Source organism: Hippoglossus hippoglossus, chromosome 15 (assembly GCF_009819705.1).
Source record: "Hippoglossus hippoglossus isolate fHipHip1 chromosome 15, fHipHip1.pri, whole genome shotgun sequence".
Taxonomy (NCBI): Eukaryota; Metazoa; Chordata; class Actinopteri; order Pleuronectiformes; family Pleuronectidae; genus Hippoglossus; species Hippoglossus hippoglossus.
The window spans coordinates 19,818,040-19,879,692 of NC_047165.1; the positions used below are offsets into that span (position 1 = coordinate 19,818,040).

The 61,653-nt window shown below is 41.7% G+C and overlaps 3 protein-coding genes and 1 long non-coding RNA gene across 5 annotated transcripts; 1 reads left to right on the forward strand and 3 right to left on the reverse strand.

Moving 5' to 3' along the window:
• Window positions 1-4,768: 4,768 nt before the first annotated feature.
• On the forward strand, window positions 4,769-5,879 carry LOC117775379. The gene is made up of 3 exons (XR_004616259.1): window positions 4,769-4,864; window positions 4,976-5,136; window positions 5,417-5,879. It is a non-coding gene; the product is annotated as an uncharacterized LOC117775379 (long non-coding RNA).
• A 5,757-nt stretch (window positions 5,880-11,636) lies between these two features.
• Window positions 11,637-12,583, reverse strand: vent (ventral expressed homeobox). Its single transcript, XM_034608590.1, has 3 exons — window positions 12,392-12,583; window positions 12,082-12,281; window positions 11,637-11,846 (listed from the first exon to the last, which is right to left on the reverse strand). Exons 1-3 carry the CDS (start codon window positions 12,537-12,539, stop codon window positions 11,649-11,651), a joined length of 546 nt encoding a protein of 181 aa, XP_034464481.1. The 5' UTR covers window positions 12,540-12,583; the 3' UTR covers window positions 11,637-11,648.
• Window positions 12,584-14,516: 1,933 nt separating this feature from the next.
• vox (ventral homeobox) lies at window positions 14,517-16,264 on the reverse strand. Its single transcript, XM_034608437.1, has 3 exons — window positions 15,395-16,264; window positions 15,065-15,297; window positions 14,517-14,954 (listed from the first exon to the last, which is right to left on the reverse strand). Exons 1-3 carry the CDS (start codon window positions 15,636-15,638, stop codon window positions 14,697-14,699), a joined length of 735 nt encoding a protein of 244 aa, XP_034464328.1. The 5' UTR covers window positions 15,639-16,264; the 3' UTR covers window positions 14,517-14,696.
• A 3,532-nt stretch (window positions 16,265-19,796) lies between these two features.
• On the reverse strand, window positions 19,797-57,501 carry LOC117775422 (kinase non-catalytic C-lobe domain-containing protein 1). Of its 2 annotated transcripts, XM_034608539.1 has the most exons (31): window positions 56,974-57,499; window positions 51,275-51,473; window positions 47,629-47,687; window positions 46,073-46,219; window positions 43,901-44,018; window positions 43,675-43,814; window positions 42,166-42,801; window positions 41,637-41,751; window positions 40,204-40,275; window positions 40,014-40,075; window positions 39,762-39,920; window positions 38,684-38,761; window positions 37,869-37,956; window positions 37,399-37,591; window positions 35,758-36,473; window positions 34,807-34,945; window positions 32,769-33,028; window positions 31,581-31,939; window positions 30,587-30,680; window positions 30,397-30,494; window positions 30,109-30,293; window positions 28,036-28,146; window positions 27,341-27,488; window positions 26,926-27,081; window positions 26,526-26,732; window positions 26,306-26,388; window positions 25,070-25,223; window positions 23,385-23,507; window positions 23,029-23,088; window positions 22,456-22,613; window positions 19,797-20,917 (listed from the first exon to the last, which is right to left on the reverse strand). In XM_034608539.1, the coding sequence occupies exons 1-31, from the start codon at window positions 57,076-57,078 to the stop codon at window positions 20,689-20,691; spliced, it is 5,451 nt and encodes a 1,816-aa protein (XP_034464430.1). In that variant the 5' UTR covers window positions 57,079-57,499; the 3' UTR covers window positions 19,797-20,688. The 2 variants fall into 2 exon arrangements, with proteins under 2 accessions (XP_034464430.1, XP_034464431.1); XM_034608540.1 differs by lacking the exon at window positions 19,797-20,917 and having other exon boundaries at window positions 22,470-22,613; window positions 23,015-23,088; window positions 56,974-57,501.
• Window positions 57,502-61,653: the final 4,152 nt, after the last annotated feature.

The window sequence follows — 61,653 nt, forward strand, 5'->3', positions numbered from 1 at the left end:
ATGCAGGTTGTTTTCTTCTGGAAGGGGGCCATGTGATAGGAGCCTGATATAAAAGACCCAATCAGCAAGTGGCTGTGAGTGTCTATATGCGACCGCTTCAAAACATCCCCGTCTCTGCACGTTCAGATTAAAATGCAGCTGTGGAGTTTTGAAATTGAAACGGGGCCAGCAGTGTTTCCAAACTTCTTAGCAGCTCTAGAAATCTGGAGTAGTGTGGACGCCAGGCGTATCGGAAGCAATGTTTTTTTGCAAATTAAAAACATTGTGTATGTATTTTAAGACAAAGAGAAAAGCACAGAAAAGAGTAGTTTTAAAGGATTTTTTCCTATATCAGCCCAAACGTGCCCATGCATCCTGGTGACATGAACCTTTATAAAAATCTCTATGAAATATTTCATGGATTTATACACATCTGTAATATCTTGCCTGCAAATCATGGAACTGGACTTCTTCTGCTCCTGTTCTCTCCCTTTGTCATGTAACTCTGTGTCAGAGACGACAAGTACCAGGAGACAACGAGAAGAAGAGGAGAAAAACAAATAATTGCAGACAGTGTGGTCTGCAGCCTTGAATGAGTTGAGGGCGAATTAGAGAGAGGAGAAAGCTTGAGGTCACTGCCTGTGAACTACTAATAGGTCCCTGCTTATTGCAGAGAGCAAAGAGAGACAATTAACAAAAACACAAGCAGTGAAATTAATGTAAAATTAGGTTATGCTCAAAATCTTCACATTACACAAACGTCATGAGGCAATATTGTCTTTTATTGGTTTGCAACTGCTCAGTGGTGTAGCAGAAGAGGCTGATGCTGGGGGTTCACAGCAGCTCTTCATCAAACTCGATCATCCTCCTCTCTGTCAGACACACACACACCTTCACAGAACAGATGAACAGAGCTGCATCCGCTCTGAGGTGAGGAGGATTGTTAGCCCCCGGGATGCTTGAACTCATGAGCCTCCCATCGGGAGCCAGTAGGCGGCACGGTGGCCTGACTCCCCACAGAACCTGCTCGAGGTGCTCGTCTCACCGCCCCATGGCCTTATTCTGTCAGCCCCCCTGCATGATGCAGATTGGTCCGTACATGGAGGGCCCCCGCGAGTTCTCCCCCGTCTCCATCTGTTTAACGGCATCTCCAGCATCCTGCACCAAAGCACAACACAGCAACGATATGGAGGGAGGGGAAGTTAAAATTCACTAACTGCTGTGTGAAGCAAAGGAAGCAGGAGACACACAAATCCAGCCGCACAGCCGCACAGCCTCCCAGACGAGTGCAACAAAGCAACATTTTCAGACTGGAAAGAATAGAGAGTGCTTGCGTGTACACAGCTATTCTCTCTATCTAGATGACCTTGGATCTGTGTGGTACACGAGGAGGAGATAAATGTTCTGTGGGTTACATTGTAGTAAAAGCAATACTTTGTTTTCCTCATGTTGACAGAAAAAATCATTATCATTTCATACAGTAACATTTTAAACCATGGCATCAGGGTACCAACCAAAACAAGACAAAGGTACGTACGTGCGTGTAGAGCTGCAGTTGTGTGTATTATACTGCGCCTGCTTTAGCCGCAAGCCCACATGATGGACTTTTGGAATCAGCCTTGATCGGTATGTGAACGTCCAAACCTAACGACCCTTTGCGTTCTCACGAATGTGTAAAGTAAAACACTGGGGTACCTCAGAATGAAATGTTTATTATAAAGAGTTTGTTTTCAATTTTTAGCATTAATTCTCCTTTTTCCATTTGCACTTCAATAATTTCAAATAATGGCAAATGCTTTGGTGCCTTTAGGAATTGCTTATTTCTTGTAAAAATTCAAAAGAATGCTACCACAAGGGCAAATATATATTTGTTTCCTGTTAAAAGGGTATTTGCACTCTAGTCGAGTGTTTAGGACAGAGAATGTTGCTCCTTGAACAGATTTTTAAGCCCTATGAGCCAAATTTGATATGATTTGAAAAAGTACAGTCATTATTTGCAGGTATTGGCTTAGAACAAAATACTGGTCAAACTGAAATCCTGTCTAGCTTCACAAGATCATTTAAACCAGACCTTAGGGTTCGGCCAGTCTTCATTCTGCTCTAAGACTCGTTTATTGCCATTAAAACAGTTTCAATCAACATTTTCATTGCAATAATCAAACACTTGACCAGCAGCAAATGACCAAGAAAGGAAATAATGACTCATAATATGGTGAAGTGAGAAAGGAGAAAGGAAATCATTGTTTTTGACAGCTCAGTAATCCTGTGGAAATATACAGTCGTCAGGACAACGCCTGTCATTTTCATTTGTCCAGGGAAATTATTCTAAGCCTGACTGACACATTAGCACATGTACTGAGACCTGCCACATTAAGGAGCCACAGCAGCCCAGCTCTGCTGCCTGTCTGCCACTGCAATCAGTTAAAAAAAACACTGATGTTTTTCACTTTTACTCTTGGCGGAATTTTTATGTATTGTCCATATAACATATATTTCTCTACACCGCAATCATTTTCTGCTGGAGTGAAGGAGAGGTGGCCAATCCAAATGGAAGAAATAAATGCAGAATTTCATCTGCATGTAGAAAATGTCATGGCATTAGTTTTTGATACATTTCACTAAAGGACTAAATTGCACGTTAGAGAAAAAGCTGAAAAATCAAGAATATATTAGAGGATGTTGGCGTTATGCACTGGGAACCGTGGCAATCCATCCAATAATAACCATAACAAGAAAAGTACTAACTATAACTGGAGATATATAGACTAGAGCTAAGCTACTGAATTGCAAAACTGAGTTTGTAAAGTAATTTGTACCCACAGCAGGTACTATTCAATCCCACTGAACCGCTGTTTGTAGCTAATGAGCCCCCAAATTGCAGATTCAAGCCCAGAGACAACTACAGGTGTTTGTTGTGTTTCGGAAAATATCACAACCCCCCCCATCCTGTCAAAATGTCAAATTCTTAAACCATGAGAAGTTGTGCTGAGTGAAGTCGCTCCAGCTCCCTGGCAGATGTGTTTAGATGAACAAGCAGCTTTTGTTGCCTTCTCACTTTTTTCTCTCTCGGCGGAGTGAGACATTTCTGCTCAACTCTGCAAATTTGCCCCTGCTCGGATGAAACACTCTGCAAAAAAAAAAAGAAAAAGGAGTGGGTTTTAAAAGCTGCATGTTAAAGTGTACCCAATTAAAAGCAGGCCCTCGTGAGACACGGAGGAAATGAGTCCGTCATTTTGATGTAGCGGAGCCGCTGCCCTGGAACATGTTCCTCTGTTTTCTGATGTCAGTTTGTCAGATATGTGTCCAGAACTGAAGGGAGGATGCTGCATGTTGGATTTAGTGTACAGGCACATTATATATTGATAACTGATTATACATAATTACTCTATATTCCACAGTCAGAGCACAAATCTACTGCCGCTCTTCAGACCTTGATCCAATAGTTTTGTGTTTGTCTCACCAGTAGGACACAGTCAGATAATGTCAGTATGAGTATTTCACTGCAGTCATTTTGACCACTGCACAATTAAAAGGTTTTTGTGTGAATACATAAGAACACATATCGATTATTATCCTAAACATCTATACTTAACCCCAGTCTGCTGCCAGGCAAGGCTTGAAACTGCTGCCACCGAGTGGTGGCATGTAGGATTTATATTTATGTCCAACTGCAGGGGTGGGGGGAGTGAGTGAGTGACATGACCACTGAAAAACATATTGTTTCATACTAATTTCAGGTTTATGCATTTTCTTACTGTAAACAAAACGAAAATAAGAAAGGACAGATTCAGTCCCAGGTCACTTGTGATTTCATTTCTGTGTCATGCTTACGAAAAGGCAGGTCCAGATCATTCTGCGATCGTGTTTCTAAACTTAATAACTCAAACAACGTATGAATACTGATCACTCAGAGGAGCATATACCACCACCAAGGCCCAAAAGTCCCCTTCAATCAAGCTGCACCAAATTACACACACTCACAGATGTCAATGTCCTAAATATGCCAGATTTGTTGCTCTATTTCATGGAGAACAATTCTGTGAAATCATGATTTGTACAATATAAATTGATGTCCTTTCCACTTCTCCCACATCACATACAACTCAGACAAACTTTCTAATATTTCTGTAAGAACACTTTATCTGAATATCTCTAACTCAGATGCCCGGACGAGCGAGATGTAAAACAGGACTCGGTGCCGTACTTTTGTTAAATACGATTGTACAGCGTTTCCTTCAGTTTGGTATTGATGTGATATTGTCATCCTCTTTTTTCTGAACTTGAATAGAAACGTGGAGAGAACATCAGCCTCTTCAACAGCACAATTATCTCTAATAATCTGTACTGTTATTATGTGATTCGATAGATGAAACGATAACAAAACTCAACACGCGGATATAAATAAAAATGATGTGTAGTTGTTTATACGATGCGACTCTACTTCATCTTAAACATCTTTAGCTCGGAGATCAGCCCTGTGATGTGAGACGACCTGAGGCGAGTCTACATGCACATATATTCCTTGGTATCTCTTTCCCGTGATACACTGTATGACTGCTGCTCTTAATGGTGCACACTTAGAGATCCAGAGAAAAGCTTTGGCTGGTTGCACCGGCCTTGACATGCCATAACACTCCCTCCGCTGCACGCTACATGGCCTGTGTGTGCGTGTGTGTCAGTGTCTCACATCAACACACCCTGAGAGTCCTTGTGTAGAGACCTTGAGAGGGCCACAGGGGCCCCTCTTCTGGGGGAGAGAGACAGAAAAGAGAAAAAAAACAGAACAGATAAGAAACAATTTCACCGGCAGGAACGAGCCGTCCTCAATGTTTCCCTTCTCTGCTGCTCGATGTCTGCGGCATGTGCCAGATAATTTTGTGAGATAGTGAGTGTAGCACGTCCGCTGATAACTTGGAGTTATGTGGGCATAATAACTTTGAGCTACGTGTGTAACTGCAGTGTAGCGAGCAGGGGTGTTTTTTTCCTGTCTCCACAGGTGTGACACCATGGATTGGAAGCGAGGAGGGAGGATAAGTGCTGAGTGAGCAGAGACAGCAGCCACTGTGTCTTTCTCAAACATCTTCAAGGTCCCTGCGGAGGGATAAATGGACAACAGGAGGTGCTTTCCCAGGAGAGACTCATCTGGTGGCTTGTGGGGTAAGACCTATACTCACAACTCTTGCTTTTTATCAACTGATTGATTTTATTTGAAAAGAAAATGTTTGAAACTAGACAAATGTTTGGACCTGTGTTGTTTTTTCGAAGGAAATTACAGGCATTTCAGGTATATTTCTTTATTCAACAACTGAAGCTTTCTGTCGGTAAAGGTCGAGCAGCCTCACCGACTCGTACAGCGCAATAATATGTGGGTTATTACTTGTGTTGTACATGCAGCCATGTAACTGACTGGCTTTCTTCTACATCCCCTGGCCTGCAGGCTCCAGCATGCAGTGACGAGGGCGGCCGGGCTCTTTGCACTCGCTGTTCCTTTTTCCTATGCATATACCTCTTTGAGATGTAACTTTAAAGAGGCATAGGGCATGGGAAAATGGGGCTGCAGAGGTATTCCACCGGGCAGACAGCCGTCATTTCATCATCCTCTCCGCATGACAGCTGGCCTCAAAGCAAACACACACTCTCACACACTGCAGGATCCAGCCTGCCGTGGTCTGACAGAGGAAGACTGCAGCGTGTACATTCTGACCACAGGTGATTTTTGTGTCTGTGATTCATGTTTATTTCATATCATCACTCAAGTTTCATCATGTTCACTCCTGATGACATTGTGTGAGTGTGGACTGAGGTGATATTGTTACACTGTTTATTTGAAACATCTGTTTGCCTCGGTCTCCTATGTTTGCTGCTGTTTGTGAATAAAGTCCTCTTGGTATTAAATACGGGTTTGTCCATTCTGACTATTTCAACTGTTTGGGGTCTCGCTGCTGTTGTTGAGGCTATTTCTGCCTTTTTTTTACATTGTTACTTTTACCTGCACATAAATGATTTAGGGTGGTGATACACTAGGCATTTTTTTGGGCAACTCTGATGGGCAACATGCCCACGAAATTGCCTCAGTATTGCTGCTTTAATCCCATAATATCAGGACATTTTAATCAGATTTAACAATGTTCTTCTCCTCTTTGTTTAAGGCTGAATGTGTTGTCCTTATACATTCACAAATATGCACAGTGCGTCACCATCATATAACTTATCGTCTATTCATTTTATTTTGTTTTTCCAGCTTCAAATTGAGACTTAGGCTATGTACTAATTTACATAATTGTCTGTTTCACTCTTAATGGACATATAAACAAAAGGCAGTGGTGGGAGAATAATTCATACTCATTAGAATAAAAAAATATTTTATTACATATAAAAGATTATGGTAATTGCAATATTATCAGTAAAATGTGCCTAAACTAGGAAAAGTACAAACTCGTTCTGCAGGGTAATGGTCTCTGTGACTGATTTACAGCATTTTAAGACATTGTGTTGAGATTGTTGATATAAAAGTGCATAAATAATATTTTATTGTTGAATCTGGTCATGGTCGGGCTGGTTTTAATCATTTTATATAACGTGGATCGGGTAGTTCAGTGGCTCCCAACCTGGGGGCTCAGACCTTCTAAAGAGCCACAAGATAAGTCTGTGTAACGGGGAGATGATTAACGGCGAAAGGAGGACACAAATAAAAATCTATCTTCTTTTTTGCACTTTGAACTGAATCAATGCTTTTTAGTAAAATATTGGATAATTAAAGTGCTCTGTGCCTGCGACAGTCATTTGAATTTAACTATCTGAGACATTTGAAGGAGAAATGGAGGAGAAAACTAAAACTCATGGGCACATCTCATGAGGTAGAGCAGGTCCTCCACTAACCAGAGGGTTGGTTCAGTCTCCCCCTGACCACATGTCGAAGTGTCCTTGGTTAAGATACTGGAGCCCATGATTGCCCCTGACTTGTGCCGACAGTCTGTGAGTGTTGTGTGCACGTAGATGCACTGTATGAATGTGTGCATCTGAATGACAAAACTGTAAAACAGCTTTCAGTGATCATCAAGAAAAAAAAAATATTTCAATACCTGTAGGTAATTGGTATCTTTAGCTGTATTGGTGAATAAGAAAAAAATAAATAAAATGAAAATGCTCAAGTGAAGAACAAGTACTGGAGTATTTGTACTCCTTGTACTGTAAATACACTGTTTCTTTCACTGTCACCAAAATAGAGGTCAGACACAAAATAAATCTGGAACTATTAGATGATTAACATGTTGGGAGAAAATTGTTATTTTATTTTAATTACTTCATATTATTGTGAAATGCAGAGTTACCCCTGTGACTTTAAACATGTATATTTAATTCCAATCCTTTGAAAAGTTGAAAGGAGAAATCACAGTAACAACTCACAGATATTTGAAACATGACAAGAGGAATCAATGTTGGAAGTAAATAGGAAAGTTTTTCTTCCTAAAATGTGGAGTAAAAGTATAATAAGAAGTACTTCAAAAGATGTAGCTAAACACAGTACTTGAGTAAATGTACTTTCCACCACTGACAAAAGGCAACTCAGAGTAGAATATGTGAGTTCTCTGGGTTTTTATCTCAACAGAGAGTGTAACTAAATACATTGTTACAATTAACTTAACATGAGTCATTTCTACTTAAATCCAAATGCTAATTTTATATATAAAACTGTGTTATAGACTTTGGACTTGGGGTCGATCTCATTATCTGTTATCTCCTTGAACTTGCATCAACCTCCTGCTTCTCGTCATCATCCACCCTCGGCTCCAGTCCGTCTGCTGCCATCCAGCCGCAGCTGTAGTGAGACGGTTAGCACCTCTTCACCTCCCCACTCACCTGATTCGAAAGGATCAGCGAACCACTCATTGCCATTCATCCCATCCACTCTCAGGCCTCTCACAATGGATCATTTATTGATGCTCATATTCGCATCAGTGCCAGGACCTATCCCAGTTAATGCTGCAGACTGAGGCCTTGCACTGTCTGGTGGTTTGCATAGTGGTGCTGTTTAAATGGATGTTTTAAAGTGTTCTTCTCATTATAGTGGATACTGGTGCATGAAATTCTAACCATCTCTGCCTCCTGGTGGGAGGTATCAGTATTTATTGTCCTTTTAGAGACACTTTTAAATGCAGGGTGTAGGCGCCACTGAATAATCCCAAACCTTCTTTGAGTCGGGCATGTGGCTGCTGAAGGGAAAAGCAGCCGGAGGAGCCGTGGTCTGAATGACACAGCATATGTCATCGTCTGATAGCCTGCGGTGAATGTAATCACTCCACCAGCAGGTATTTCCTATCCTGCATCACAAATGGGCATCAGCGCATAAGTGAACACGGCGCAGCCACTTTATGACAGAGTGACTCAATCAGTCACCCATTTAGCTGGTGCCACCTAATGACTTCAGCGTGAGGCAATATGCACCTCGGGCAGACTCGAGGGTGCCGTCCCTCTGTGTCTTTCAAGTAAGTGTGAATTGTTCAAACCAGAGACAATAGAGCTCAATGGATCTCAATGATCTGGCAGTTACCTCTGCTTTGATGTCCCTTTTGAAGGAGCTTAACTACAGTGACAACAGCTTACAGCCACGCCACCGGACGCCAAATGAAAATATTTGCCTGCAGCGCAACTGATGTGACTATTATCAGGCTGTTGAATGGGTGTCATCAGCACACATCTGTCCCTGATACTGTATATGGGCTAGTAGGGGCTGAATAAACCTGTCAGTAGGTCCAGGGGGCTCTATTTAGTTCTATAAGGTAATCTGGCATGAGCTTTTGTTGTTCTTTATTAGCCTTTTTATTACTTTATTAACCAAAACTGTACACTGAATTCAAGTCTATCAATAGACGTTGATGCTTAGCCCTACCAGTAAATAGATGACCAGGAAGTCCCAGTTCCAGTAGAACTTCCGCTGGAGCCTAGACAGGTGATGAGAAATAAAGGTTGACAGGTCTTCATGTGTGGGAGACATCTGATCAGAGGGTTTGATGGAGATGTCTGGTGTCCACACATGACAATAGGTCACGGAACTTGGCGTGCTGAAATGACTGATTGACAGCAGAGGGAGAAAATGTTTTAATTTGACAGCTTGCAAGTGATTGGCCACTGGTGTATGGGTGTCAGGTTGTGATTGGATGAAGACATGAACGCGCTGGTGGAGTAAGAAGATCTTGGGGAAAGCTTTCTCAGAAGGCATGCACAAAGAAACAGGCTTCTTAACTGAACATGTGAGGAAATAAAGACATGCATCACTACTTCTGCACATTTACAACACATTGTTTTGGTGGAACAGGGGAGTTTAGAACATACCTACAGTCTATATATTGTTTATTGGGGGCCCTAAGCAGAATTTGATTCAGGGGCCTCCAGCTGCCTCACACCACCAGGAGTATGGACTGTTATCAATGCTTGATCATGTGCACATCTACTTTAAATCTAACTTAAAAATGATCAATTTTAGTATTTGCAACTGTTTTGGTCAGACAGAAGCAGCAGCAACCGATTAAATGAGTGTTAGCTAGTCTGTTAGCATGGTAATATGGTTTGTATGATTATAGTTGACATTACAAACATGATGCTGACGGAATTATATTTTATCCTTAATCTAATTTGTTAAATCAGCATTTCTGGCTCTTAAGGGTTGGAAAACTAAAATGGGAGAGTTGCACTTTGGATAAATGGTTTAAAGAATATTACAGATAAATCATGAGAAATGTAGAAATGCAAATATAATAGTGGTTTCTCTGATTCAATCTGCCATTGTCTCAGCAAAATAACATGGGAAATAAGTCAAGTGATTCTGTGTCACATTCCATGTCACCTCTGTCCATAATTCAGAAAAACTATTTTACTTGCCAAGAAGCAATTATGTATTTATTATTCATTCATTCAATCGTTCCCTCATTCATTCATTTATCAAGTGTGTACATAAGTCTGTTAGTGTCCAACCAAATTCTGTGGGAATTTCAACAAATTTCCTGAAAATCAGTTAAAGACCATGCAAACAAAGTCTTGTTTACACCCACTGCTGCTCTGTGAACATGAGGTGATTTGTCCAGTTGCTGCCATTAAAACACTGCAGAAGAAGAGGTAAATAGAAGAGCACCAGTAGAAGCACAGAGATGAAAACCAATGTGGAAAATATGATGGAAATTAGACAGTTTGATTAGTTTCATGTATCATTGTTGTATAAGGGTTCCAGTTCCATGTAAGACGGACCGCATCCACTCAGTCTGTTTCACTTCGCTTTTTATCCACTAAACTTTTACAGTTCAGACAAGTATAAAAGCTTTATTGTGATATTTTGAGGGTTTTTTACCACTCCTTTTTATGCACAAATTAAAAATGTGCATAAGAAGATGATCTCGACAAAAATAGCCCAGTCTTCTCTCGCTCTCTGCTTCCTTCTGCCCTAATCTCATTATCACTGGGGCGACTGCAGAAAATAACACTGAAGAGTCTTATAAACAGAAGAATAATAAAACCTAATGAATTTAACTTTGGCTTATAAAAGCACAAAAATCCAGTTTCCATCAGAATACAGCAAAAAAAATTACTGGATTAAAATATATTGAAACTAATACAGGAAGGAAAAGAGGATGAGAGGACATAAATCACCAACTTTTTCCTCTCAGCTTGGAGGAGAAACTTTATTGTGATTTCTAAATTTGATATTTGATTATTACATTTATAACGATCTTGGGGATGGGGGCACTTTGATCCCACCATTTAATCATTTGCAACAATCCTGTCACTGTCTGGGTTGAGCAGCCGGAGACAGCTTCTTTTTATCCACTCCCCAGGACTGACAAACAAACTGTTATTGTGAAATCTGGTCACTTCTCTGCTAACACCACAAAGGTTCTTCAAAGAAAAGGAGGGAGCTGCAGAGAAATAAAACACAACATTGTCACAATGTGGTGAAAGGAGGAACAGCAGACTGCACCGTTTGTTTCCTTTGTTTCAGTTAACATCAGTGGCAGATGGCAGCACACTGGATCTGCTGATTCAGTCCAGGCTCTGTGGCCTCACATAAGAGTTCAGTGTTACTCTTGTGTTTTCACTTGATCAAATAAATTATTGTGGAAATTATGCCCCTGAATTATTATCGTTAGATAACATATAAACGTATTAGTTAATAAAATGGAGTGGTAGATTCTATGGTTGTTTAAGTAGGTTATTATTTAAGATAAATGGAGAAAATACTGTGTCTGTTCTAAACATTTCAGACTGAAATAAAAGTTACAAAGGCAGTTTATAGTTTTTAGTTTGGCTTTATTTGTGACATAAAACATAAACTTTGCACTAAATACATTTACTTTCTTCTAGTAATACATATACAATACATACAAATTACAACAATATATAACTGCAGTGCTTCAAACATATTAAAACCCCTCTTTTAGAGAGAGCAATGGAGAAATATCTAGATTCTAGACAGGAATTATAAATGTGTGTGTGTGTGTGTGTACTTGTATATTTTGAGGACCATTTTGAGCATAGACCTGACGGAGTGAGGACATTTGTGTAAAGTGACTGGTCATCACTTTTTCAAAGGGTTGTTTGAGGGTTAAGATTTGGTTTTGGGGTTGATGTAAGGGTTCGTGTGTGTGTGTGTGTGTGTGTGTGTGTGTGTGTGTGTGTGTTCAGTAGTAGTGTGAAGGCAGGACCGCAGGGTACAGATGGGGGTAGAAGCCTGAGGCAGCGGGGAGCTGTCCGCCCAGACCGTGGTGCTGAAACAGCAGAGGAGGCAGCAGAGCCGCGGGCACCGAGAGAAACGCGGGGTGCACGTCCTGAACTTCCCGTTTCAACTTCATCCTCCTGTTCTGGAACCACGTTTTCACCTGGAAAACACAAACACAGACATCAACTAATGATCGAATTAAATCATAATGTTTTTACTGTGTTTAGAAGCACACAGGGGAGCTCATATCTGCTGTAAAGGGCCTTTAAACAGCGTAATAATATCAAACCCATTCTTCATATTAACTATTGTTCGCCTTGCTGTTACTTTTTGGGGACCTCTGTAATATCTCCAGACGCCCCTGGGACCCATTAGAACCACAGCTTAAAACCCACCTGAGTTTCGGAGAGGTTGAGCTTCTCAGCAAACTTTCTCCTCTGTGTAGCACCCAGGTATTTGTGCTTGCTGAAAGCCTCCTCCAGTTTGTTGATTTGCTCGGAGGTGAACTTGGTCCTCATCCGTCTCTGCTGGCTGGTTTCCTCCTCGCTGTCATCCGCCACCTCGCTCTCGGAGCCCGAGGTGTAGCCACAACTATCTGGAAGGAAGAGAAGGGCGTTAAAGGCATTCTGTGAGGATCGTTACCTGCACTAATAAAAGGAGTGGAGGGGTAACTCTTGATCTCAGCTTATTTAAAAGTGAACTTACTGTTTGGTGAGCTGGGAGAGCACTGGCTTCTTGTTCCCCTTGCCTCTGTTTCCGTATGGGGCTGTGAATAAAGTGCAGCACTCTTCACATGCAGATCTCTCTCCTCATAAAAACTTCTGGAAAGCCACTCCACCGAGAAGTTTGCCATGATGCATCCGAGCGCTGATCTCAGATGTGCGCGGGGTCAGCGGTGGCTGTCCCCTGGGTGTCGCTAAAAAGGAGGGGCACACTTCTTTATTTGCATATGCAAAGGGTTCTCAGCGGAACGATAGAAACTTGATGGTGGCTGTAATTGAAGTTAATAGAGGTTGGGGTTGTGGGTTTTCTCACGTTCATGGCTGGCTGGGATTCTGCGGCGCCAGTAAGTCTGAGTATCAGATACCTGGCATCTCCCAGACTTAAAGATCTCTGCATAAAGTGAATCAGGGCCACATCCGCCACTGAATACAAGAGGGTCGACTATATTCTCAGACATGCAGCCCAGATAAAGAACTGGTAATGTCATAGGCTCCAGATCCCACTGTGCCACAATGGTAAAACGAATTAATAATTACATTTTCGATATCAGAACTCAATTAAATGTGTCAGTCAATTGTATCTGTATAGCGCCAAATCACAACATGCATTATCTCAAGGCACTTTACATCGTAAGGTCGATACCTTACTAAACAGTTCACATGACGGTCCACCTCAAGTCAAACGGTGGAGTTTGGGTTGAATGAAAAAAAGAATGGGGGCGAGAGGAGAAACGTATGAAAAAGAGGAGAGCGACCAGAAACAGTTTTGTGACCGTCATATTAAAGCTCTGCTAGACTGATTGTCATCGTAAAAAAACACAAGATTGATATTTATAGATGTAGATGTGTTATTAATGATAGCAGCGCCAGTTAATTTAACAGTAACAATAATAACAATGTAAGTGTAAGACATTCACCAAATATCTCTGAACCCTAAAAGGTCTCAGGTATTGTGACATCCTGGCTCCCGTGGTTAAGGTGGAGATGTTTCCAGGCTGTCAGATGAACCTCTGGAGACGCAGACCGAAGCGCCCAGCTGTCTGCGCATCGGGCAGCCCGGTGATGAGCTCTTTGTTATGGTGGGACCGTGTGGGTGTGACCGTGTAAGTCACGGAGAGTGAGAAAGTTCCTTTTGATCTTCCGTGGCTTATTTGAATGAGACATTTGCGGATGGGCGCGATGGGTGCCTGCGCAAGCGATACTTCAAACTGCATTGCCGTCAACCAAACCTAATACAAATATATTTATAATCTAAAGCGAAACATATTGTGAGTTTTGTTGATTTATGTTGCTTGCATCCGGTTAAATGTAATAATGCCCTATAGCTCAAATAACACATAACTTCTATTTAACACAATTATTTACGCATCTCCATTTCTGACCTTTTTCTCCTTATCTTAAAGTTGTCACGAATCCAGTCTGCTATCAACAAATCCCATCACATAATCACGCAGGTTCTAACCTGAGGCCTCGGACACTTCAAAAAAAACCTGCAGAGATCAGACTCGCCGGCCACACAAAACCCCAGACTCTCTGGAGCCGGGCCGGCGGGACTCCCGTGGATCAGTGTAAACTCATCAATGGGCTGCTTAATTAGGACTAATTGTTGGACCATGATCTCCCCGTTAACTGCGCGTTTGAAGTGCAGAGGTGAGGACAAACAAGGCCTGTGAAAGAGAGAGCATCTGGGCATAGTCTTTGTTGACAGGAGAAGGAAAACTCCCACCACAGTGACTGTGATACCGTCTAATCTTGAACAATTCTGAAAAAAATAAAGTGCTTTATCTGCTTAATCCACTGCCTATACGTTGACTATCTTTGGTGATTTCATCTGACTTGTTTATATTGCTTCGTTTGATTTGGCTTTAACTTCGCATCTTCTAGATATGAGAGGATCAAATCAGGAGATCCACACAATGAGCTGCGATAACAGCCTTTGGTCTAAATGGACAGCTGCCATCTTTATCAGATCTTTCTTCCCCTCCCTTCTGAAGACGAGACAGGATGATCTATTCATGTTGAGCTAATCCTACAATACAGATCAGCTGATATCTTTAAGCAGTAATAGCTGTAATGATGACAAAGAAATACAGAGTCCAGTGCTGCGGTATAGAAGATAGACTTTATTTAAAGATAAATAGACTTTTCTGTGAATCATATACAATTTCTATATCAAATATAATAAAGATAAACACACACACACACATTAAATAAAAACAACTCTGGATTGCACTCTTTTTTGATTCTAAGTGTTTCAGGTGGGAAAAGTCTCAGTAGTTTTCGGGTCCTCAGTAGAAATGGGGATTGTGGATCATGAGGTGATGATGAGGAGGGGGGTGTTGGGGCATCGGCTGCTGGAGGACCATCTGGCGAGGGAGCGGGTAGAAGGCCGGGCCGGCAGGGGGGTAGCGGGGACGCTGTCCGGTCAGGCCGTGGTACTGGGCCGGGGGCAGCGACTGGAACATAACCGGGGACACTTGGGGAGCGAGGAAGTCCTGCACCTCCCGCTTCAGCTTCATCCTCCTGTTCTGAAACCACGTCCTCACCTGGAGCGAACAAAACAAAGTTAGCATCCAAATCAATGCGCAATGCACGGCTCACATATTAAACGTTATGCACGATCTACACATCGCACGTGTTTGCAACCGCGTCTCACCTGAGTTTCTGTGAGGTTCAGCTTCCGCGCAGTCTTCACTCTCTCTCCAGCGTCCAGGTACTTGTGCTTGTTGAAGACCTTTTCCAGTTTGCTGATCTGCTCCTGGCTGAACTTTGTGCGCATCCGGCGCTGAGGTCCGTCTTTCTCCGCCTCGCTTCCCTCGTCCACGGAGAGACACTCTGAAGAAGCTGCTTCGCTCTCATACCCAGACGAGTAGCCGCTGATTTCTGAAACTGGAGGAAGAAAGGAAAAAGTGTGGTTACAAACACTGCTCGTGCGCCATGGATGAACGCATCACTGGTTCGACGTGACGAGTTGGGTGCTACTTACTTGGTGAGGAGCAGTTTGATGAATGGTCGGGTGAGCTCAGAGGCCTGTTGATATCCACTGGCTCCATATGTTCCACGGGTCTGGAGGGTTTGGGTTTCGGCTGCAGGTAACCTTTGCCAAAAGTCGGGGGACGCGGCTGCACCACGCAGGGGATGTGGGGTCTGCAGGTCAGCGCGGTATCCTCAGTGGGCGCCGTGTTGCTGTGGCTCTGGGCCAGCCAGTCCACGGAAAAGTATTTGACCATGTTGTCAGTGCTGCTCAGTGACCTGTGAGTCCGCCTAATGTGAGAGGGAGTGTGTGTGAGCAGCTCCTGTCCACAGGCAGCTTTTATAGGGGCCCTGCGCTCGGCGTCATTTGCATGTGTGGGGGGCCCTTGTTAACGCCCGATCGATCCCGATGATTAGAGGTTAATGGCTCGTTATTGAAGTCTTTACATATCCTGTGAGTGTGTGAAGTCCTGGCGCCGGCGAGTCTGTGAGAGTCCTGAGCTCATACATTTGTCCGCCCCACTGAAACTGAGGGGGGGCCTGCAGAAACAGCTGTATGCAGCTGCACGGAGCGAATACTCACATGCTGCTGCTTACACAGGAAAACAGTCCGGATGACCAGATTTATTAGGCCTGGCTCCGTTATTTCAAACTATCTTTCACATGTTGTAATTCGATCCAACTATTGTTACATGGGCTGGATTAAGAGATGAATAATGAACAGTTCATGCTTTGAAGTGTTGTGCTCCATCTGGATCCTGAGGAAATATTTGTCCTTAAATATTCTCTCTGCTCACTTCTCTGATAGGTTGTGGCATATTGGCCCCTTTCTCATATGATTATCACTTTGTATCTGAGGTCTGGGACAATTTTGAGAAAATAAATCAGTCTGGCACAGGGATGCACAATGAATGGAGGAATTACAAAACAGCCATTTGTCTGTCCTTCGCATCCTCTGGTAAAACATAACTTAGCGAATTAATTACTTTTAATCACAATTGCAGTGGATGTGATCATACTTTCCAAATCAACAGTATATATAAATCAGTTTAAATGACATTCACAGCTTTTTACGCGTTGTGAACGCCTCGTGATCCAGTGACAATAACAAGGGCTATTCTGCATGGTGGTTAAAGGCTTCTTTCAGTCACATCAATTTGAATCCTTTACTTCTTTTTTTTTTAAACTAAAAGTGTAATCCAGTACTAATAATTGGGTATTTTACACTGATATGGTTTCTAGTTTCGTTCAAATGATCATTGGTGACCGAACTAAAAGTCAGTCTTGTGTTGGCTCCTAAAACTAATGAAAATGTAGTTTCTCATCATAGAGCTGTCATATGGATTGTGGTTATGGCTGATTAATTGGGATACATGTTTGATAAACTGTCATGATGTCAACAATAAGTCGATTACAGACATTTCCCAGTGAACCAAATGAGAGGGGGCTGTACGAAGGTAACTGCTTGTGCGCGTAAAATCCCAAGTTTAGTGCCATTTATGAAGCATTGTGGCGTCACAACAAAAGTGGCTTTCGTGAAGACTTCACCTCACAGTTATCAAATGGGTTGGGTGGGGAGGGGGGGGGGACAGTGGGTACTTTCGTATTGACATGTCTCTGATACCCCGGTGCGCGCTGGCGCCGGCTACTCGAGAGCCAGCATTTGGCACAGGCGCTTCAAACATTCCAGATCAAAGGTATTACAGTAGCAACACAATTACAGCTGATTGTCTGCCCGCTCAAATGTAAATATGCTAAAACAAGCTGCGAGGAAGCTGGGGGAAAACCCTGGGAGCGCAAACAGGCCCTCAGAACAGACTCAGGCAATGGCGGCTCCACATACCAGCAGAGATGACATCAGAGATCATATTTATAATTATCCTACGGGTTTCATAAACTGGCGTGATAGACGTGTAAACAACAAGTCGATTATAGACAATTAAAGAGAAGACAAATGGAGAGAAGACTGTAACAAATCAAACGTATCAAGCGTAAAAACGCAGGCTTTGTTCCATTTACGAAGCGATACTAACTCTCCCTGCGGTGCAGCCTAACGAATTTGGCACAGAAATATAACAGAATTTGAAATCCAATCTTCTCCTGTACACGCAAACAGTTGTACACGATGACTGTCAGTTTCATATCGTGCAACAACTAAACCGAGAGATCACTTTCCATGAGACCGCGCCTAACCTGTGCGCCCCTCCCCTGAGCTCTCGGCATGCAGCAGCTCGGGGACAATGCCGCTAAACTGATCGTTTAGTTATATGACAATGCAGATAAGAGGCCGGGCCTACTTGTCTCCTTTATCGGTGATCTGTCGCTGTGAAGGCAGCAGCCCCATCAGCCCTTCGGGGCTCTTTATCTGGGAAGCTTTGAAGATGCGCCCTGATCCCGTTAGATAACAATAAAAAGCGCCCGGGACGTCGCCTTCACACTGCGCCGATTTCCTCAGCTCTGCCCGGGCTCTGCCTGTGTGTCTGTCCCGCAGGAGAGGCCGCAGTCACTGTATTCTAATGTTGTACTGGGACACTGAAGCATAATAACAATGGTTTTACTTCATGACTCTTTCTATATCTCTGAGAGGTGTTTATGAACTCTGATGCGACACATCTGTTTGGAGCCCAGCTCTGAAACAAGGTTAAATACAATGGGGTTTAGGCTCCTTATCTGTGATCATATAAAGTCTATTTGGATTGATTTCATTTGAGTATTTAAACTGTTTGTCTGTTTGTTGAACAGCCTTGATTGAACCCAGACACACATGATGTCACCAGGTATGACAAATACAAATGTCAGTGAAAAAATACATTTAGAAATATCCTTTATATAAAGTATTTGGCATATATTCAATAACAGCCGACCTAACATAACAAAAACAACAATACTTTATATAAAGGATAACAACGCTTTATGGTGATGTTCAGTCACCTTCATTAACTGTGTGAGTTCTGCAGTTTGTTACCACTCTAATACTTTTCTACATAATTGGTTTAAAAAATGTTGATGTTGAAGTTATGGTTATTATTTGAACACATGCAGCAGTGGCACCCATCGGACCCCAAAACAACAACACACAAGAGCTAGATGTGCCTGGGTGAAGTAATGACCTGTCCTTGTGACAGGTTTAAAATACGATGTGGCCTTAATGCGATCACATGATATTCATGAGGAAGAAATACCAGGGAGAAGTATGATGTCATTACCATTCGGAGTGAATCCCTATAGGAGGAGAGAAACCCAATCTTCAGCTCTCCCACCACGACCCACATTCCCTGACAGATCTAACGGGGCTGTAACCTGCCATGCAGCCATTCCATCACGGATATTATCTGACAATAACACGCTCTGGCAAGAGGGAGCTTATAAAATCGCATTTATTTGGCTAAATTAAGCGAATCTTCATAGCACGTCACATTCCATCTCCACGGTGTGTTTCAGGGCAGAGAACCATGGAGGAGAGGGAGCGGGCAGGAAAATAGAAAAATAGACACAGGCAGAAAATCGTTCATCAAGTAACATTTTGCACACTGACATCTCATTATGTCCTTTCAGTCTGTCGGTAATGGAAAGGTATTGTCATGACAGCAGGCTCGTCTAGTTCTCAGCTTTCACGACACACTACTGTTAATAAATTGAAATTGTTTCACATTGTGCTGTTCAAATTGAATTAATATTAGATATTAATTACCAGTCTAGTCACATGAATCTCATTTGGTAAACAAACAGATCTACCTGTTGTAGATTAGACAAAATCAATTATCCGTAAATTAAAAGATTGTGTATTCATTTGGTCTTGTTTCCTGCACGTCAAATACAATTCAGCAGATTTATGTGTTTGTTGGTCAAGGCTGGATTTACCTGCCAGGGGATCCGAGGCAAAAAGGACTCGCTGGGCCCCAATTCTTCCTATTTTTTGTAGATTGTGTTTAGTATGTCCTTTCCTGGTTCATGTGTGGTGAGTTAAATGAATATAATCTAATTCAGGAATACGCACTTTGCCTTGCCTTTTTTTTGCTGAGGATGATATCCAGTGTGAACTTGAATCAGTGACACAAAACCAATAAGGTGTTTGCTGTGATCTCCTGCAAGTTGAGCCAGCTGATTCCAGTAAAAGACGATCAACAGCAGCAGGACTTGAATCTCCTCTATGCTTTCCAGAAATGAAGATGTCTGCTCAGCGTATCTACTATATATAGTCTTAGCATTGTTGTATATTCTATATACCGCCACCTTTTGGTCTGGAGGAAACTGTATGTTGTATAGTCGCACACAAAAATGACGTATGATAACTGCGGGGCGCGCTTTCACACATCAGAGGACTAATTTGGCTAATCTTCTGGGGTCTTTAGACCGCGGTGGAAACACAGATAACAATGAGCTGAAGAGACATTTTGTGTGCAGCAAAGTGCAAAATCACATATGAATGCTCTCCTGATACAGACTGAACCTGTGTCTCATCCCTCTCTATAGCCTTACTCAAGGCCTACTTTAAAATCAGTACAACACACTCTCTCTGACATTCATCACAATCCAACACAGTGCAGGGAGAAGCTGTAAAAGCTCACAAAAAGGCCTCCAAAAAAAATTAATGAATAAGGAAATAAAAAATACAGGACCATAACAGTCTCAGCAGCTCAGACAGGCATGGTTTTCCACTTGGCCTCGAGAGGTTCATGGAAATGTATTCAATAGTTGTTGAGATATTTCAGTGTGGAACAAATATGGTGGGCTGAGTGACTAGCAGACTGGCACTGCCATTCCCCGTGTGGCTAAAAAAAAGAAGGCTTCAAACTTTGGGGCCTCATCATATCAGCTGATGTTGTAGTTTAATAGTGCATATTCCTAAAAAAAGTTTTAAGGGATCATACTAATGTTGGTGATCCAGCCTTGATGTTGGACGTGTATTTTGCATTGCTGCTGCCATGTTCACTCTGCGTATGATTATGTGTGGGACTTAAAATCTAAAATACAAGATCAGTTCACAAATAAAGATACAAAAAAACTTCATTATACATTATGAACAGAGGAAGAAGGATTTCAGATTACAAACGTCACCCATGACTTTTGTCTTTTTGGCAGAGAAATACTGAGATGTGTGACCAACAAGCAGAATGTGTGTGATGTAGAGTTTGCCAGGGGGTGTCCAGGCTAAAAGGCTGTGGTGTCGGGACGACAGAGGCATCTGAGGGTCATGGGACATGGGGCCATGGGACATGGGGCCTCAGTCTGGGCTTGGACATGCGGTGTCGGCCTGTTGGTGGTGACTCGCTCTCTCAGGACTAACGCGTGTGACCGGGCCAGGACTCACTGGAAGGTGGCCTTGACCCGCTTCAGCGTGTCCTGGATTCTCCGTGTCTGTCGCTCGCTGGACTGCTGGATGTTGGGATCGTTGTCGGCGGCCAAGAGGCGGATGTCAGAGGTGGCGAGCCGGGCGATGCAGTGCTGAAGGTAGGCCTGCAGCTCCGGGTCCGGGCTGTAGGGGTACACCGCCTCCTGGAAGGCGTGGACCTGACTCACAACCTTTGCTATGCTCCTGGGAATATAAATGGATGGACGAGAGGATGAAGCAACATACGACAGAGTGAAAACATGAAAATAATAAACAATAATGTCCCGGTGCATATTCATCATTAACAACATCATCAGCTTCTGTCTGTGACCTGATTTGCAGAGAGTGGGATAACCCGGGGTCCACACTAAACAGCTGTGGATCTGCCTTTCCCCGCTAGAGCTCCTGACCTCAGCATCTGGCAACACCCAGTCTCATCTCAGCTTCTGGGCCAAAACCTCTTTTCCAATTGAACCCCATCCCACGGGTGCCATCTGGTGCAACACTGGCACCCCTACCAACAACCCAAATTCAGCAGCTGTGCCATTACCATCCAGCCGCCACTTGCTGCGACCTCAGCATCTGGTCAGCCATATTGGAGTGAAGAAGAAGGACACAGGAAAACACGTCCTCGCAGCGAGTTGGCCAACTTTTTCATAGATGCACATGTATGTGTGGAGAGAGTTCATTCTTAGTTAATGGTTCTGACTGTTCATATTTACTATCACAAGGATAGTTATCAGATTAATTGAAGAAAGCTGTGTTTTATATTTACATGCTTATAAGAATTTATAAGTCTATTGACATTTTTTTGCTGAAAACCAAACCAGTGAAGACAAAGCTCTTTCCTACATCTAACAACATGGCTGACTAATTTTTTTATTGGTGTGTCTCAATTCAGGGTTTCTCTCCTTCAGAAGCTGCATTTGAAGACTGAATGTGTCGGACCAGTGTGACTAGGCTGCTCCATTTCCATGGCTCCATCGAATGCAGCCAACGAATAGATCCTTTCCTTCCTGAGCATTGAGGGCTCCAACATGTGGATCCTTCTCAGACCAAACCTAACCCTATCCCACGATTCAATGCACTTCGGTGTCAAACGGTTTTTCAAGGAAATAATGTCGGTGGCAAACGATAAGACCAAAATGTTCGATGCTTGTAAATATAAATATCAAGCTTCAACTCACTGTGTAGCTCACCGTACAAATTAGAACAAAACAAGGGGCATTCAAACTTTCTCGTCATGTCCATCTGCAGCTCTGTTGCTAAGCAACAAGGGCAGGACAAGCTGCCCCTTCCCAGGAATGACTCAACTTTCATTGGCCACATAGACCACATCCTCCTGAATTGGCAAACAGCTTACATATTCAAAAATAGACTTATCCTATTATTATATTATAATTAATATAACTGGAATTGTGGACCAAAAAAATCTGCCAGTTTAGTGATAAATATAAAAAATGGCCAATTTTGTAAATCAGCAATTAGCGGTCTGTATCTGGAAGTATTGAACCATTTCAGTGGGAACACAAGTAATGTTAACTAAATACAGTTAATTGAAATGTTGCTACAAGGCAAAGTAAGCCAACTGGAAATAACATAATTGATAGATGTTTACAATAGTCAGTGACAGCAACCAGGGGTTAAGAAACAAAAGCAGAAATGGAACAGATTCCGACTTGGCCCCATCGTGTCAACAGCACCTCATCACAGATCTAAAAAGGATCTGGATCTCTCCTCACCTGAGCTTGGTCCACTTGTAGGCTCCAGTAGTGAGTGTGAAGGCTCCAATCTCCAGCTGCTGGACGTGCATGGCCAGGATATGTGCCGGCGGCAGGGTGGGCCTCGTCCTCAGGTGTTCCCCACCCATCAGACACAGGTCGTCACTCTTCAGAAACACCTGAGGAGAGGGAGCATTTAATCTGCATGCTACATGAAGTAGTTTTTAATGGAACAGAAAAAAAGAAAGAAAACTTCCAATTAGGCCAAAAGTGTTTGATGCTGTATAACAATGTCCATTACGATGGAATATGAATGAGAGGATCTGTGAGGATTTTCAACACATTTAACCTCTTTACATTTCAAAATCAACGGAGCATATTTGTTTTTATGACACAGGAAGAGGAAATCTGCTGCATTGTGTCTCACTTTCAGAAGGACAACCAGCTGCTGGTTCTCAGCACACAGGCAAGTTGCTCGGAGTTGTTTTGCTATTGGTTTGTTTGCCCTGCAGCCCAGTTTCACAATATGTGACCAGCCTTCGGTTACAAACACCGTGAGTGTGCACTTGCACAAACACACCTACTCACACACACCTGCACAGCTCGCAGCTCCTCCAGTATCTCAAACACCTTGGACGACAGATGCTTCCAAGCCTGTTGGCAACAGATGAGGAAGTTGTTTTTAGTAGTTCCAAAATGAAGATGAATTAAACCGCAGCAACACCACTGTTGCATTGTGAGCTTTTTTAATTACTCCCATTCAGTGCCCCCATTCCTCCTCTCTTTATTCATCCTATTCAAATGCATTAATGCTGATTCCTCATTTGCGAAACCAATTAAACACCAGTTCAGTTCCATCGCAGCTGAAGAAAACATTTCACTCAAGGGCATCTGACTTAATACACAAACTCAGAATCCGTTTTGGGGTCATTTATGAGACGCAGCCTTACTGGTAATTGCCCGACAATCACGTTCTCCAGACCTCCGAGGATCTGCATGGCTGTGGCGAAGTTCCTCGATTCGTAGCAGTGTTTTCCGATCCACAGATACTTGGTCACCAAAGCAACTTGTGTCTGTGAAAGAAGAGAACAACGGAGGAAAGATGCTAAACAAGGCAAAATGAAAAGTGTCAAAGTGGCTCTTTCACTTTTATGCTTTTTCTTGGGACTAGGGACGGTTGCATAATGAAGTAAGTCCACAGGAAAAGTAGTTACAGTTGATGTTAATAGTGCATTGTGGAGTGTTTTGCTTTACTGCTACTGCAGATTATTTTTCCATTTAAATTAGAAAAGGCTAAATTATATGAAGGAGAAGTTGAGCTTCAATTCTGGTGCAAATGCGTGAACAGGTTAAAAAGGCTGGAAAGATTTTTAGGTTCTACTTTCATGTGTAAGCAATGAAAGAAGTTTAATCGAGGTTTGCAGAATGAAAGATGACTGAAACGCCTTTAGAAGAGAAAGAGGTGAAAGGTCAGGTCAAATGTAAATAAAAGTTTAATTGAAGCTTAACAAAAATTTGAGCTGAAGCAGCAGAAACTGCTCAAGTGCACTCTAAAGAGCTGCAGCGTCAGTTAGAGAATGTGAGCAGTCACATCAGTGTGACAAATGACACAAATGTCAATGAAGCGAACTGAACATTTTGAAGATTGAATGGATCGTCTACATGAAAGTATGAAGAAGTAGCTAAAGGACAAAAACACGACGAACAATGATACTAATAATTAGGAGCATATTATAATTATTGAGACTGATAAAGGTTACATTTTGTTTTTCAATTAGGACATTTATGATAAATAGAACCAATTATTGCAATGACAGTACTATGTCAGCAGGTGGCAGCAAAGCACTGTACTGGTTTCCGAGCGGCGGGGGGAAAAGTCTGCAAGTTTTAGCACAACAAATCTTAAATATAACATAATAAGTCACCTGAAAAGTCATCATTGCAACAAAGCCTTATGGAAATGGCATTTGAAACCTGCTAGAAGTTTACTATAGACAGCGATCGACAAATCACAGACTTTATAGCCCTTGTTGACCAGTCTTTTTCCGTGGTGGAAGACAAAGTGCTTAGCCAGCTAATGATGCGTTTGGGAACACATTATACTCTCCCAAGCTGCCGGTACTTTTCAGACGTGTCTGTACCTGCCCTGTGTTAGAAATCTTCACAGATCCACACGAACCTTAGGCCCTGAGACCTGTGTGGGTTAGATCCACGTTTTATACACTCAATCGTGTTCAGGGCAGTTCCCTAGTTTAACATTATGTGTGATAATGGTCATATCAATCAATCAAATTTTATTTGTATAACCCATATTCACAAATCACATCAATCACACGTCTCATAGGGCTTAACAAGGTGCAACATCCCCTGTCCTTGGCTTGGCTTAGTAAACAGTTCTGTTGAAAAATGTTGTTCATCCCAACTAATAACTTATATTCATTGAAATTCTGAAACGACAGCTTATGAAGCCACTGAATGAGAAACAGTTTCAGGTATCAAACCCATTCAGTACATTAACAGAGAAGAATCAGGAAACACATGGGGAAATCTGTGATCTGTGTCCGATGAGATCACAAAGCTCAGACTGTGACAACAGCCATGTTTTTCTCCTGACTCCTGTTATGTCTCCTCTCACCTTGGTGGAGTCACAGATGACGATTTCAGAGGAGATCCAGTTCGTGACACTTTCAGCATAAGTGAGCAGCTGCTGCAGGTGACTGTCTGACGGTGTCCCCTCACATACATGAGGACTGCTGCCCTCTGCTGGCGGGATGTGCTGTGACACATTCCTAATGGTCAGAAAAAAGCGTTGCAGGGAAATTGGTACATAAACAACAATAAATTGATTATTGTCAGAAAATGTTAAACTCATTAATGTATTAATTTATCAAGAAACATGCCAAATGTCCACGTGCTGCAGATTCTGAATTCACTGACAGGTCTCACTGTGTCTCTTTATCATCCATTGTGAGGATCCACAAGCCTCAGTTCTAGGTCCATTACTGTTTAATCTATACATCCATAATGATTTATTTTATTTAGGCTCACACATGCTTATGTAAAGTGCATTAAGATGAATTTGTATGAAATCAGAAGTATAAATGCATTTTAATTTATTGATTGATTATAGGATTGGGCAACTAGAGTTAACAATGATTCTGTGTTGCAGTATGAGACTAGAGCTGCAAATTATAGATTATGTGCACCCAATACACAGGGGCCTGTGTGTGGTAGAATGAATGGTGCTGTTGTTGTTGATACTGAGCAGATTATCCTGGTAACAGCAAAGAAAACTAAACCAAAACTGTAAACAGAACACTGTTTCCATCAATACACAGATGTTTGGTTTGTGAATCGCACAAATATGCTACAGTCAATCAGGCCAAACCCAGGCTATGGAAGTGTATTTGGTCATTGTGTCGTTATTTGCTGTCTTGTTGATGCTGCTTCACGTATATACATCTGTATATTATGTATAATCAGACATACTGTTCAGAAGTAGAGTACAACAACGCAATATACTGTTAAAAGTGGACTGTATCGTTTAAAGCAGAGAAGTTTAAGTAATATATTTTATACAGGTCTTTTCTTTTCTTTTCTTTCATACAGGTCATGAGGGGCTGTTGACTGTAACATGATTGTTCTAAAGAGCAGAATTGCTGCGGCCCTCAGCAGATCTTAACTGAACTCCTGTGGGAGATTCTGGATCAACATATCAGACAGTGTTTTCTACCACAAGCATCAGAACACCACAGACTTGTGATCTCTGGTGAAGAGCGCTGTTGTGGAGGTGGTCCATGTGGTTACGGAGCATCTTAATGTTATGTTTTCCCTTTAATTCATCATCAAGATGTATCGATATTACACTCACTTGTTTGGGATCAACACGTTGTCTGTGATTCCTTGCACTCTCGAGTTGAGAAAGTGAACTGGATGACATCCTTGGAAAATATCCTGCATTTAAAAAAGAGTTCAACCTCAAGTTGACTAATCAGAACATCACTATGCATTTATAGAGAAATGTCTCCCTCTAGTGGTTTAAAGAGACAACAGCATGAACACTGAATGCATGGAGGATGAGTACTGTGTACCTGCTGCAGGAGGGTGAGCTGCTGGGCTATGTGCTGTGCACTGTAATCGTTCTGGCTGAACGGGAGTCGCTCCTCACTGTGCAGACAGACGTTGGACGGACTGTCCACCAGGGCGCCGTAGCAAGGCATAGGCAAACCTGCAGCAATGGAGAAGGCCTTATCTTTAGGCATGGATGCAGAGGGCTCCACCACTCTTGAGATCCTCCACTGAAAAGTTCAGAAAGAGACTTTGAAATTTGGGGAGGCATTTTTCGGAATTATGTAGATGTTTATGTCTCAGAAATATTTTTGGTTCCCAGAAGGTAAGTAAAAGCGATGTGCTGACTAACGTGAGATCATTAACTTGCCGTGCAGACTTGAACTTGAACCAAACAAAAGCGAATCAATAATCGGTAGTGACCTTTCTGCCGAGATCCTCAGTAGATGAATGTAAGCAAACAGAGTCATCGTCCTCCTCAATGCTGATGAGACTTCCTCTTCCATGGCTCCTACTTGTACTTGGTGGAGTGTGGAGAGCCGCAAGAAGGTCCTGCCCCCGGCTGTCAACAGGAATTACCTGTGGAAACATACAATAAACACAACACAGAATATAAACAGTTACTAAAGAGACAAAAGAAACATGACAAAAACAAATAAACCGCCACCAAAACATGCTGATGTGGTCAATACAGACTTCATCTAGAGTTAGATACAAATTGTCATCGACATGTGTTGGTATTTTCTGTCATCTAACAAGACACTTAAATGACTTGAGTTGAATTTGTTATATTATATTATAATATAATTAATATTATGGTCGGCCGGAGGTTATGTACCTCAGTATGAAGGAATGTTTCTAATGTATCCACCAGGCTGGACTTTGGTGTGAAGTCCACCTGTTGACAGTCTGTTATCCAGAACTGGAGCAGGTCCAAACTGCGATGGAAGATCTTGTCACTCTCTGCTGACATGTCTGGAGCTTCTCTGGAATAAAAATCAAATATGATCATCATACAATTAGCAGAAAGGGTTTCATGTACTGAGGGCTTTAAAGCTTCTCATGGGTTTCATGGCAAACTGGACCCTACTCTACTGCACTATGTTGTTTGTGGATGTAATAATATTCTGTACCTTGCAGCACAGCAGAATTTATGTAACAACTACATGAATGGTTCAAAAAGAGTTGCAACAGAGAGAAACTAAAACATGTGTATATTTGACAGAGACCTGTGAAGAGGCCAAAATCCACCATGAACTGATCCTATTATTGCGTGTTAGCTGATACCCTGTATCTTTCTTACCTCTGTGCCACAGAGCTCCATTGTTGTCCCAAATTTTTTTTAAACACACAAAGCCACACTGTACTATATCACCCTGCCGCTGTAAATACTCACAAGAGTAAATGTCCACGAGCAAATATAGTCCCCCAAGACGCAAATTAGATTGGAGACGGGTTTTTTGCATACTGTAGCCTACTCCACTGCACAATGCTGTTTGTCTATGTATCGATGAGATAGCAGATATACTGTACCTTGCAGCACTGATGAATTTATCCATTATGAACTGCAGCAACTGCTCAGGCGTGCAGAAGAAACGATAGGTATAAAGGAACTGCTGGATGTAGCCCTCCACAGCGGCGTTTCTGTGATGGGAATAATAATTTAATAAACTTTATTGTATAAAAGTACACAATAGTAGTATAACTGTAGAAAAAGAACATGTGGAAACACGTGATCATCTTTTCTAACCAGTTCCTAATCCTGGTTAACCAAGTTGTCCGCAGCATCATTTTTCCACTCCTCCCTTCAAGCACTCTCAGACAATGTGGGAGATGTAGTCCCTCCATATGATCTTTGTTTCACCCGGGCTCTGCCTCCAACTTCTCTGTGCCCACAACATTTTAAGAAAAAAGCTCTTCCAGCCCTAGATCACTTTAAATGCCTCTTTCTCAGAAACGTTCTCAAAAATCAAAGCATTGTTGGCGGTGGCTCTCATGTGAGCTGGCAGACAAATCGCAATTCATCAAAATCCTCCATGTTGAAGGGTGTAAATTTGGTTTCTGACGTGTTGATGGGTGAGTGTTAATGTGCATTAATGTTAATGCACTAACCCAATGACAATCTATAGGCCTATGTGATATGGCCATAAAGTATTGTTGTAATAGAAACATTTGTAATGCTTATTATGATATTAGTCTCCATCATTTATTTCGTTGTGCCACAAATGACACTCTTGTTATTTGGACAGTGGTTTGCCAGGTGCAGGCAGGAGGTTTTCATGAAGGCAACACAAACACACATGAGAGTGAACATGGTAGCGTTTCTAAAAAAGGAGAAGGACTCTGACCAGCCAAGACAAAATGAGGTACCTTGTACCTAAAGGTAAGTTTACTTCTGTCATAAGGTTTAGGGATGAAAAGTCTGATACAGACCAGAAAACTGTGCAGTTTACAAGGCAGAATAAATAATAAAATATGTATTGTTATCTGAAATAATCTCATCTGGATTTTAGACTGATCCTAACACAGAGTTTCTTCCACCTTGATAGATGAGGATTAAATTACACCCTTGTCTATGTTTAGTTCTTTATATATCTGTTTGTGTAGTTTGACTAAGATGTCAATAAACTGTCTAAGCTGTTTAATAAGCCACCATTTGAGGACATGAACTGAAAACAAGTCTTATCAATGTCTTAAGTGAAAAAAGGCTTTGGCTGGAGGCAATGGAAACTCAGGATAAAATGCCTGGATTATGACCTTGTTTTTCTTCATGTTTATGCTGTTTCCCAAAGCAACACACAAAGCACATTCTATAACGTTAAAGTTCAGAACAGCCGTGACATTGTTTACATATCAGATTTAAATTGAGACAATTTGTAATGTCACCGATGTTGAAACAGAATTTTAAAAAACAGTGGCACGAGAGAGCAACATAAATATCAACGAATCCTTTGAAAAGACCAAAACCAGCGTATACTGATTATTATATATTACCAGTTTCTTTCTTCCTCTGAGCCACAGAGCTCCACTCACTATTTTGAATCAATCCCACAAACTGTACTACATCATCCTGCGGCTGTAAATACTCACATATGAGTATTAATCTGCAGGGAAACATCGTCCCCCAAACAAACAAATGCAGTGCAATACAATACAAAGTCTGTTTTTGACCTGCAGGTGGCACTATACCATCATCAGTAGGAGTCATCCTCTGGGGACATGAATGTACAAAATGTCACGACATGCCACTGTTATGATATTTTAGTCTGAGCTATACTGCTAGCATGTTGTTAAAGCATCCCAGCAATACTATAAACTAGGACTTTCATGACACCAGCTGTAAAGAAAGTCTTGGAAAAAACGTGTCTGTTGTATAAACAGTAACATGAAGGATCTTCAGTGTCTCGGTGAAGTCCTGGGATTTTCTGACCTGTGAGATCCCTTTGTTGGACACATGAAATGCAGCAGGGAAGGTAAATAATTGAGCACAGAACGTGGATCACAGGGGGCGCCCAACACTTTGAAACAGCATCACAAGTCCTACAACTTCATGGCTCAAGAGGCGATGGCTTACACATTTCAAATACAAACCCTCATTAATAATACCTGGTGTAGAGGTTAGCCATGAGGCCCAGCGGAGAGCCAGCCTGCAGAGTTCTCTTCCCTTTGCTGGAGCCAAAGTTCAGACCAGAGGGGTCCTCAGAGGACTGGAGGTCCAAGGAGCCGGATCCTGAGACAGCCAAAGAGGGTAGTAATGAAACCTCCAAACCCCACTGCTCCACACTGAGAATCTGCAGAAATAAAAGGAAATCATATCAAAGGTAAGAGGAGTAAAATTGTTAAGACATTCATGAGGAAACAGCAGTGTTGAGTATTGCATTGCTTTGCCAGTACCTCAAGGTATTTCTTCACACAGTCCAAGAAGACCACTTTGGACCTGAGTTCCTCAAGCTGGGACTTGAGTTTGGAAAGCATCAATTTGCTCCCAGAGCCTGGGTGAGACAGTACATAGCTTTAGAGATTATACAGGAGGCAAAGCAGGCCATTTTCTTACAGCAGCAGTGTTAGGAAACGGGCAACCAACCTTTATTTTTTCTCTCTTGCAGAACGAGTTTCTGGTAGAAATTTCTAGTTTTCTTCAAGTTCCTTGTTTCAATTATCAGCTGCTGCTGCAGTTCCTGTTCAAAGGAAATCGCACAAAATCACACAAAGGCCTTAAAATAACAGCACATTGCCTTTCAGTAAGAGAAGCCTGCAGGTGTTTCCAGTGTGTGTGTGTGGGGGGGAGGACAGTTTTTATTTTCCCTTTTCTCCTCTGTTCATTGTGGCAAAAGAACGAATTGGCTCTTTTGAAGTGAACAGAGTGAGAAGTCGCACAGCTCTTAAAAGGTGTGCTATTAGCTGCTGCACAAACCCTCTGAAGGAGTAGTGGTGCCATCAAAGTGTGCAAACACAAAGACTATTCATTAATATTCTTTTGGAAATGATAATAACTTCCTCTGCCAAGGGCTAAGTTCAACATATTAATATTCAGATCCAGTTTAGAGAGAATAATATGCCAATTATCCCAAAGCCCCCCGCGTGTTCTTGTCCTATTTACCCCAAAGCCTGACCATGCCCCACTTCATTACAGTTAAGAAAATAGTTCCTGGACTTATTCATAAAACTCAACCTAGTGACAGGCGGGATGGAATTGGGAAGCTAAACTGCATTGAACAAGCTCTTGGATGGCTCATTGATAATAAGCATAAAGAATCAGAAATCGTATTATCCTTATCTTATCCTAATCTTACAATACTATATAGATCCTTTCTGAGTTGAGTTGACAATAATTAAAACATATTCTGTCTTTTTGATACAAAATATCGAGACCTCGTATAATAGCAGCGTTTGCATTAAAAAAACAAAACTCAACACACAACCCATCGCTGCAACATGCAGAACATACAAGATGCATTGTGTTAGTGTAATAGAATCTGATAAATAAATCAGATGCTTGCTGCAGTCTGCCGTGTGTTCAAACACAGAGTAAAGGTCACATATGACTCACTGGCGTTCTCCTCTACAGGTTCACTCACCTGGGTTTTCAAATCCAGACACGGCGATCCTGTGTGCTGTCCCAGATTCACTGCATACTGCATCACCTCTGGACTAAAACTGTCTTCTCCAAAAAAGGCCAAGGTCCATGCCGGGCTCAAGCTGAGGCCCGCTCCCCCTGCTTTGGATCCGGGCAAGAGGAGCTGCTCTGACACCAGGGAGTCGCTGTCCTCCATGTCCTCCATGCAGTCAGGGCTCATCTGCTCATCATGGAGGGCTCCCAGCAGACCATCCTCTCTCGCCGACAGAAACTCGGCTTCAGAGGGGCTTTCATCGCTGCCCCCCACTGAATGATCTCCTCCCTCCATGACCCCTGCGTCTGAACCGTCCGTGCTCGCGCCTGCAGACAGGGGCAGCGGAGAAAGAAAGAGAGGGAGGGAGAAAGAAGCAAAAGAGAGAGGACTGAATCACATGGAGAGCAACCAAACAACAAAACGAACTGGATTTGAGGAGAAAACAGAGAGAGAGATCAGAGGGTGGTGCTGGGCGTAGTTAGTGCTCACCCTGTTGTGGCTGCACAATGAAGCCACTGTTGAACAGATGAGCTTAAAGGCAGTTCAACTCGTTCTATCACCATCTTTTTTATCTCAAGTATCTTGCAAGAGCCTGTTTGTAACCAAGACCCCATGTCTCACGTATATTAATAGCACCAAAAATACGTACGATAGAGCTTGTGAGTGTGTGTGAATATCATTGGTCAGGATTGAGCTTCTGGAACGAGGAGAGAAAAAAATAATAAAAAATATTCAAACGAAAATCCACACTCTTAAGAAGAGCATCCAGCAGCCGCTCACAGCTCCTAGGACTTTACTCAGAGGCTAAATAGAGGAATAATTCATCACAGACGGGGCTGGTGCTCAACAGTGTTTTTTAATTTGAAGCCAGTGTTGAAAAAACATCCACTAATTCCTCTTAATTTACATAGGGAGACAGTTTCTTAGTAAAAATACAGTTTCATAGTTGTCAGTGCCCCTCCACTATGTTTGGTTGGGAAACATTCAAATCAGGAAATGTAAGGATTCGTTAGATATTTATTAAATTCTGACAAATCTGCATTTTACAAATTTGGAAAGTGAGCTGAAATTGAACCAATCATCAGAAACCAACCCCCTGAGCAAAATCTTTTATCGGAACACATATCAAAGTCAACATGAAAGTCGGTCTCCTACCTTGACTGATGCACTGTTGACTCTGCTCCGATCTTACTTCAACATTTCCAAGTGCACTCTCGTTTTCTTCGTGACAGGAGCGGGCTTCGGCCTCTTCCATAGAATCCATAGTAGCAGGACTGGAGGTGTTAATGTTTCCATTTAGATCAACATGGCCGTGCAAGCAAACTTCTGTCTTTCCTCTCCACACGGATGCAATCAAAGGTGGGGTACGGGCTGCCCTTTTCACAGCCTTTGATGGAGGATGCTCATTAGAGCCGCTGTATGGGGTGAATTAGGTGAGAAAAAAAAAAAAACATGCATACTATTCAAAGTTAATGACAGTCAGAACCTATTAAAAGAATAATACCAATAATGTTTACGTATGAACATTTTTATATTTGAAGAAAATACAAATGATGATGGCAAAACACTTGACATCACATAAAACATCTCGCAGGTCACACACCCATTGATCCATAAAGTTTAACTGCAGCCTGAGACCAAACAACGTTCGCTCCAATCCGTGCAACAGTTAGAATGGATCATGTCTCAATTCAGTGGATACAGTTCTGCCTCTCTTCCCTGTCTGGAGTCAGAATAAAAAAAAAATAATAAAAAAAAAACTCCACAGCTGAGCCCTGAGAGCGAGCCCCCAGCCACTGGAAAACAGCGTCTCTCTCTCTCCCTCTCCCTGCAAAGTGTCTCACTACCACAGCAGATTAAGATGGGGTCTCTCAGCACGGTGCCCTGAGCATGAGAGCATGGCAACGGCTTGATGAAAAAGATGTCTGGGAGAATTGGCAGGCTCGACCCTCCGCTCGTCTCCGGCTCACATACAAATGAAGGGAGACAAGAGCGAAGCATGGACTTCGTTGCCTTCACTCATGTATTCATTCATACACTCCCAGTGCCACTTATCAGTAACAATGCAGATGAGGCTTTACATGTATCTTCAGTGTATCCAGACGTTCTCCTGAGCACTAACAAACATGCTGCACGGCTGTTACCATAGGGACCACCTGAGCTGCCGACTGAAGTTTACGTATGAAGTGCACGCTGTATAAATTCTCATTTGCATGCTGTGTATGGGCGCTGTGCACGTGCAGGTCATGTTTACTTGGATCATTCTGTGTGTCATGTTCTTCACAACCCACGTGAGTATACATTTAAAATCTGAACAGATGAGGGCCCAGCTGGGTTACCTCAGTGTTTACACCACACAAAATATCTATTCTCAATTGAATCAAATATTTTCACCTATCACTTATAATCTCCTAATGTTGTGACTGATTGTGGTGATTCGATTCACCAGGAAAACCCACCCTCTGATGTATTCAAAAGAATAAAAACTGAACTGTGTTGAGAGTGATTCAGCCATTGTTAGTTAAGTGACATGTGAAATTTCCCACATGATGATGTAATCACAGGAGAAATGTCTTTGTTGTGTGGTTTTGTGTGAAAGCCCACCGCTGTTTAAATCACAACATGTAACTGCTGCTGCTACGCTAGTGAAGCGTGATCCCACTGAGCTTCTAAAAAGTGGTTAAAATTACAGTCAATAGTTATGCATTACTGAAGCATGTGCAGCTGGTGACACAACTAGAAATTTCAGTTCTTTGCTGGCGACCTGTCCAGTGTGCCCCCCCCCCCCCCCCCTTGGCCAACGACAGCTGGGATTCGCTTTAGACCCCCCACGACACCCAAAGGATAAGCAGTATGGATATGTCTTTTCTCCCAATTTGCTCATTTTTATTTCACCTACCAAATCCAACCCTAACCCACATCTGAGAAGGACTGCTTGCAAATTATAAAAGAATTTGGACAAATTGCAATCACAAAACTTTTATTTTTATATTGCATGTTTATAAAACAGCCTTACATAGTATATTATTTCTATTTTTACCTTATTTATTTTAGATTCTGTTTCTATTATTATATATTTGCACTGCTCTTTTGTGCTGAAGTGTCAATTTTGAATCTCCTGTAAAATAAATATTTGCACACCTTTTCTTACCTTATTTGTTAGTTAAAGACAAATGTTTGAAGCCCTACTCACAGTGTGGATGAGCTGTAGTTGACGAGGCAGTGTAGAACCCCCAGCAAGTCGTCTTCCCAGTACAGACCACCGAACCTCTCCTTCACAACACAGGCAAACGTGTGGTACTGGAGGTCCTTCAACAGGAAGATGTACTCCCCTTGGAAAAGACGAAAAGTTGACTTTCAAATGGACGTAGCTTTGTTGTTTATTGAAACATGACCACACTGACGATGATAAATGGGACTAAACAAACACCACGCTGTTTAGAACCCACTCACACATAAGAGCTTCCTTTCTCTGTGAAACCGCAGCAGCGTAGTTTACTTCTGCCATGTGCATTGACACTTATACTGACGTCAATGGATCCCGTGTTATAGATTCACCTAGGGGCATCCCTGGGTGTTGAACATGTCTTCTTCCACGTCCTCCATAAATTACACCAGCAGTCTGCAACTGTTTTTTTAATTCACCACATCGTACTGACACACTAATTTCCAAGCGTGCATTTCTGTGTATATATTTTGTTCTCACTATATATATATATATATTTTTTTTTTCTATTCTATTTATCTTTTCATATTTCCTTGTGTTTATATTGCAAGTTTACTTATTACTTACTTTTACTGACGTCTATTTTTGACTGTGTACTTTGTTGCTGCAACACAGCAAATTTCCCAGTTGTGGGACTAATAAATCATTATCGTATCGTATTGTATCTCCCTGACAACTGCAGAGGCATCAGGTTTGTAAAATGTTTTGCTGTTTATCAAGTGTTTTTCATTCTCTGCTCATAGAGAAGAGTTCAAAACCACCACCTTCCCCCAGGAGCATGAACTGTCAATATCGACTGATACATTTTTTATTTTGATATAATTTTTGCCCATATCACCCAGCGCTTGTGGATATAGTAGGTTTTATGTGGTACAAATGAAGCAACAGTACAATGACATGACATCGAAGGATACATACCCATGGCGATGTCCTCTTGTCCATCATCCAAACACCCATCAAGTGAAAACTCTCCTTTGAGCAGGTCGATCACCTCCTGTAAGGCAGGGTGGACTTCGGGGGGGATGGACTCTGCAGGAAGTTGCCTCTCGACTCGTGTCCCCGGATTTGTTTGTCCATTTAAAACTCTGGTCACGCTGCGCTCCAGGCGGCTGTCAGAAATGATGGAGCTCCCACTGACGTTGGATGGCGGGTCATAATCCTGGGGTTTCGGCCTCACAGGCACATTCAGACAGTTAATAAACGGACCTTCAGTGTTCTCTGGAACTGTGATTAATCCTTGCAGAGGCTGTGGGACCAGGGAGAGATTTATATCCAACCCGAGGAGAGACTCGGGAGCCCTGACCTGCACAGGCACTAAAGAAAGATGTCCTGTTGTGGGATCCTGACAAAAGAGGTAATTGTTGAAGACACCACAGCCATTGAGGTTGGTGGATAAAGACTGAGGAAGAGACACTTCAAGACAACAAATATCAGGGAGGACAGATGAAGAGTGGAGCTTTATGTTGGCGCTGGAGGTTGAAGAAGTTGTATTTACGACTGGCTGATAAACAGGCGGCTCCTCCGTATGTAGATTGGGCTCAGTCTGTGCTGGATGTGGGCACTCAGAGTGTGGAGAGAAATCAACATCATTTTCCTCCATCTTTTCACTGGTTTCTGTGAAACCATCCACATCCCTGCAAAGTAAACAGTTGCCGATGAGGTTTAAACTTGTTTTCTCTTAATAAATCTGCAAAGCTTTTTGTGTAGATATTATTTTAACTGCTTAAATTGATTTGAGTTTAAAATGAGAGTGATTTGATTAAATAAATTGTGTGTTCAATGTATATATTTATGTATAAGTTTAACTTATCACTCTGACGTTATTTGGTTCATTCACACTAACTCAACATGATAGAAAACACCTAATTAAATAAAACCCTTTACATTGAATTTATGTACTAAAGTTACATGGACATTTTACAGTTTTAGGCATAATTAAAAAAAAAAACAACCAGTAAACAAATGGACAGGGGTGAAAACATCACATCCTTGGCTGAGGTAATTCCAGCTATAGCTCATTAGTTCATTGACTAAAAACAGCCTAATGAAAACTGAAAGCAGGGGAACTGCTATCCTGGCTAGTTCCAAAGGAAGCTACCAGCCCCTCTAAAGATCACTTATATACATTATATCTTTGTACATTAATAAAAGCCTAAAAGTGACTTTTTGTACAATCAGATTCATCCAGTCCAATAAAATGTGGAAATTCTGGTTATAAACATGTATCAGTGAATTATGTAATGACGTTAGTGTGTGCTTGCAGAGCCAGCAGGAGATCAGCAGGCTCAGAAATAGAATTGCACTATTCCTTGTTCAACCAAAATTGTGGGGTTAGTAAGTTTTGTCGATTGATGGACTTGTTTTAGCTTTGGACACAGACAGACAGTTTCCCCTCTTTCTTTCTTTGAGCCAAGAGAAGCTAACCCTCAATATTAACTCTCAAAGAAACTCTTAAAGAAAGTGTATATCCCAAGACGCCAAACTATTCCTTTACATTTTATGAAAAAGCATCAGTTGAAATGTGCTGTAATAATAGATATTGTTTTTGGAACATTGTACCCTTCAGTGGCAGCTCCAACGCTGTGGCTCTCCTCCTCTGAGTCCCCTTCACTGGTCAGGACGATGGGGCTGAAGTGAGTGGCGGTGGAAGTGAAGGCCTCTGGGAGTTGTTGTCCCTTGCTGAGTGGATAGCTGTGGGGAACAGGGCCAGGCACAGGAGCCAAGCGGCTCTCAGTGGCCATGGGCAAAAAGCCTACACACAGTTACAACAATGCCAGATACAATATCAGTGATATTGTCTCATGCAGGGAACGTCTGTAAATTACACAAAATGTGTAATAATTTAGGAACATCTGCACCGGTGAATTAAATCAACAGCTGTGATGTCTTTTGATTTTTAGGAGAATTACCTTCAATCATGAATGTTAAAGAGTTTTCATGATACTTGACACATCCAGTGTATAATATGTACATTTCGGGGGAAACCTTTAATGCATGAGGGTCATCGATATTAAGTGAAGCTGTCCTACCGCTGCTGTTTAGCTCCGACTCTTCATATGAGCTGTGACGAGTTTCTGTTGCACTCAAATCTTCTGCATCAGTGGATTCTGAGACTGGCTGAAAGACAAATGAACTTGTTCCTTACAAGAGAGAAACAATTTTATTTTTCTGTGAGTTGAAACAGTTCAGACATTTAAATATTGACCAATTGACAAAAAACACACTTCATCCATACTACTGTGTTCCTGTTTAAAACGATCTCTGTCCACACAAGTGTTTTGGCTCCGTATCAGTTTGAATCTGTATCTGTTTTGATCCCAGTCCATAGTAACACTGAAAATGCACATCTGGGCATGCATGTCCCAGTGTAAACAGAAAGGCATGTGTGAGGCGCTGGACACTGGAATTGTCACAGATCGCACGAATAATAGCTCGTCTCCTGAACAAGTAAGTAGTAGTATCCCTGTAAGATGCAGAATTGAACTGCACAACGGCTGTTGTCACATAACATCAGGGTCGGCAACGCTTGTAATTGATTTTCCATGTTGAGTTTTACACTGGCAGCCGAGGCTAATGGTGGTTGTTTTCTTCCAGAAGGGGGTCATGTGATAGGAGCCTGGGATGACCAAAAAGACCCAATCAGCAAGCGCTTGTGAGTGTCTACGTCATTGTTTCAAAATGCCTAAGTTTCTGCCCATTCAGGATAAAATGCATTCAGAGTATTGTGGACGCCAGACGTATCCGCAGCAGGGTTGCGTTTAAGTAGTGTGGGTGTAGCCTGAGATTTCAAATGAAGACATGAAAGTGTGGCTGAATCTGGGAAGAGAAACAGAGGGAAGCTTACCGGGTGAACTAGGCTGATCAGGTTGTTCCACACAGTCTCTGCATTTGTCCCTTCACGTGATAAGTAGTCACGACAGCTCTGGAAAACACATCCACGTGAAAACAAGTGTGACAACAATGCAGCACACTTCACACACACAGACGTCGATAATGTCAGAATGAATTCTGCTCTGACATAACTGGAGCATTGTTTAAATGAAAAACAGCCCGTGTTTCTAAAACTAGCAGCCACTCAACGACTGAGTGACAGCAGAAGAATCCCAGTGAATGATGGTGTTTTTGCAGAAGAGTCCTTGGTTGCGAAAATGGCAAAGCACTTTGACAAATTGGATTCACTATATTTAAATTACAAGTGGTTTTCTTCTAAAAACAAAAAGGCGATGCCTGTGTGTAAAGAGTTGTGAAGTTGTGATGTTTGCACAGTGTTATGCAAAGTTAAATCAGGATCTATTTATAGCAAACCTTTCATGGAGGTACATTCAATTCAAAATGCATTAACGGATAAAATAAAAGTACAAAATTAATAAGAAGAAATAAAAAACAAAAGTACAATTATTGGGGGTTCAGATGGGTTTATCTAAAAGTTACTTTTCTATACCAGTCCTCAGTGTGAATGTCTATTCTTAGGAAGTGAAGTGTTGAACTAAATGCTAATGTCAGCATTCTTAATGTTAATAATAATAATAATAACTTTATTTGTATAGAATAATGAATTAATGTCAGAATTTGGCCATAAAACAAAGTACTGGACAAAGGAAAAACTTGTGAAGACCTTGACTTTATTGGAATTTGTGTCTGTCTTGTTTAAGCAATCAGTGTATCATGTTTCAATTCAAAACAAACCAGTGTCTGTTTTGTGATAAGAAACTGATAGATCTAGATGTAATATGAGGAAGCTGAAAAAATGAATATCATTGGATATTTTTGGTGCTTAAATCAGAGCGTTCGGGGGGGAACAGTGGACAGAGAAACGTAATTGCATGGCTGAAACACTGTGATAGTAGACACATGATCAATTGCTAGCGAATGTAACACTGAAATACATTTCAGTATTCTCCTTGAGAAAATTTTAAAAATACCTTCTTAGCCGTAATGATGGTCGGTCTCTCAATGGGCGTCCTCTTCGCCATCTCCAGGAGCAGTCTCTTCAGTTTGCGAGGCATTGGCAGTTTTTGAGACGGCGATAAACTGAACTTGGCCGTGGACCAGAGAATAGCAGCAACTCCATACACACACACCTGAGCCGAGACAGAAAAGAGGAGAGGAGAGGAAACTACAACCAAAGCAACATATCGATGACAGTTACTTTTAAACCTGAATGACAGACAGACCTTTTCAGTCACAATGCCATGCTCTTGATACTCAGGAGCAAGATAAAACTCATCTCTGGGTCCTGCAAAGAATGAAAGTCAGTTAATCAAGTCAAAAAAAGCCCCTAGACACTGGTGTCTCACGCATAGACTGACAAAGATTGTATATTCAAGCACATAGAACTACTGCATGGGACAGAAGAAAACGTACCTATGTTTTTAGGTTTCAAGAACAGCACCTCTCCCTCGCAGCCCACGTACAATGTGTCCAGACACAAATAGGCTGATGGAGAAGAAAGAATTGTAACATAATTCAAGCCATGCAGCATTTTCATATTCCGCCTCTGTCCTCTGGAATTCACCATCCTTATTGTAAAAGCTGGTTCTTAAATGAACAGGAAAACAATTTGCATTTGTTAAAAAAATGAATAACATGCTCCTATTCAACAGCATATTTCGATTTGGCCACAGGCAGAGTCTACACCAACAAATAAAGGCAGAGGAAGGGTGAACACACTCTGTCATGTTATGTACATTTAATTTAAAGAATTCAACAATATAATCATGCTGTATTCCACAAGCTATTTTTTCTGGATTACTCATATAAGTGTTATTGTCCTGTAACAGACACTGTAGACGTATGTGTGTGTCTACTTCGCATTGTTGTCTTTCAGACCTGTCTGGTTGTTGTTGTATTATACTATCCCGGTAAATCTCTCATACTCACAATTGTGAAATACTCAGTCTACTGTGCATGCGTAATATTAGCTTAACTTCTCTCTCTTCTTGTAATTCATTCTTTTAATGAAACTGTTTATGATTTTTGCATTTGTTTTGTAAGAAACTGTTTAATGTTTCTGGAAAAATGCTCATGTGTTTTCAAGATATGTAGATCAAAGGATTGCTATCATTCTGAGAACCAACATCTTTCTGATATCTCTCCATTACATATGAAAGTAGTGGCACTGAGTAGAGCTCATACTTCCACCAAGGCCCAATTATTCCCTCATATTCAATCATGCTGCACCAATTTCCACACACTCATAATTATCAGTCCCCTAACAACAAGATTCATGAATGATTTTCTGAGAAATGAATGAAAATATTGAAGAATGACCTATTTCCCAATATTCAAGAAGCTTTAGAATAATTCCTAGATCTGCTGCCTAATCTGGATCTGCACCTGAATTTAACGGGTTCTTCCCTGATCCACACAACATCCTTCAAGTTTTGTGGTAATCTGTCCAGCAGCTTTTAGGTAATCTTGCATATAAACAAACCAACCAACCAACGACAAACAGACAGACAGGGTTGAAAACCTAGTCTCCTGGTGGAGATAATAAAAGCCCTGTTAAGAAATGCAGGGTTTCTGTCTGTTTATTTGAACTGGAAGGAAGTGTTGAGTTGATTTACTTTAATAGGGCAAACGGGAGCTCATAAAAAACAACCTTCCCAATAAAATATGATAATCAAACAGAGGGAAGTAGAAATAAAGGACAGTCTAAAATGAAGGCCTGTTCCCTGCTGCAGTTGAGCTTAAGTAAATCTCCTGCACATATTTGAGGAAATCACACTCTTGGGATCTCAGCTGTTCTTACAGGAGCCGTTAAAACATGGTTCCATACATAAAGTGTTTAAAATCACCTGGAAAGTCAATGTAGCTCTGCAGTGAGGACAGACAGGTGTAACACAGAGCCCACAGCTCATTGGCCGTCAGCCTCCGTCCACAACGTGTGAGCAGCTCTCGCATGGAGATCCACTGGATGGAAACAGAAGTACAAACGTAGTCTTGAAAACACATGAGTTAAACACTTCAGCAGGATCTCAGTCGGCCTGATTAACCAACAGAAGCAATCCCTCACTCCAAATGGAACAATTACACGTACATAAAGGCAGACATGTTAGAAATGCTCTATTCTGAGCCAGGACTTTCTTAACAGACAAAAGTACAGCAGAATTTAAAGGACAGGTTGTTTTTTTTTAAATAAAAATAAGCTATGCAGATCTCAGTATTATGTACCAGGGAGAATAGAGAAATATAATAAAGTTATGGACAAAAAATACACATCGATCAACAATAGCAATATTCACGAGGAAGCACTGATGGGTTCTCTTGAATATTTGAAGGTCTTGACTTTATTATGTATGGAACAATGAGAGTTGTGTGGCTGACCTCATCCTGAGACTCTTCATTCAGGCACAGCATGCTTTTGGTCATGTGGTTATTAGGAATGTAGAGGCCGTGGCTCAAGGAGCTCTGGTGCCCAGGAGATTCTTGTGCTGTTTCCAGGTCCTGACAGGAAGGAAACGGAGATGATAAATCCTGGATACAGTCCTTGGATTCACTTTCACGGTGCTCCTGACTCCTTGTTTCTCCTCTGCATAAAGCTTCCGCAGCGTCTTTGCTTTCTTGTGACATTTGGTTGTCCACAACTGAATTCCCATAATCCTCAGTGCGGCTGTTTGGGTAACATTCACAGGACTGGCCCCGGTTGAGTCTTTGCAACCTGTCACTCCACACAGACGTGCAGCTCAAGTGTTCGTCTGCCCCTATCTCAGTGAGGTCGCACACTGGTTCACTGATATCTCCATGTGTTGGAGGAGATAGACAGCGGGGGTTGTTGGAGTCCGGGACAGAGCAGGAGCGGTTCAGAGCCCCCCTCACTCTGTTCAGCCTCTGCTGGACCCTCCTCCTCACTGGGGAGCTGTTGTGGGACCTGCAGTCCACCTCATCTGCCAGCATTGTACCGTCTCCGTCACTGGTTTCCATATCCTCAGCCCACAGAGAGGAATCCCAGCCCCTGCACACCTGCAGAGGACATTCTTAACACTCAGTCACGTGTTGTATTATTTAATTTAATTATACATCAGTGGGTGTAAAACAGAAAGTTTAGATAACTGCAAACCTGTTCTTTTAACTTATGATCTAGGTATGGTCATTTAAGTCGTAGCTAATCAGCTTACTTACAGTATACAGTACATACAGACGGGTTTCTGAAGGATGTCATCTGTGAGATATGTGTTCGAAAGCAAACCAAAATGATGGGATGCTAATGGGGACATCATCATTAGGAGTTGCGTCCGTGCTATCATGTGTATAAATGACAAACCAATGGGTGGAAAATTCTCCTCTTTAGCCGAGTCAATTAGCATCAAGGAATTATGTCTGGCTCTGGGTTTTAGTAAGGTGGTGGATATAGACTTACACTGATACTGGTGAGGAAGAAATGTGTGTTTTAACATAAGGCAGACAATACTAGTACTGTTTACTATTACCATGACTATTACAATATTATTACTATACTATTAATATTACAGTTTTTTAGCTGGTTTAAAGAAGAGTGGAAAAGTTAGTAAGGCTCTATGGTGAGAAGTCTGACAGGAGAAAGAGTTTCAGAGTGCAACTTGCATTACATGCAGAGCTGACAGATGTCTGTCAATCAAAAAGTTTTGCCCACGCAAAAGTTAAACATCCAATTTCTACCTCAAATTGTAATTTTGCTGGTTCTGTCACACGGGTTTGTTTTCTAAATACTGAAAATGTTTATTTAACTTGAACAACCATTAAGCAAGGCCATCTGGTTCATTTAACAGCATCAGTACTGTTTGCTTCAGTTCAATTACTTCCTCCTCTGGAGCAGCAGCTTCCTATAACAGCTGGTATCTACACCCTGTCACATACCTGCTGCCTGGACAGGCCGTTTGTCTTAACAGAAGTGTCACTGCACAGGTCTGCAGTATTATCATCCGAGCTCAGTCTTCTCAGCAGACATCTGGGTTTGGGATGCTGCCATCTCGCCTGCCAGGAACTTTCCTGTCCATCTGCGGATGTGCAAAGACAGTTAGCACCAGGAGAGACCACATCAGAGATTAACCAACAGCATGTCCTAGATTTTGGATCAAATTACCTTGAAACGTTGAAACTGATTCAATGGAAAGCACCCGTCGCCCAACAGAGGACAGTTTCCGGCACAAAGCTGCAGAGGAGGTATGAGACAGCCGTGCTTCAGCCACAGACACGATGTCCTGTGGGAGTATCAGACTTGCAGGTTTGCAGTATTGAACAAAGACACTTCAATGCTTGTGTTCTATGTTTTTGCAACAAATCTGTATCTTTTAAACAAAGGCAGTAGAACTAGCAGCTGACAGGTGCCTGTGCAACCAGTGGAGTTGCAGTTTACATCTGTCAAGACTGAAGGAGTTTAATAAAAGGTGAAATAGATTTTTAACAATAACCATTCAAACATGATTCCACTGCTGTAACCTACATTACATCCAATGAGGAACCATCTTCACTTTTTTGGCTTGTTTTTTCAGTGGAGAAAGCCAAAAGAACGCTGATAGAGAGTGTCCCCACATGGTGCAATGGCAGTTGACTGAAGCCCAGTATAAACTACTGGGCCTGTGCATGGGGACTAGCAGGGAGACAGCAGGACCCCTGTTCTGATCCTGGACTGGACTAACAACACTAAAGCCCTCTTCAAGAGGGGGCAGAGCAGACTGTTGCTCCTGGGGACACTCAGATTCTTCAGTGTTTGCAACAGTTTCCTGTCAGGTGACCGTGACCTTGACCTTTCAAAACCATGTCGGTTCCTCTTTGAGTCCAACGGAACATTTCAAATTTGTAGAAGGTTGTTCAGGAGTAAAAGGACAGACAATCTGAAAACACTCCGGGTCAGGCTGCTGCCGGTTTGGAGACATGAGAACATTTGAGAGACACAATAGGAATCTGACCAGAACATGTTTCTGTCAGAGTCACTTCTCATTTGGAATCAGTGATTCTGATTGTACATTAGAGATACTGCGTTTCAGTCAAGTGACCATGAGGCATCTCATTACATGGTATTGTATTGTATTGTATTGTGGATGTTCACTGTATTATTGACCCATCTCTTGTCATCATGAGATTTAATATTTTAAATATACTTTACATATAATGTGGGTTCTAGAGAATTTAGAATTATTTTATGTTATTCTTGTAAATTTATGCAGTTTATGCTGCATAGCATAGAAGAACTTCCCTTGTGTCTTTTGTTGATTTTGTGAAACTGTATCGTTCCAGTTGTCAATCATACTTTGTACTTGTTTGAGGTTTATTATTATTACCAAAAGTCATTATTATAATTAAATATACATTTTCACTTTTAACCGGATATATTATAGGGCCTTTGAAATATGTTTCTCTCCCCATGCACCTTTTCCATGTGTTCGTCCCTGTTATTGGTTGTTTGTACTTCGTTGCTTCTTTTTGAGCACATGTTTACTGTTTATACAGACTTGTTGTTTTTACTATATTACATGTCATCCCTTTTAAGTTTGATATTTGAATGCACTTTGGGCTTTATAGAATGAAAGGTGTCATATCCATAATTTACTTCCACAATTATTATGATTATGAATGTTATTATTAGAATTGTGAACTAATTTAGATCAAAATTTTGTTTGGTGCTTTTGTTTTGCCCTGTCGATGAAGTTCATGCTGTGGCACTTTCACTGAATGTAGTTTGCACTGACACACAACTTCCACTTGATGCTGCTCAAGAGCACTGGCTGACTTCAGTATCTGAACTACCAATTAGTCCTAACCATAGGAGAGAAATGAACTTAAATGAATGCTAAAGCCATAACGACTGCAAACATAATTTATTCTCCTTAAAGTCCAATGTGATTCTACATCTGAATGTACTGGGGGATTTGAAGGACATTATCCACACTGACCACACATGCTGCCAACCATGTGCTTGGGTCATGATGATTTCATAAAAATACATTCATTTAGTTCTTTATTTGTGTTTATTTCATTATGTTTTATGCCTGTTTTAATTTTTTGTTGATAAATGTATGTCTTACTTGCAAATTTTATATTTAAATTGTTATTTTTAATCACCAAATATCAAAATAAAACAAAGATCATGCGCAAATTTTGCATTTGAGTTGAAAACTAACCTTAAACACATATTTATTTCGTTACCATGACAACACAATTGTCAAGTGAAATCTCTAAGTTATTCCACACTTGTTTCACGAAGGTCAAACCATGTAGCTTTAGTAGCAGAGAGCAGTCGGCAGTGTTTCTGTACCTGCAGGAGCGGCCTATCCTCAGGCTTCTCCTCCTGCATCTGCTCCAACAGCTTCTGGACTTCTTCTCCCAGCTCAGCCTCCAGCTCTGGCTCGATGACAAAGTTCAGTGCTGCAGAAAGTGTCGAGCCCAGAGAGTAAACATGGCCCTGTAGCAGGAGAAGAAAACAGAGATCCAAATCTGTGAAAGATTATAGAAAAACAAAAATTGTGTCCAGTAATTGTCATGTATTGTGTGTATATATGTGGAGCTCTTGTTTTGCTTTGCTGCACAGACACTAGATATTATGGTCAGCTCTTTACCACCAGTGGATTTGAACCAGGTGCTTTAGAGTTCACATCCATGACGCACCGATCACCCCGACAAGTGAAGTGGTCTGCACCCATACGTATTTAGTAAACAGATGTGGGAGGCGGATCCCAGTGTGGGTGACCCAAATAGAAGAGTAAATATTCAGCTGGCCTTAACTCCGGTTTTGCTTCTGCTATTACTTTAGTAAAATCTCCTTTGAGAAAAAAAACACTTGAAAAAACAACACGAGGGAGGTGGAGAAAAGGAGGTGTTGAAGTATGACAAGCTGCAGTAAAATTAGATTACAGTTTATTTTAACATGTGCAGGAGCTACATAACTCTATCTAAATGTATGTGTGTGACAGTGAGAATCACGAGAAAGTAGAACAGTATTACTGAAAGAGTGTAAATAATTTATTTGAACATTCATTAAACCCACAATAATGAGAATAAGAAATATAAGTCTACTACAAAAAGACCCAATAGTAGAACTGCATCAGGAAAGTCAAATATATATTAGTGTGCAGTACATAGACACACACTCATTGTATATTCATTTATGATGTGCATTGTAGTGGAGTGAATTTCTCCTCCAGGGCCCAAAAGTCCCTTATTTAAATTAGCTAGATCTGGATTTTTATTTGGATCTGCACCAAATTACACACTTTCATAAATATCAGTCCCCTAAACCTGAATGATTTTTTTAATCAAGAACCAAATTATTATTGGAGAAATCAACAAAAATGTTGAAAATGCCCTATATCACAATGTTCCTCCTGGATCTGCCCCTGATTCGCACCTACACCAAAGTTTTATGGGTTCTTTCCTGACCTATATATATATATACCACAGCCTTCTACCAAGTTTCATGGTAATTGGTGCAGTATTTCTTCATGATCCTGCTACTAATAGACAGACAGACAAATGCAGATGAAAGCATAACCCCCTTCTGTCTATGTACACGACTGTATAGGTGTACCTAATAAAGTGGTCACTGAAAGTAACATTGGCTAACCTGGGTAATGGATTGTTTCAAACCTGATTGGTCATGTGATGATCATGCTTCTTCCCATTTGACATTGGCAAGAGAGTTTGTGTGGAGGAGTTCTGGGTGAGGAAAGGGAACAACCCTCTCCTCTACATTCAGGAAAAAGCGTCAAGGTGCCCATGACTGTGTGCTGGGCTCCCAGGGGCCAAGTGTGTGAAAATGACTCGTGTGCAGCTGTGAGCACATTCAAATCTGGACGAAGAGTCAGAGTTTCTCACCTCAAACGTGCTGCCTGTGTTGTCAAACTCAGGAGGAACAAAGGAGCCTTCTGGATCATCTGCGGGTCCAAAAAACGCACCAATTAACCCTTAAACTTGTCTGAAATACACACATCACAACGTCATGAAAAGGGGACATACAGTGCATTTGTCGTTTGATGTGTATACACTGGGATGTGTAGCCATGTCAACTGTGTACTGTAACCTACTAGCTAAGCATCCACTGTAATGAGATGCAAACCAGGGGGATATGCTGAACCACAGCGAGCCCGTGCAGCCGTTTCCCCTTTAATTTGCATGATTCATGTGTCAGAGATAATCCCTGACAAACAAGACAGGAGCAACCTGCAGATCAGACGCCGAGGCAGCCTCAGAGGAATCCTCCTCTTCCTCCTGAGGAAGGTCAGAGTTCACACAGGCTGGATAAGCTATAGGCGCACAAACACATGAAAGTGTCACTGTACTCTCCCTCAACTGGACTCAGGGAAGTGGAGACGGAGGGAGAACGAGGTTGTTCTCATGAGTTAGAGGAGAGGAGGTAAAGTGGGTCATGACAGATCTGGGTTTGTCTCCTGGAGTCATGGTATCCCCTCCCAGGTGTAGTGAGGCTGGTCTCTCTCCTTTCTCCTCATCTCCTCTCCATCCCTTTAATCTCTCTAGTCCCCTTACTCTCTTTTGTCCTTTTTAACTTCATCTCCTCCTTAAAGCCTTTTCCTCCTAATCTCCTTCTTGTTACTTTACTTCTTTAACATTTTTTCTCCTTTCCTTTTCCCTCCTTTTCTTTTCTTTCTCCTCAACTGACCTTTCCTTTCCTTTTACCTTCCTTTCTTTCCTTTATTTTCCTTTCCTTTGTCCTCAACTTTCCTTTCCCCTTCTTTCCTCCCCCTCCTTTCCTTTCCTTTGTCCTCAACTTTCCTTTCCCCTTCTTTCCTCCCCCTCCTTTCCTTTCCTTTCTCCTCAACTTTCCTTTCCCCTTCTTTCCTCCCCCTCCTTTCCTTTCCTTTCACCTCAACTTTCCTTTACTTTCCTTTCATTTTTTTTTTACATTCTTTTACATTCCGTTTCCCTCATAGTCTTTCCTTTCCTTCTCCTCACCATCTCTCTCCTTTCCTATCCTTTCCTTTTCTCCCCTACTTCGCTTTTGAATCTCCTCCTCTCTCTTTTTGTCTTTCCGGTCTTCTCCCATTTTATTTCTATTTTCAACTCAAGTTTGATCTCCTCTTTTGTCCTCTAAAAAATGTTGGCAGTTCAAACAAGAAAGGAGAAAGGAAGTCACCCAGGGTGCTAAAGGAGGACAAGGTATTTTAAGTCCTAGAGGTAGGGCACTATAACCCAGTGAAATGTGCTGTAAATAAGAGAGAAAATATAGACAGCCGTTGTCAGTGACGCAGTTGCCTCCAGGGTGATGGTGAGTCATGTATGCCTTCAGCATTTTAGCACAACAGGTAGTGTGAGGTGAGCAGTACCGCTGCTCCGACACGCTCTCCAGTTGGACCGATCACATTTCCCACAGAGCACAGCCGGCCATGTTTTAGCACAAATGGAGCAGTTTGCAATGCTAAGCCTCTTGGGGAAATTAGCATTTTGCTTTGGTCAGCACTGTATGAAAACCATTGGAGGACATTTTGTTGCTCTGGCTGGCTGCCGTGGCGCCTGCACTTCATCCACAGTCACGTACGACAGTGTTCCCGTCATCGCCGCAGTGATTAATTAGCTGAAATGAACCCTATTGATGAGTCGTTGTGGCAACAGCTATTATCACTGAGATTCATCACTGCAGCCCTCAAGGTCACTCCAGGGACGGCCTGTTTGTGTGGAAGCGTGAGATTGGCCGTCCAAGTGTGCATCAGCTTGACATTTCATTGCTATCGGACAAAAAAAAGCTCAATTAAAAGGAATCAATGGGAAACGGTGCAGCGAGGAAGGCACAGAGTGTAGTGTTATGATTAATGACACAGATGCTCAGTGTTCAGCATGAACAACGAACACAAAAAGGTTAATGTGGGCAGTGCGGCTACTTCCACAGGATGAATCAGAGCCAAAGGACTGAACACAATCAAATAAAGCGCGACAACAAATGAGGATGACAACTGACAGAGTCATCAGAACACTGCTCCATAGTGTCTGTTCCTGATGGGGGCGTCTGTGTGGAGATACAAAGTAGATACAACATTGAAAAGGATGCTATGAAGGCTGCGTAATCTGTTTGTGTGATTGTGTGATTGTGTGTGTGTGTGTGTGTGTGTGTGTGTGTGTGTGTGTGTGTGTGTGTGTGTGTGTGTGTGTGTGTGTGTGTGTGTGTGTGTGTGTGTGTGTGTTTGAATGTGTGTGAGAAAGAGGAGCTGTGCAGGTTGACTGCTGATAGGCTAACCAAGCTGTTTCCACAACAACAATCCCCCTGGCAACTCTAGCACAGTTGATGTAATCAATGCCTATCAATTTCGGACATTTGGCATCAGGGCATGGAATGAATTTGTGCAACACTGGGTGTGTGTGTGTGTGTGTGTGTGTGTGTGTGTGTGTGTGTGTGTGTGTGTGTGTGTGTGTGTGTGTGTGTGTGTGTGTGTGTGTACTAATATCTTTGTGAGGACCAGCATAAAGTATAAATCTTATGGAGCGAGGACATTTTGGCCAGTCCTCACTTTTTCAAAAGGGTGAGAGTATAGGGAATGCATTGTTCCAATTACCGTCCTCACTAAGATAGAAGGACAAGAATGCACAAGTGTGTGGATTTGTGTGTCGCGAGTGCATGTATGCGCGCGTGTGTGTATGCGCGCGCGCGCGCGCGCGTGTGTGTGTGTGTGTGTGTGTGTGTTAGCGTTAAGACAGAGTATGAGACAGCAGTAAAATGAGAATGAGAGATAAGATAAGATAATGAGATAAGAATACTACAGAGAAAAAAATGACAAAAAAGACTGGAGACTAGTCGGAGGGACTACAGCTCCTGATAGAATATTTGATGAACAGAACTGTGAAGGAGAAAGATGCATCTTTGGTTGGAATCAGAGCAGACCTGCAGACCTTGGCAAAGCCTGACAGATCCAGTAAGTTACACGAGACACGTTTTCGAGCAGGAATTAGCAAATTGAAGCTGATACAGATCAGGGCAACAAATCACTGACGAGGAAACGACGGCTTCTCCCGGTGTCAAACAGAGCAGAGAGCTTATACTGCAGTTACTAAGGGGCAACCTCATTTCTAAACTTCCTGCAATGCAGTTCTTACCTAATCCCTTATGTATTCACATTATGAAACAGATTCATCTTTCAAAGTAAAAATGCACTACTTCACAAAACTATTGCAGTCCATCTTAACTGCGTAATGCATGGAAGTTAAATCCTATATCAGAACAAGTATAAAAAGAATAAGTGCAAATCAAGGCCTCCAAAATGTATGGAAAGTTGTTTAGTTACAGTTCAAATAGAACAAATATATATAAAAACTGTGTGTGTGTGCATGTCTATCTATAGTTATGAGGGCCAATACTTAGAATAATTAGAATTAGGTTTAGGGTCGGGGTTCGGCATTTAGTTGTGATGGTTAAGGTTAGGGTAAGGGGCTAGGGAATGCATTATGCCAATAAGTGTCCTCACAACCATAGAGACAAGTGTGTGTGTGTTTGTGTGTGTGTGTGTGGTAGACTCACCACTGAGCTGCTCCATGAAGCAAACATTCCCATGGGCATTGAAGGCCAGCGTGTCTGGCGTAATACACAGGCTGTGAAAGAGGTGGGAGGGCCTGATGCTCTGCAGGGCCACGACACACTCTGCACACACCGCCCACACCTCCTCCTCTGACAAACAGCTGTCCCGCAGAGAGAGGATGTCTGCCAGAGACACGTTCTCCTGTGGACACACACACACACACACACAAACAGGTTTAAAAAAACATAGGATATTTGAATTTTAGTATTAAGGAACAGGCCTGAACTGCATGAGTGCTCCTGCTCAATGCTTGTGTAAGGGCAAATTTTAATGAGGAACTCTTGTTGCTCAGTACTTATTACTTGCCGTGAACAAGAGTCAGAATTATTCATTAATGACCACACAACCAAGTTAGTGGAATTCTTTTTCGGGAAAAACAGATTTGAAAACGGGATTATTTGGTGGATAAAGATCTGTAGCACCTCCTAGAGGCGAAACAGTGGTGAGCAGTTTGGGAGGGGCGTGATGTTGCGTTTGAGGAATAGTTAATCAACTTTAAACTTTTCCATTATTGGCTTCCATGTTTCCCTACCATGGGCACCAAAATGCACCATCAACATTTTCAAAACAGTCCCTGCTATCAGCTTCATTTCGGTCTGCTCACTCATGTGGAACGGATTTCCGATTCTTTTTGTAGGTCTATTAAGTCCAGACGACATTTTGGCTTATATCTATTAAGAGCTACCTGCACATGAATCCAGATAAATTAAAAAGGCAACCAAAGTCTACTAAAACGTGATTGATCAAACTACAAATGGACACCAAGAAGATTTCCCGCCCCCAAAATCTTGTTCCTCTACAAAAGATTCTTCACATGCAGAATCTGTTCATAGAGATTATGTATTTTTAAGATAAATTCTTAACAGATAACAGCGTGTGTGTGTTTTTTGGCTAATTCGCTTAATTAAATCTCAGACAATAGAAGGCAATTCATCACATGAATGGAAAACTGCAGTGCATATGATACTGCCACACATTTCTGCAGTGGTCTAATACATGGGTGTTAAACCTGTCAGCTAATAACCAGGTTGCTAACTATTAGGAGGTTGCTACTCTGCAAAACATTTTTTTTCCCAACAACAAATCTGAACTATATACACTTTGAAGCTGAGAAACTCATCTTTCCCTCGTCACGGGACCTCTTATACGTTTGCTGTTTGTTTTCTTTCAGAAGAGCATCTTTGTCCTTGCAGCTGACAACGGTAGATGATGCATTTGTCCTCGAAAAGTCTGCGGAATGAGTAATCAGTCGTCTACCTCTCTTGACACTGTCTCTCGACTATAACTCAACATTTATCTCAGGTGTAGAAAGAGACAGTCGCTGTAAGATGAGTGGAGGTAAATCAAATTGTTGCTCCTCTCGGTAATAAAGAGCCTATTCCTTTGCTCAGCTTTTGCTGGAAAATCATATCTGGAAAATTAAATCGTTAAAATAAAAGTGTGGGTGGAAAAATCGAATTGAGGAAGTAAAACAAGATTTACTTGTGGGTCCTGCTCATATATTCGCGTCCAAAAGTGCAAAGTGAGCACAGAGAAACTTTCCCTCTTCAGTAGATGCGAGTGAAAACAGCCCTGCAGCGTCAAACTCTGCGCATATACTCATCTGCACAGTGCAGCTCAAACATCCGCGTGAAGGAGCAATAAGCAATAGACATATCTGAGAGGAGTGGGCTTTAAAGAGGGAGATACCTCTGTGAAAACTTTCATCAAAACCTATGCTAGATTTCTACCATCTCACAGTTTCATAAGTCCTGTTGAACACAAGGTGAGTAACATAAACCCAGCAGCATGCCCCAAGCTTCGCTCCAATATCATATAAATTCACTAAACCCAATTAGGACAAATAAACAGACCTGCTCTTCACTGGTATGAATAACCTTGTCTTGATTCAACCCCTCTGTTGGACTTTAAATTGATCTGTTTGGATCATTTGTTGGACTCATAGTGTTTGGTTCTTTGGATTCATATCTTTGTTGGTACTTTGAATTCTTGAATTCCTCTTTTACTGTGAAGTTTTATTTCCCTTGTGCGTCTCATAACTTCCTGTCTTCATCTTCTTTCCGTCCTACTCTGGTCACTTGTCCCGCCCTGACTAGATCTACTTGTGTCTTGAAAGTTGATGTATTCAAACCCTGTGTTTCTTGTTGTTCATCATTAATTCGTCTTGTTAGCTTCCCAGTGACAGTTCCAGCATTTTCCTCAAGATTATTCCCTGTGAGGTAGTTTTATTTTTTGGTCTGGCCTTGGCTTCTGTGTTTTATGGATACCTTCACCCAATTCAACAGCACTTTGTTTGATAAGCCCTCGTGGGAATCTGCATTTGGGTGCTCACATGTCTAACAGACCTGTCTGAAACAAGTTTAAAGTGGAACTACTGAAGTACTTTTCAACATCTATGTTTATTTAAGTGGTCGTGTAAATGATTGGTATTTAAAAAAAAAATTGGAATTGGTCCAGGAGATCATCTCCGTCGGCAGCAACGTGGCGGCAGTGGCTCCAATGTAATCTTATGGGGCAACAGCGACATTCCACGAGATGAGACTCCGATTTCCAATTACGTCCTAACTGAAGTTTTTGTTGTCACTATATATGCATGTAAGGGGCACAGCAGCCCACTATTTTTTATTTTGTATTATTCATCTCTCCAGAGAAGTGTTGCCAGACTCTTAGCAAGGACCCAGAATAACAATTTCAGCCTTTTATCTGTGAAAAAACTTTCCTTTGACATTTCATGGGTTGTCACAGTTGCCCCATAAGATATTCTAGCCGCTGCAGCCGTGTTGGGCTGCCAGCAGAAATGATCTACTGCACCAACTGCAAAAGTTTTCGTAAGTATTACATACCCACATTTATATACATATGGTACTGGTTAAAAAATATCGTTCTCCCCCTTTAAAACTTTGGACACTTTCAAAAGTAATTTCCACAGTAGAACTGTCTGTCTTTTGTGTTGTCCACTGAAGAACTGATTCTTTTCATAAAAAAAGCAGGATTCTAATTTGGAAACTACCCCTGAACAATGCCCCGATTTTGACACTATATGACTAGAATATTCAGATTTATTTTCAGTGGCAAGTTCATTTAGTGCATGAAGTACACAATATCCTGCACAGACATGCAAACACGTTGTATTGCCATTTCATTGGAGGGACTCTACATACCGAAAAGAACACACCATCTGTGATCCACTATCACCAAATGGCCCCATTTATCCCGGTAGACGCAGTGATCTCAGAGATTCCACCCGGCATCCTGCATAATGCTGTGCTCTGATTATTACAGCATCTTCTGTTCCGTTTTGCAAGTGAATACAAAAGCTGCCCTCAGCTCCGACAGAGGGGTGGAAGTGGTGAGTGTGGGGTCTTCACAAAGCAGCAACTGTCTAACACTATATCTAGGACTTTAATTACCATGACCTTAACATGTTAACATGTTCTTCCATGACATTATTCATACCACACCAGGGTAACTCTCAATGGAAACTTATTTTTACTCCCATAAAGTCTCCATCTCTTTGAGCTGCATTCATCTGTTTTGCTTCATGACTCTCTTGTAGGCGCAGGAAAGTTGCAGCAGATTGGGAACAAAGCATTCTGGTGTGTTCCGGTAGGCTGGTGCACAATTACAGGGCAGAGAAGTGCCACTTCGAGCAGCAGCAGCAGCAGCAGCAGCAGCCCCAGAAATAGAGAGATTCCCCTGAGAACAGTGCAGGGGAAAGCTAGAAGTCTCTTTCACCCTCCTCAAGTTAAATATGTTGTCCTACATAAGTTTGCCTCTGAGCTCCGAGGTCCTGATGAGACTGGCGGTGGAGTTCTTTCTGAGTTTGCACTCTGGGACCAAGAGGAGAAGTAGAAGAGGGTGCCAGTGCTGTATGCATCTGAGTTTGACTTTAGTTCTTCACACATTCAAAACGATGACAGTGATTTGACAGTTTCCTGATTAGACGCTCGCTGAGCAAATGAGGTTAAATGTTACCAATTTGTCACTTCTGTCTGACAACTGTCAGACTGTTAGAACAGCAGTTTCTTGATGAAACTATTCCTCATCCTATTCTGACAATGAATATGGCACTTTGGCAGTCTAATTAAGATAAATCAAGTGGATGTCTTCCAAAGTTACTGTCTTTTTAGAACAAAATTCCCTCGTCACATCACTATCCCTTGACACCCAATGACGTTAAACTCACACTGAGGTCTCATGTTAACATCAGATCAACTTTGGAATATATTTTTACATAAAACGAGGCCTGTGTAGTTTGTCCAACCATCACCTCAATGGGCTCACTGGGAGAAGATTTCTTATGTCAATGGGAGGGATGATTACAACAAGACAAACCTGATTCAGTTTATAACAACACTTGACTATAGATTAAAGAAAGACTTGAAAAATTGTTAACCTCCCCCTTAAAACACTGAATGGATAATATATGATCCATTTGTTGTGAATAAGCGATAATGCTGCTGATAATGTCGGCAATAACCCTATCAAGTATCAAGAGGTAACTAAGTTAGGAACATTCAGAAACAGTAACAAAAGTTCATCATCAAATAGGTTAAAGCCAGACGTGAAATGTATTTCAGTTGGACTGTAGTATTTCCATTAGACTTTATATTTCTACCACTCCCCCTGCATACATAAAACATTACTTTTCAAATAAATGTTTTTAAAGTGCAGTGCTTGAACTCTATTGACCTGTGACCCACTGTGACCCATAAAACACTGTTTTAGACGTCTATGATAGCAGTTCTATGAAATAGTGATTTGTCTTTAAACTTTGCATGTGGTTTCATTTAAATAAATGTCCAATAAACATGTTAGGGCCTCTAGATGTATCTTGTGACAACTCTGCTTAACTGTATATAGAATAGTTACTTAAGTACTTTGCTGCTGGTAGTTTATTTTACTGTGATTACTTTTGTGCTTTTACTTCAGGAAGAAATATAGTAGGACTTTCACATATTTTAGAAGAGGCTTTTTGAAGAGGCTACTTCTTCCAACAGTTACGGGGACAGAGCTGCTGTGATAAAAATAAAATACACAGTGCGAAGGAAGAGTGATGGATTCAGGTTCATTGCTATGCGGAAAAAAATTGTTGAACCAACTTAAAAAATTCTTCAATTGGTAACACACATAAATTAAACTTGTTCAAGTTATATTAACACAATTGATAACTTTAATCTGAAAACGTGATTATTTTAAAACGTTTTTTAACAGTTTTCTAATTCAGTGTACTAGGTTCAGACCTTTGATATAATTCAGTGACAATGCAGGGGAGGTGCTGGTCCTGGTACTGAAATCTTCTGCTACTGACTTTAAATCCTCAAAAGTTTAAACTTGTGGAGGTTTATATTTTTAAGGAAAATCCCTCCTCCTGTCCCATTTTTAAAAATCATCAAACCTGACATCTTGAAAGGAAATAAGACGACTGGAGACAGTCGAGCCAAAAGCTGCTTGAGTTTCTTATTCTGAGTGACTGGTTTCTTCTGAAGTGAACTTTACAATAGGACAAACCTTATGAATAATTTACCCACTTGTCCTACATTTAATTTGAGATCAGGGAAGCCAATATTAGGATTGCTATTAAATAAATCACGATTGCATTGACCCAGAACTTCTTCAAATGAAAGAAACATCGACTCACCTCATCCTCCAGCAGCGGAGGCAGATGTTCCAGATCGTAGTATCCGTCTCTGTCTCCAGCTTTCTCCAAGTATGAGAGAGCCGCATCTCCGCCCGTAGTGTCCATTGCAGCAACTTTGATCCAATCAAGTATGGTGAAGCGGATTCCGGCCCAGACGGCTCGAGGCAGATGGCATCTCTCCCGGTGCACCGGGCACAGACTGGGGAGGTCCAGCGGCCAGTCAGCCGGTGGTCGCTGCGGAGACAGCGGGGCGAGCGAGAGCAATGCGCCGGGATCGACCCTCTGCAGCCGGCTGATGGAGGCAGGAGGAGGCGGCGGTGGTGGTGGTGGTAGGAGTGTGAGAGGCTGTCATGACTACCACACCTCCGCAGAACGAGGCGACTCACCGAAGCCGATCATGAGCCGCAGTTCTCGGGGAGAGAGAGAGAGAGAGAGAGAGAGAGAGAGAGTCCCGGCTGTGCCCGGTGGAGGAGTCAGAGCTGGCACAGTGTCCATGCTACAGTTGGCTGCAGCTCCACGCCTCCGCTCACACAGTCTGACTCATATTCATCACTTGGCTCGTATTATCTCTTCGGTCCTGTTATGCCATCGTTATGTGCAGGGTTTTATTTCTCCACCACACTGCACATACTCCGAGCCCATCGTTTACAAACTGTCTTTACCTACAAGAAAGTTTTCTCAAAATGGTCACAAGTCTCTTTCTTTGACATCTTTATTGAATATCCTTCTATAAACTGAATTTACACTGAATATCATCGAGGGGCCGCAGTTTATAAAGAGAGGGGACAATTTTACAATCAAAAAAAACAATTAGGCCTAAAATGGTGACTTTATGCATTTCAATTATCAATAGAATGTCCATGTAACTTTACTCATAAGTTCAATGTAAAGGGTCTTATTTAATGAAGGGTCTTCTATCATGTTGAGTATGTGTGAGTTAAGCCCTGGAGAGAGTGATTTGAATTGTGTGTTTAACAGATGTATAAGTTTAACTTTATTTAAAGGTACATGGAATTTTAAAATGTAATTGAAAAACATAGTCAAACAGAGTCATAATTCATTTTTGAGTATTTGTTCAACATCCATGCACAATTCCTGATTCAGTATAAGGTGCACATTGAAGTCATTCCTTTGAGAAAAGCCACACATCATTGTGTACTTTGTCTAAAGTTTAGAAAGTAAAAACTCTTAACAAATAGCCATATTTATTGTTAGTATTGTTAGTAAGTGATATTTTGTTTTAGGGACTACTGACTAAGGCTGTTAGTTTTTGTCAAGACAATTCCTTTGAATATATTTCAACCCCACCCCCGTCAGCTGCTGCTAACAGGTGAGCCCACAGGTTTGTTATGAGGCGACAAAATCCTCATCTTTGAGCGTAACAAAGTTGTGCATAAGACTAACATAGCCATCATTTGACAGGCTAGTCTATTGCACAACTTTGTATAGCTTCAGTTATTTATCTACAAATATTGTATTTATATTTGGCTTTAATACTCTGCCTCGGTTACTTGTGTCTTTCAATAACCTTATACTTCAAATGTATGTCAATATCTCCATCAGCACATATTTCTACAGTGAAAGCTTTCTATCTATCTGTCTATCTATCTATCTATCTATCTATCTATCTATCTATCTATCTATCTATCTATCTATGCCTGTTCACTATTGACCTCCTGTGTACTTAACCCTGAAATCAAGTAGTGTTTTTGAACTGTTCCTCTGTCTCTGTCTTGCACTTGAGTCCTCCACCTTGTACCAGTGTAACAAAAGTCTTCAAACCAGATATTTATATAAGACTTCTTCACAAACTAGAATGGTACTCGAGTGCATAGCTCCACCAAGGCCTAACAGTCCCCTTCAAATTCTATCATTTCTTTTTCAAATCCATGAAAAACGCCCCCTGATCCAGATCCACAATTTAATGGGTTCTTTCCTGGAACATACCACATCCTTTCACCAAGTTTTGTGGAAATCCCTCCAGTTGTTGTTCTAAAACAAACAAACAGGGGTGAAAACATAACTTGGCAGCGGTAACAACCAAAACCCAAGTTATGTGCTGTAAACTTGAGACCAAAGTATTGGACAGCACAGCACTATTTTCAGTCCGGAGCAAAGTGGTGGACCAACATGACATACATTCGAAAGATCTACCCCGGTAGCAGAGTTAAAAATAACTTTCACATATCTTAACTCTAGTAACCATGGCGATAGCAACAATCAAGCATATTACATGATCTTCATCAGTGGGTGGAGATTTCTCGTTTGTCCTGTTGATACTCAGTAGTTCTGTTACAGTTTCATCCACAGCACTTTCAGGACTTTTCATATTCACTCTGAAGTTAAGCATCAGAGTTCATTCTCGACCTTTGAAAGAGTAATCTGACAAAACAATCCCAACCCAAGTCAGTATCAACAGATACATCTCTATGAATAACATCTATCCACTGATGGCAACTGGCGGCTAAGCTGATATTTGGACTTCAACTTGGGCAAACTACAACTTCACAAGTCTTATTTACCATGCTGACACTGGTCTTATATTTGCCCGAGTGTCTTACAATAACTTCAATAAACAGTGCTGACAGAAAATGTTGACAGTGTGTTCTGTGGATAACATCATTTCTCAAAAGAGATGTTGCTGCGAAAATGTTGCTGAACGTTTTTTTAAGCTACAAACCAGCTACAAAACATACACTCAAATTGTCTTGGAGCAGGGGCGGGGCTAGCTACCATTAGAGGTCAGCTATAAAGAGGCTTTATTTTGTAATCTGGATGAACTGGACCCTCAATTGTGACCAGTTTATCAATCTTCCCTTAAATGTACACTTTTGACACTTTAATTCATACAGATTTCTTTCATTTCTCAAAATGTCCTCTCTTTTGATACCTTTGACCTACATTCGAGGGAAAAGTCACTTTGCTTTTAACAAACCAGCTCGTCTGGAAGAGACCATGCTGCTGCAGCCCAGTGGCAGCATCATTTGACCAGAGTGGGAGAAAGATGGGAACTCTCCAGAGAAGTGTTCCCAATTATTTGGCTTGTGGCCAGTGCTTGCTTGCAGCCTAATCCTTGGTTGCATATGTGTATGTATAAACCCAAAAGGGATTTTACATATTGATTGTATGGTAGAGGTCTTGAGAAGAAAAGCCATTTAGTAACTTGAAGAAATGAAAGCTATAGGTAATAGCTTTAGATTAGTTAGAGATTAGATGTCTCTGATTTCCCTGTTCCGTCTCATGACCCTCTCACATGTCTGCTGATGGCCCTAGAGACGTCCCGCGGTCCACAGGTTGAGACCCACTTCCCTATGAGAATGTGAACCCCTCAGCCATGCAGGCCTCCCTGCTTTCATATTACAAATGCAATCACACACTTGCACACTTGTTCTAGATCAATACTATTTGTACTCGCTCTGATCCATCTCAATTGCCTACTCCATTTAAATAGCATCTTGTGATGTGTCCTAGTGATGATGGAAAGCCTGTTTGGGTGCCAGCTGAGCCTGGGGTGGCTGGGAATGAGATTGCTATTATGCCGGCGGTGCCCCATGGCTGCTGAGCAGTGATAGAGAGGCCTCGCTGGCCAGGCAGAAGGCTACCACTATTAGATTTGTTGACTGCTCAGCGTCCTGGCATGTTGAGATAATGGAGGGAAATACTTTTTCCTGCAGCAGCCAGGCAATTAATGTGATCATACGAATTCTGGCATATCGCCTCAACAACTTATTACATGAGAACAAGGCGGTCTATTTGATCCTTGTTGGCATTGTACAGTAACCAGCTGAGAGACACATTCAGAAGGTATTTCATCTTCAAACGGATTAGCTCCTAATGTGGAAATACTGCACCGCTCCTCGCCGCCTGGAGCAGCTGATTCATTTACTGTGAGGCAGCACTTGCAGGATGAGCCTGACATCGAAATCTAAAGTCATCCTGTCGTGTTAAGATGGCTCGCTTTGTCTGTTGTAATATTTTAGGAAAAACTATTTTTCCTCATATATTTTCCGCTTCTTGTACAGGTACATTTGTCAGTATGTAGCAATACAATTATCTTTTGCCTGTTTGGTCTTTTTCTGTCACAAGACACTACCTGCTATGACCTCACGGATTGAGGTTTAGCCAGAGATACAATAGACTTTAAACATTTCAAAACAGTATATGTGAGAGAAGCCTCCAAGACCCATTATTTGATTCAATATTGTGATGCACCCTCCCCCAGGTGATGTGTACAAACCATAACAGACAAGTACAGCTGTTTTGAGCTCAGTCATAACAGAAATGAAAGTAGATGATACAAAGTAATGTAGACAGAGATATTTCAACATAAAGTCGAGCCTGATGTTTCAGTCTGTATCCAGTTAAGAGAACTGCTGCTTTCTCTTGATAAGTAAAACACATCTGTCAGACTGAATCTTTGTGTCTTGAGTTCTGTCGATTTCAGTTATTGAGGCCACTGTGCTCCTGGGAATATGCAACGCTGCTAAAGTGGTTTTAAACCTCAGACCTGATCACAGAGAGCTCCTTCATGGTCTTTGTCCTGACATGCAGAGTGAACTGAGGGACATTATGTCAAATCAATTCCATTTTCCATGGGTTGACTCCAGTCCAGTACAACATGTCTTCACATGGCTAGCGTCCTCTTCAAGCAGACACAATGCAACTCACCAGTGCAGACCA

Bases quoted from the DNA above. Each gene is read 5' to 3' on its own strand.
- vent (XM_034608590.1), bottom strand. From the start codon at position 12,539: ATGGCAAACTTCTCGGTGGAGTGGCTTTCCAGAAGTTTTTATGAGGAG. The intron at 12,282-12,391 runs GTAAGTTCACTT...TCTTCCTTCCAG, and splicing joins CTCTCCCAGCTCACCAAACA to ATAGTTGTGGCTACACCTCG. The intron at 11,847-12,081 runs GTGGGTTTTAAG...TGTGTTTTCCAG, and splicing joins TCAACCTCTCCGAAACTCAG to GTGAAAACGTGGTTCCAGAA.
- vox (XM_034608437.1), bottom strand. From the start codon at position 15,638: ATGGTCAAATACTTTTCCGTGGACTGGCTGGCCCAGAGCCACAGCAAC. The intron at 15,298-15,394 runs GTAAGTAGCACC...TTCTTCCTCCAG, and splicing joins ATCAAACTGCTCCTCACCAA to TTTCAGAAATCAGCGGCTAC. The intron at 14,955-15,064 runs GTGAGACGCGGT...TGTTCGCTCCAG, and splicing joins TGAACCTCACAGAAACTCAG to GTGAGGACGTGGTTTCAGAA.
- LOC117775422 (XM_034608539.1), bottom strand. From the start codon at position 57,078: ATGGACACTACGGGCGGAGATGCGGCTCTCTCATACTTGGAGAAAGCT. The intron at 34,946-35,757 runs GTATGTATCCTT...GTCTTTTCCAAG, and splicing joins ACAAGAGGACATCGCCATGG to GGGAGTACATCTTCCTGTTG. The intron at 27,489-28,035 runs GTACAGTATATC...TTTTTATTCCAG, and splicing joins AAATTCATCAGTGCTGCAAG to AGAAGCTCCAGACATGTCAG.